Here is a 61,991-nt window from a genome sequence, read left to right on the forward strand (position 1 = left end):
AGCATGGAAGCTGGCCAAATTGTGTCTGAGGATTGCAAAGGTTTATGTGTGGGTTGGGAAGGAAAATAGAGTGGAGAAAAGGAAATTTAATGGAGGTTCTTAGACTTTACCATTGTTTTGCAGCATAAGTATCAAATAAATATCGATGGCACTGTGGCAGCTTACCGCCTGCCATATTTGCTAGTTGGTGACAGTGTTGTCCTGAAGCAGGACTCCATCTACTATGAACATTTTTATAATGAGCTGCAGCCCTGGAAACACTACATTCCGGTTAAGAGCAACCTGAGCGATCTGCTAGAAAAACTTAAATGGGCAAAAGATCACGATGAAGAGGTAAGGTTAGTCTCCTTGAAGGCTTATTTCCACTTGTTTCCCAATATCATGGGTCCCTTTGACATGTATTGTAGCTGGAGAGCATCCAGGATGTTCACATAATAGACTTTGTCCTGTAAATGGGAAGCTGCCTGCTCATGGATGGCACGGCAGTTCCTCTGGGCTGAACACAGCGAGCACTGCATCTTACATTAACTCTCCACTCTGCATGTGAAACAAAAAACTAGGCTGGGTGCGTTGGCTCATGCCTGTAATCCCAGCACTTTGGAAGGCTGAGGCAGGTGGATCACCTGAGGTCAGGAGTTTGAGACCAGCCTGGCTAACACGGTAAAACCCCGTCTCTACTAAAAATACAAAAATAAGCCGGGCGTGGTGATGGGTGTCTGTAGTCCCAGCTACTGGGGAGGCTGAGGCAGGAGAATTACTTGAACCTGGGTGGGAGGCGGAGGTTGCAGTGAGCTGAGACCACACCATTGCAGTCCAGCCTGGGCAACAAGAGTGAAACTCTGTCTCAAAAAACAACAACAACAACAACAACAAAAAGTTGAACTGTGGCCTTGATTATACTTTCTCTTTCAGTAGGATTGCTCTGAGCCACAAGCATTACCTCCACTAGCAATGCGAAAATTATAAGATGGCCAGTCTGGCAGGTGTTACTAACTGGCTACAGGTTAAAATGAGGGATTGATTCAGAAGTAGATGCAGCCATAAATAGATAAATAAAGAGGGATGGAATGCAATAAACTTTAAGCTAATTGTTTGCTGAAATTTGTGAAGGCAGTGTGCTAAGCTTCATCTTGCGTTTACAAAGTCATCATTAGTTTGCTTGGTGTACACCTTGTCTCTCCAAGAGAGGCCTAATTCTAGAAGGTCCAATATGACTTCTGAAACTTTCAAGTCTTAGAAACCTCCTTCCGATTTAAACAAACATAATCTGTTAAATGTTCTGTTTACGACATGAGACTATCCCCAAAGATACTATTTCCCGCAATTGCCTCAATGTATATGTACTCTGAAGAGCAGTTTGCAGATGCCTGCATGGGAAAAATGGATTCTATTACAGGACTTTATCATTGTTCTTCCTGTAGGCCAAAAAGATAGCAAAAGCAGGACAAGAATTTGCAAGAAATAATCTCATGGGCGATGACATATTCTGTTATTATTTCAAACTTTTCCAGGTCAGTATTTTCCAAGAAAATTATCACATAACTTATAAGTAGACATGTTAAAAACAAATAATATTTTACTTAACAATTTCTAAACATATGTTACTATAGGGAGATACATATATATATATGTATCAGAAGTATATATATATACTTCTGTGGATGAAAATCAGAGACAAATATTAAGTAATCATAAAAATAGTTGAAAACCAAAGATTAGCTAATGGAAAATGTTATAATATTAAGTGAAAAGTATTAATATTAGAACTATGTGATGTTTGACTAAGAAATTGGCCTCTGATCCTACACAGTTACGGTGCATAGATTTGTATGTTCTCTTTGTGTTACGTTGCTGCTGCCTCACCGTATCTTTGTCTAAACAGTGCCAAGTGTGTTTGGGCCTCTTGTCCTGTCTCCATATGAGCCATGATGTCCCTTGAAAATTATTTCCATGGACCCAAGCATTTAGAGATTGTAATCAAGCATATCTGACCATTTAAAGGACTCTTTTCAAAATGTGGTAGTAGGCTGGGTGCAGTGGCTCACACCTGTAATTCCAGCACTTTGAGAGGCTGAGGCGGACGGATCACCTGAGGTCAGGAGTTTGATACCAGCCTGACCAACATGGAGAAGCTCCGTCTCTACTAAAAATAGAAAAATTAGCTGGGCATGGTGGTACACACCTGTAATCCCAGCTACTTGGGAGGCTGAGACAGGAAAATCACTTGAACCAGGAGGTGGAAGTTGCAGTGAGCCAAGATCACACCACTGCACTCCAGTCTGTGTGACAAGAGTGAGATTCTGTCTCAAAAAAAGGTAGTAAACAAGTTCTTGGCTAATAATAGTACTAGATCTAGAGTAAGATTTTTATCTCACAGTTGCAGATACTGAGCCCCATATCTGAGGCTCTGCTGCAGATCAAAGTTGATGTATTTCTGGCCTGTACTGGCTCCTCCCCATTTTGTAACCTTCCCTTGATGGAGGGAAGTGGAGGATAAACCGTGTAAAATGAATAAACTCGGGGGATTTACCATGTGAATTTCTAAGCATCCATGGGGCAGTGTTCATTCATTTAGCATAGGTACTTAGCACAGTGCCTTACTCAGAGTAAGCACATGATAAATGAAGATGATGATGGAGGCTTGTGCAAGCCATGATAAGGAAAGCAGAATGGTCTCTGTCTTCACATTCTCAGTCTAGGGAAGATTGTGTGCAAAATTATTTTTACCGTAAGGCAGAAGATGGTTGAAAAAAAAAAGTCATGGAAATGTAGGATAGAATAAAGAGATATCTGTTAGGAATAGGCAGCCAGTGTTCATCCTCTCAGATGCTCTACTGTTGGTGTTCAGAACTCGTATATTTGACAGACTATGCAGATCACAGTTTGACACACATACGTTAAATGAATCATAGTCTTTATATATTCTAGCCTGTCTCATTGGGTGGATATAAAGTCTTGTATAAGGAATGCTTTTATGTTGTTGCTTAAACAGGAATATGCCAATTTACAAGTGAGTGAGCCCCAAATCCGAGAGGGCATGAAAAGGGTACAACCACAGACTGAGGATGACCTCTTCCCTTGTACTTGCCACAGGAAAAAGGTAACCAGAACTGAACTTATGACCAGTGTCAGAATAAAAACGAACATTGATCCAAACTTGCATTTATTCTTATAGTCATTCAATCAGGCAGCAAATATTTGAGTTCCTCTCGAGGTCTCCAAGCAATTCAGTCTGCCAGAGAGATAGGTATAGAAGACAGCAGTGCTCAAGAAAGGATGCTACAATGCAGATAATTGAGAAGACATGATAGCTCCCTGGCAAAGTGGAGGGAAGCCTTTTATAATGTGAGGATCCAGCTCACACCCTATTTGAATGGATGCTTACAGTCTGAAAAATATTTTCATGTGTATCATCTGATGCACTCATCTCCTCATAAGTTTGGCAAAGTTCATCATCCCAGTTTAGAGAAGGAAAAATATGTAACCACGATTATTGATATTTTCCAATTCTTCATTTGAAAGTCATCTCTGTTGATACCACTACTTAAGGATCTCATTGATAAAAATGAAAGTCAGGCTCACATCCGGACTTTTAAGGTAAAAAGGACCTTAGAAGTCATCCAGTAAATGCCTTCATTTTATGGTTAACAAAACTGAGCCCAAAAAGGAATTGTGCTCAAAATCACAGTCTTGCTGGATTATAGCAAAGCAAAAACCAATCTCTCATCATCAGATTGTGATTGTGTGTGTTTGTATATAAAGACATAGTGTGGCAGGAGACTGTTGCTTTGATTATGATTTCTGTTTGAAGGAATGTAAATTGCATAAAATAGAGTGTATATGTGTGTTTGTGTGTATGTGTGTGTGTAACATATGCTGACTTGACATTTTAAGCAACATAATTAGGTTTCTGAATGGACAAGTTCAAAATTGTGGTATTATAACCAAAGACAAGAAGGCAGATTTGGCAATTATTATGTCTACCTCTCAAGGAGGTGTAAAAGGAATTAAGGTGAGGCCGGCCCCAGTGATGTGACAGAACCAGTGTATATGAGCTCACCCATTGATAAATATTCAGGAATTTTGCATACTGGTTAAATTTTTGGTAGTTTGGAATCAGCCTGATAGGAGTATTTACACCATGACAATCAGCACATGCTACAAATCAGAATTTTGGTTGTTTTATTTTTGTCTTTGTTTTTTGTAGAACTCATTTACCAGTAACCAACTGGCCCTCAAAGGTAGTTCATCATCATTGTTAACTCTATCAGTGCTCCGGGTCCATAAAAATCAGTTAAAACCAATGACAAAACAAGAATTGCCAAATCGAAAGCTTCCCCCTCACCAATCTGTGATTAGGTATCAGAACACTTCTCACTTTGGCTCTAAGTGAGACTAGGCAGCTTCCTTGCTCCACTTCTGCTCAATTGTTTATCTTCATCTACGTGATTGAGAGGAGCTACCCAGCCAGTATCTTCCACTGATTAGTAGAAGTTAGGGGCCAGAATGGTAGCTTTGTTTATTTTTCACTCATTGTCTATCCTAACCTTTCACCACCACTGTTCATAACACAAGGCCTTTACAGTAGTACAGCCCGTGGATGTTTGGGTTCCTTATCAGTAGGCTATGGAACATAATGTGATTTTACCCTTAGCTGACTCTGGGCCTCTGGAAATAGTCCCAAGCCCTAAAAGCCTCTAGCGGCAGCTTGGCTCCCTCTCATCTTTACAGGAAAATAATTAACAAATGAATGTAAGTCTTCTTCACTTGTGTAAGACTTCTTGATAGCTCTAAATATTTTGCTTCTTAATTGCAGACCAAAGATGAACTCTGATATGCAAAATAGCTTCTATTAAAATAATGGTGCTCTGAAGACTCTTCTTAACTAAAAAGAAGAATTTTTTAAAGTATTAATTCCATGGACAATGTAGTATCTGTGTGATTGTCTGCAGTATGAAGACACGTTTCTACTTATGCAGTATTCTCATGACTGTACTTTAAAGTACATTTTTAGAATTTTATAATAAAACCACCTTTATTTTAAAGGCCTATGTTGTGCTAATTATTAGCTGTGTTTGGAACAGGGAGCAGTAAAAACAGAGGGAACCTGGGTCCTTGATGCACAGCAGCCCAGACCACCTGCCCAGACTGGTTTTAAATGACAAAGCAATGAACCCCTGTCTCCTTTTAAGCCCATATTATTGTGGGTATTCAACCAAACTTAATTCTAGCTAATAGTTCATACAAGGCCAATCATCATATGGCCTCTACCTGCATCTTTAGTCAAATCTCTCAGCACTTTCTAATGTCAATCCAGTCGTCTGGAAGAACGAGTCCTCTCCCAATTCTGTCAATGCCTGTGTCCTTACCTTCCTGGCCTATGCCTTTCCCTTGTCCTGGAATGTCTTGGCCCTCTCTTCTTCATCCAGCTTAGACATCCTTCAGTACATATTTTACCCTTACTAGATTTTAAGTGCCATAATCTCAGAGACCAGGCCTTTCTTCTGGGTAGTCCTAACGTCTAATAGAGTGACAGCAACTAGAAAGACTGAATAAATATCTAATGGGTGATATGGTTTTAATGTTTGTCCCTTCCAAATCTCATGTTGAAATGTAATTCTGAGTGGTGGAGGTGGGGCCTGGTGGGAGGTGTTCATCTCTTAGGGGTGGATCCCTCATGAATGGCCCGACACCATCCTTACAGTAACAAGTGAGTTCTCACTGTGAATTCACATAATCTGGTAGTTTTAAAAGTGTGGCACCTCCCCTCTCTCTGTGTTGCTCCCTCTCTTGCCACATGATACCCTGGCTCCCCTTTGCCTTCCACCGTGATTGGAAGTTTCCTGAAGCCCTCTCCAGAAGTAGATGCTGGCACTACACTTCCTATATAGCCTGCAGAACCATGAACCAAAATAAATATCTTTTCTTTATAAATTACCCAGCCTCAGATATTTCTTTATAGCAACACAAAAATGGCCTTAATGCAATGAGTAAATGAATGAATGAAAATCACTTTGAAATGCAGTTAAAAGAACTTAAAAGAACTAAAATCTGAACACTGAACCATGTATTATATTCTACAGATTCCTTTACCTAATGTTCCCTCTTCCATTCATCTTCCAGTCAAATAATTTTTTCTAAAATATTTTGAATCTTGAAATAGACATACAGAAGAATATAAAATGTATATCTTCAATTTAAACATATATCTGCAATTTAATTATAAGAAAACATCCATGTAATCACTGACAAAGATTCTTTGCTTGACCACCTGTATTAATCCGTTCTCTCGCTGCTAATAAAGATATACCTGAGACTGGGTAATTTATAAAGAAAAGAGGTTTGATTGACTCACAGTTCCACAGGGCTGACGAGACCTGAGGAAACTTGCAATCATGGTGGGAGGGGAAGCACACAAGTCTTTCCTCACATGGTGGCAAGGAGAAGCGCCAAGCCAAGAGGGAAAAGCCCCTTATAAAACCATCGGATCTTGTGAGAACTCACTCACTATCACAAGAACAGCATGAAGGTAACTGTCCCCATAAATCAATTACCTCCAACCAGGTCTCTCCCACAACAGGTGGAGATTATGGGAACTACAATTCAAGATGAGATTTGGGTGGGGACATAGCCAAACCGTATCATTCCACTTCTGGCCCCTCCCAAATCTCACATCTCACATTTCAAAACACAATCATGCCTTCCCAACAGTTCCCCAAAGTCTTAACTCATTTCAGCATTAACCCAGAAGTCCAAGCCCACAGTTTCATCTGAGACAAGGCAAGTCCCTTCCACCTGTGAGCCTGTAAAATCAAACGCAAGTTAGTTACTTCCTAGATACAATGGAGGTACAGGCATTGGGTAAGTATACCCATTCCAAATGGGAGAGATTGACCAAAACAAGGGGCTATAGGCCTTATGCAAGCTCTAAATCCAGCAAGGCAGCAATTAAATCTTAAAGCTCCAAAATAATCTTTGACTCCATCTCTCACATCCAGGTCATGCTGATGCAAGAGGTGGGCTCCCACGGCCTTGGGCAGCCCCACCCCTGTGGCTTTGCAGGCCACAGCCCCTCACCCCAGCTTCTTCCACAGCTGGTATTGAGTGTCTGCTGCTTTTCCAGGTGCAAGCTGCAAGCTGTCAGTGGATCACTCATTCTGGGTCTGGAGGACGGTGCCCCTCTTCAGCTCCACTTGGCAATACCCCAGTGGGGACTCTGTGTGGGACCCAACCCCACATTTCCCTTCCACGCTGCCCTAGCAGTGAGGGCTCCACCCCCACAGCAAACCAACGTGGACATCCAGGTGTTTCCATACATCCTCTAAAATGTAAGCAGAGGTTCCCAAACTTCAATTATTGACTTCTGTATACCCGTAGGCTCAACACCATATGGAAGCTGCCAAGGCTTGGGGCTTGCACCCTCTGAAGCCATGGCCCAAGCTGTACCTTGGTCCCTTTTAGCCACAGCTAGAGTGGCTGGGACACAAGCCACCAAGTCCCTAGGCCACACATGGCAGGGGTGTCCTGGGCCTGGCCCCAAAACCATTTTTCCCTCCTAAGCCTCTGGGCCTGTGATGGGAGGGGCCACCTTGAAGGTCTCTGACATGCCCTGGAGACATTTCCCCATTGTCTTAATGATTAACATTGGACTCCTTGTTATTTATGCAAATTTCTGTAGCAAGCTTGGATTTCTCCCCAGAAAATGGGTTTTTCTTTTCTATTACATCGTCAAACTGAAAATTTTCCAAACTTTTATACTCCGCTTCCTCTCGAATGCTTTGCCATGTAGAAATTTCTTCTGCCAGATACCTTAAATCATCTGTCTCAAGTTCAAAGTTCCACAGATCTCTAAGGCAGGAGCAAAATGCTGCCAGCCTCTTTGCTAAAGCACACCAAGTATCATCTTTATTCCAGTTCCCGACAAGTTTCTCATCTCCATCTGAGATCACCTCAGCCTGGACTTCATTGTCCATATCACGATCAGCATTTTGGTCAAAGCCATTCCACAAGTCTCTAGGAAGTTCCAGACTTTCCCACATCTTTCTGTCTTCTAAGCCCTCCAAGTCTCTAGGAAGTTCCAAACTTTTCCACGTTTTCCTGTCTTCTTCTGAACCCTCCAAACTGTTCCAGCCTCTTCCCATTACCCAATTCCAAAGTCACTTCCACATTCTTGGGTATCTTTACAGCAGCACCTCACTCTCTGCAGTACCAATTTACTGTATTAGTCCATTCTCACACTGCTAATAAAGACATACCCATGACTGGGGAATTTATAAGGGAAAAAGGTTTAATTGACTCACAGTTCCACAGGGCTGGGGAGGCCTCAGGAAACTTACAATCATGGTAGAAGGGGAAGTGAATACATCCTTCTTCACATGCCTGCTGGAAGGAGAAGTGTTGAACAAAGGGAGAAAAGCCCCTTATAAAACCATCAGATCTTGTGAGAACTCACTCACTATCATGAGAACAGCAGCATGGGGGTAATTGCCCCTGTGATTCAATTACCTACCACTGGGACCATCCCATGACACATGGGGATTATGGGAACTACAATTCAAGATTGTTCTCTGACCGAACTGAGAGTCAGGCTACTATTTCCTGTGACCCAATAACAAGATGCAGATGAACTGGGGAGGAAGAGAGTTTTTATTTCTGTGACCAGCTACAGGGAGAAGGCCTGGAAATTATCACCAGACCAACTCAAAATTACAAAGTTTTCCAGAGCCTATGTACCTTCCAAGCTATATGTCTATGTTTAAGTGTGCATTCATCTAAAGACATAAGTGATTAACTTCTTTTAATCTATAACTAAGTTCTGAGTCTTGAAGACCTTCCTCTGGAGCCTCAGTAAAGGTACTTAATCTAAATGAGTCCAGGTACTGGGGTGATTACCCTTATCTTGCCCCTACTAAATCACGGAGGTTTAGGGAGTTCCTTCAGACTCCCAATAAACTTGTTTGTGGAGGCCTTGGAAGTTTCTTCAGGCCCTCAGTAAAACTTGGTTAATCATGCTTTAAGGTTCAGGAAAGGCCTAGGCAAAATTCTTGGTGGGCTATTGTTACATTCCAGCCTTTGTATAAGGACACTAGCTTTTAACATTTAATTTACCACTCAGTCAGTACTGAAACAGTTGTATGGAGGCCTGCGTTAGTGAGACCTGGCCTGCCACAAGATGAGATTTGGGTAGGGACACAGCCAAACCATATCACCATCCTTTCATCAGTCTCCTGAACCTTGTCATGGGCCTATCTGTGCACTGCCTTATAACATTCAATTTTACCAAGAACCCTGCTAAGTCAGTTTCACAAAAATCCCCCACCCTCCATATGTGACCACGCTTTGTATCTAATCTGCTTCCTCATCCTCTACCACCCCCAAGTCATGTCTGATCATGCTGGCCTGTTTTCAGCTATAATCCCATTTGGTCTATTTAACCAGAATCTCTGTCACCCTGATGCATTTCCTCTTAGTACTTTCCATCCACTGACTCCCTACCCTGATCCTTGGCTATAAATGGCCATTTAACCATGCTGTATTCAGAATTGAGCCCAATCCTATACTGAAATGTCTTTTCCCCTGTTGCAATAGTCCTGAATAGCATCTGTTTTTTGCCACTTTATTGTCCAGCTCTGGTTTTTCTTCAACATTTCCATTCGGGTTCAGAAATAGAACATTGCTTAGAGGTGACCACAGTGCCTCCCCTTATCACATTTCCTCTCTGCTCCCAGGTAACCATGAACATGAGGGCTGTGATCATCTTTTTCTTACTTTTTAGTTTTACCACTTACATATAGCACCTCCCTAAGCAGCAGAGTTTACTCTTGCCTATTTTGAAATTGATGTAAATGGAATCATATCAAATTTCTGTTGTTGTTACTTGCCTATTTTTTTTTTTTTTTTTTTTTTTTTTTTTTTTTTTTTTTTTTTTTTTTTTTTTTTTTTTTTTTTTTTTTGAGACAGAGTCACACTCTGTCACTCAGGCTGTAGTGCAGTGGCACAATCCTGGCTCACTGCAACCTCCACCTTCTAGGTTCAAGTGATTCTCCTGCCTCAGTCTCCTGAGTAGCTGGGATTACAGGTGCCTGCCTTGCCTGGCTAATTTTTTGTATTTTTAGTAGAGACAGGGTTTCACCATGTTGCCCAAGGTGGTCTCAAACTCCTGAACTCAAGTGCTATGCCAGCTTCGGCCTCCCAAAGTGCTAGGATTACAGGTGTGAGCCACCGCGCCCAGCCTTATTCATTTTTTATATGTGGACAGTACTTCATCATATAAATATGATCACTTTATTTTACCATTCCATTGCAGATGGACATTTGGATTCCTCCCATTTGGGGGAAATGTCAATCAGTGCTGCAGTGAACATTCTTATTCATGTTTCTTAGCCACATTTGATTAGAAGTGGAATTACTGGGTTATAAGGGATGTACATCTGTTATTTCACTAGATAATGTTAAATGACTCCAAATTGGTTGTCCCAGTTTATGCTCTTTCTAGGGCTGTACAGAATTTGCAGTTGCTTTACTTTCTTGGTAACAGTTGATATTATCAGACTGACAAATTTTTTGCCAGTCTGATTAGTACACAATGGTAACACATGTTTTAATTTTCTTTTCTCTGATTATTAATGAGGCTGACCATTTTGTGGTTATTAGCCATTTGTGTTGCCTTTCCTGTAAAATTTTTAATTATTTTCCTACTAAGTAGTTCGACTTTCTGCTGGATTCATAGACATATATTTTGGAGTTAGTACTTTGTGGTATATGCTGCATATGTTCTACTTTATGGCATGTCTTAGACTCTCATTTCAGTGTCTTTTAATGCTCAAAAGATTATGTTTTTTTGGGGGGGGGGGTTTTGTAGAGACAGGGTCTCACTAGCTGGTTATTTAATGTAGCTAAGAAAACTGTAGATTCTTATATATATTCTGTACCCAACCCCTTAACGAACGATTTTATTAGCTCTAATACATTTCACTTGTTTTTTCTCAAACACAATCATATTTGAAAGTGACAGTGTATCTTCTTTACCATATTTATAATCTTATTTATTTTCTATCCTTATTGCATTGGCTGGAACTTCTAGCATAATGTTGAATAATTGTGGTGACAACAAGCATTCTTATTGTCTTTCAGACTTCAATGGTATATCATTAGTCAGGATTCTCCAGATAAACATGACCAATAGAGAGGTGTGTGTGTGTGTGCGTGTGTGTATAAAGATTTATTTTAAGAAATTAGTTCACACAATTTTAGAGGCTAGCAAGTCCAACATCTGCAGTTAAAGTCCGAAGACCATTAGGCTGGAGACCCAGGAGAGAACTAGTATCGCAGTTCAAGCCTGAGGGCTGTCTGCTGACAGAATTCCCTCTTGCTCAAGGAAGGCTAGTCTTTTGTTCTACTCACTCCTTCAGTTAACTGGATGAGCGCCCACCCCCTGCCACCCGCCACGTTACAGAGGGCAATCTGCTTTACTCACAGTTCACTGATTTAAATGGTAATCTTATCCCAAAACACCCTCATCGAAACATGCAGAATAATGTGTGACCACTTTTCTAGGCACCCTGGATCAGCCAACTTGACACATAAAGTTAGCATTACAAATGGGAATTCATTCAACAAATCTTGAACACCTAATATGTGCTAGACATTGTACTGTGCTCTAAGGATACAGAAGTGAACAATTGCTGTCTATTCTGGAAAAGAATGAAAATTATCAAGTAAAAACTAAACAAGATAATTATGGATTGTCATAAATAAAAACGGTATTACAGAGAAAAAAGTGGGGTAGATAGTGGTGGCTAGTTTAGATTGGATCATCAAAGATGTTACAGGTTTTTCAACGTTGAGTAAAATGTTTGGTCTAGTTTATGATAAACAACCACTATTAAAACAGTACTGATGCATGTCGCAGCATGGATAAACCTTGAAAACATTATCCTAAGTGCAAAGCAAGTACATTAGAGCAACAAAGCACAGGAAAATTGCTTCTGGTAAACAGAGCAGGGCTATCCCACAGGCAGAGTAACACTCATGGATTGCTGGCTAGCTATGTATCTATATATCTATATCTATATCTATATATATCAATCTATATATAGATCGATATAGATATATATATAGAGAGAGAGAGACGGAGTCTCACTCTGTTGCCCAGCCTGGAGTGCAGTGGTGCACTCTTCTCGGCTTTGCAACCTCTGCCTCCAGGGTTCAAGCAATTTTCTTGCCTCAGCTCCCAAGTAGCTGGGACTACAGGTGTCTGCCACCACGCCTGGCTAATTTTTGTATTTTTAGTACATGCCGGGTTTCACCATGTTGGCCAGGCTGGTCTCTAATCTAATACTGACTTATTTCCTTTTTCAATAGGAAAGGCATTAAATTTTATTAAGTGTTTTTAAGGCATCTATTGAAATGTTCATGTTTTATTTGGCTTTGTTTTGCTGCATTAATCTGTAATGTATTACAATAACAGCATTCTAATTTTGAAACATTATAAAACCCCAGGGTTTAAAAAAAAAAAAAAAAAAACCAGGGTTATTACATATTATTATTTTAATACATGGCTGAATTAATTGCACTAATATTTAATTTAGGATATTTCAAACTATAGCCCACAGGCCCAATCTGAGCCACCACCAGTGTTTGTACAGCCTGCAAGCTAAGAATGATTTCAACATTGCTAAGTGGCTGAAAAAAATAAAAAGAAGAGTATCTCATTACATGTGAAGCATATATGAAATTCAATTTTTGGTTCATAAATAAAGCTTTTGTATTAGTTTCCTATTGTTGCTATGATAAATTGCCACAAACTTACATGGTTGAAAACAACATAAATTATTCTTTCACAGTTTTGGAGGTCAGAGTCTGAAATCAGTTTCACAGAGCTCACGTCAAGGTCACTGGCAGGGCTGATTCCTTCTGGAGTCTCAGAGAGGAGAAAACTTTTCCTTGCCATTTCCAGCTTCTAGAGCTGCAGTCCTTATATTTCTTGTCTTGAGGCCCCTCTTACATCTTCCCATCCAGCATCTTGGCATCTTCAAATCTCTCTGCTTCTGTCGTCACATCGCCTTCTGTTTCTCTGAATGGCACAGCAGAATTCATAATAACAAAATAGTATGAACAATTCGAATGTCTACCAACTAGTGGATACTCAAAAATGCTGAATACTATTTGGCAATAAAAATACATGAGTTGTAACAAGGTACAAAGTACCGAGGCATGTCACAGCATGAACAAACCTTGAAAACATTATCCTAAGTGCAAGAGGCTAGAGGCACACGACCAAACAGTGTAGGACTCCATTTATATGAACTGTCCAGAAAAGGTAAATCCAGAGAGACAGAAAGTATGTTAGTGGTTGCCCGGGGATAGGGGTAGGAACAGAGAATGGCTGTAATGCCAGTGAATCCCAAAACTGGAGCCGAGCCTGAGAGGGTTCTTGACTTTGCACAGGAAAGAATTCAAGAGCAAACTGACAGTAAAATGAAAGCAAAGCAAGTACATTAGAGCAACAAATCACAGGAAAATTGCTTCTGGTAAACACAGCAGGGCTACCCCACAGGCAGAGTAACACTCATGGATTGCTGGCTAGCTATATATCTATATAAATATAGACAGATATCTATAGCTATCTATATCTATATCGATATATAGATAGATATATATATATAGAGAGAGAGATGGAGTCTCACTCTGTTGCCCAGCCTGGAGTGCAGTGGTGCACTTTTCTTGGCTTTGCAACCTCTGTCTCCAGGGTTCAAGCAATTCTCCTGCCTCAGCTCCCAAGTAACTTGGACTAAGGTGCCTGCCACCACGCCTGGCTAATTTTTGTATTTTTAGTACATGCCGGGTTTCACCATGTTGGCCAGGCTGGTCTCCAACTCCTGACCTCAGGTGATCCACCCATCTTGGTCTCCCAAAGTGCTGGGATTACAGGCATAAGTCAGGGCACCGGGCCAGTGGCTAGCTATATTTAATACCTACTCCTTCATCATACGCTAAATAAGGGGTGGGTTATTCACGAATTTTCTAGAAAAGGGATGCAGAGTTCCTCTGGAACTGAGGATTCTTCCCTTTTTAAACTCTATAAGGTAAGGTCTGGCCATTGCCATGGCATTCATAAACTGTCAGGGTGCCGGTGGAAGTGTGGTAGCATGTTAATATATTATAATTAATGTATAATGGGCAGTGAGGGCACTAGAGGTCACTTTGGTGGCCATCCTTGTTTTAGCTGGTTTGGGCCTGTTTCTTCAGGGCAATTTTGGCCGTTTTTTTAGGGCATCCTGTTCTGACCGGATCTTGTTTTGCTCAGCGGGTAGTGATCAGTGCTTGGAAAACAAGTCCTGCTGATCTCCTACCTCAACTGTAACGGTGCACATACTTTTCGGGGGGATAATGGAAATGTTCTTAAATTATAGTGGTGGTTGCAAATGATTTTAAAATTACTGAAAATCATTGAATGGTGCACTTCAAATGAGTGAATTTTATGGCATGTAAAGAAATTTTTTAAGAAAACACAACTAAAAACTTAGGAGACAAGGAAGTATTAAGACTTTGTAATTTGGGAAAACACTTGTGATAAATGACAGTGACTGTGTGGTTTTGTGGAATGTATTTCCTTGTACGTACTGTGACAGAAAAGAGGGCAGGTGCCAGCTGCACTGGGCTTGGGCAAGAGTCATTCATTTAATAATTTTTTTTTTTCTGAGCATTATTCATACACAGGAGGTTCACAGTGAAAACAAAAATTTACAGAAAGCAACCCTGTCTTCACCTGGGAGCTTATAGTGCAGTGAGGAGACAGACACATCCATAGCTGGTGAGGTGACCAGGGAAGGACAGGAAGAGCGGGGAGGCGATCAGGAGAGGCCTGGCTGTGAAAACCACGCACCCTGCCGACCCCTAGAAGACACGGCCCACGCTGGGAGGGAGCAGCCAGGACAAAAGCCCGTCGTCGTGGGTTCCTGCCTGGTGGGTGGTGGTGAGGATAGCGGAGGCTGGGCTGCCCCGGGCCTCCAGGGAAAGGAGATAGAGAGGGGAGATGTGGGGAGGCCCATCGCGTGCAACAGCCTAGGCCACTGCCGGCCGCTGGCTTTGGGGATGAGCGCGGAGCCTTTGGAAGATCAGGCGGGACGTGGCTGCGGCGTCGCCAACAAGGCCCAGGCAGGGGCAAGATGGTACGAAGCGATCGTTTAAGTGATTGTTACAGTCATCCCCGCAAAGATAACAGGAGGTTTGACCCCATGTAGAAGTGTGCGAAGCGGTTGGATTCTGTAAGCGTTTGACCCTAACGGGACTAACGAATTGACTATGGATGTGAGGAAGAGACTGGTCAGAGCTGATCGCGCCTCGGAATGGAGTGGTGGCTGGGATGAGGAAAAGCCCCGAGTGGAGCAATCCTGGGGGATGCGGAAACTGGGGCTGACTTTCCAGCCGTCTGCGTGCTGCTGAGGCAGAGGCCACCCTGGCGCCTTCCTCCGGCTCTGCCAGTCAGCGCGTACCGCCCCAGGATGTGGCGGGCTGGGAGACTCACGCTCCCGACGTGCTCTGCGGCCCGGCCCGCGCACCCGGGGGCGTGGCCTGCGCGCGCGTGCGTCGTAGACGATCGCTGTGGCGGGGCAGGCGAAGCGGTCGCTTCGAGCGCGCTAGTCAGCTCCCTGAAGGGAGTGACGGAGGTTGGGTGCCCGCGGCCACTTTTGCCTTCCCGGGTAAGTGCGGCGGTGGCGGTTGGCGCCGCCGTCTGAGGGGCGGCTTCCTGGGAGACGAGACGGGGAGAGCACCCGGCAGGCCCGCCTGAGGCGTTTGAGGCTCGCGGGCGTCGCTCCTCAGGCGCGGTTGGTCCGAGCCAGGAGGCGTTCCGTTAAGTTCGGTGCCCGCGGGCACCAGCCGGTGGGGTCTTCGTCGGCTTTGCCGGGTAGGAGGGCGGAGTGTGGGGTTGGTACGGACAGGGAGAGCCGGACGGGGCCAACCTGGACCGCGTCAGCGAGTCCCGGGTGACTGGCTCGAAGCAGCCTCCGAGTTGAGAGGGGTCGTCCGGGGCGGTCGGCGGGGCAGCCCCGGTAGCGCGCATTTGCTGAGGGAACGGATCCCGTGCCCGAGCGCCGCCGAGCCCCGCACGCCTGTGAGACCCGCTTTGAATTTTCTCTCCATGTTTGCTGCGGTTGTTGAGCCGACCCTCTGTAAGACTCGGACTCAACGTTTTTGTTTGCCGCACGACAGCCAACGTAATGCTGTGGACGTAACAGGGCACGAACGTTTGTAACAGAAAGTTGAAGGGGCTGTGGCGTTGGAGGTGATCGCCCAGCCCTTTGAGTAGGAGTTGTCCTAGAACTCCGCCGACCGCCCAGCCGGTGGAGCCGGCGCTCCGGACGCCACCAGCGCTGGCGTTTCGTGGGCGCAGCACCTCTAGCCGGTCATCTTCATCGCCATTGAGGGCACTGAGGCCAGGCCAGTCTTGAAACCCTGCCCTCTCTGAACTTAAAGCCAGAGATGAAAACCCAGACGACAGTGGCCCGGCGCAATGGCTCACACCTGTAATCCCAACGCGATGGGAGGCCGAGGCGGGTGGATCACCTGAGGTCAGGAGTTCAAAACCAGCCTGGCCAACATGGTGAAGCCCTGTCTCTACTAAAAATACGAAAATTAGCCGGGCGTGGTGGCGCACGTCTGTAATCCCAGCTACTCGAGAGGCTGAGGCTGGAGAATTGTTTGAACCCAGGAGGCGGAGGTTGCAGTTCGCCGAGATCGCGCCATTGCATACCAGCCTGGCGAACAGAGCAAGACTCTGTCTCAAAAAAACACACCCAGACGACCTAGAGCAGATTGCTTGGGGATTGTATCATGGGGCATTTTCCGTGTTTCTGAAGAAAAGCAGCATGTGTGCACCAGCCGTGAAGAACACACTGTGCATCGTGAACTCTGAAAAATAGTAAAGCAGACCGGGAGGTGGCAAACGCCTTGGGATCCTAACGGTTTGGGAGGCCAAGGCAGGGGGTGTCGCTTGAGCCCGGGAGTTCAAGACCGGCCTGCGAAACACAGGGAGACCCTCGTCTCTACAAAAACATTTTAAAATAATTAGCGGGCGTGGTGGTGAGCGTCTGTAGTCCCATCTACTCAAGAGGCTGAGGCGAGAGGATCGCTTGAGCTCAGGAGTTCGAGGATGCAGTGAACTTATGATTGCGCCACTGAATTTTCCGGCCTGTCCACCGGACCAAGAACCTGTCTCAAAAAAAAAAAAAGGCTGGGCGCGGTGGCTCAAGCCTGTAATCCTAGCACTTTGGCACTTTGGGAGGCCGAGATGGGTGGATCACTAGTTCAGGAGATCGAGACCATCCTGGCTAATCCGGTGAGACCCCGTCTCTACTAAAAAAAAAAAAAAAAACTACAAAAAAAAAAATAGTGAAGCATTTTAAGTTGATAGTGATTGTTTACGTGCATCTAAATTTACTCCTCCATGAAGTTTCACTAAAATTACATTAAGGGGATTTAAAAACAGAAACAAACCTCCAACAATATAGGAGAATAGGAAAGGAAACACTGGCAATATCTTAGCAAACCCTGTATTAACCACGGAATCTTCAAACTGCATGGAAACTGGCAGCACTGGACAGCTGTAGTACTGGGAATGAAGGTGGTCGTGGTGCAGAAGGTGGGTGTAAGGAGCTTAAACGATTTAGGTGAAATCTGAGAAGCAATTGGATATCCAGATCCCCTTCCCCATTTCACGCTGTTGGCTGACTGCCTTTCCCCTTGTTAGAAGACTGGATGGAGGCTTATTCTCTTGAGAAAGTAAAACAGAGGATCTTTGAACTGAGAAACCCAGGCATAATTATGGGGCTACATGTATGAAGTTAGGGACACTGAAGCTTGAAGTCCTTCATCTCCCTTATCTCACTCAACTTCCAAAACTTTTACAGTCAGATCAGACTAATGCTCTCCAGGCTGAAATAAGAGTATTCTACACGCTCACACACACAGATGGGGAAAGGTACATAATACGTTGGTTATGGTGGTTTCTAGGAAGTGAAAAGAACTTGGTGGCCGGGGGAAGGAGTGTGAGGAAACCTCTGTTTACGTTGTCTTTTAAAACATACCATGTACACACGATACCTATTCAAAAATGAAATGTATTCTTCACCTCAGGCCTATGAAAAAAATATTCTGTAAATTATGAACAAATCCTTTGACGTCTGTTTACATTTTTTAGTGTACCGTGTGCACATGATACCTGTTCAAAAATGAAATGTATTCACCTCAGGAAGTTCTATGAAAAAATTCTGTAAAAAATTATGAACAAACCCTTTGACACAGCGATTCCTTCCCCAGGAATTTATCTTATAAATATACTTACACTCGTGTGAAAATAAGTACAGTGCTATATGGAAGGATAAGTAAGAAGCAGATAATATTGGTTACCTTTGGAGAGGGGATCTGATGGCAAGTCAAAAGTGGAATGAGTGAGACTTTTTCACTACATATTCTTGGTACCTTTTGAACTTTAAACCTTGTTACTGTTACCTATTGAATGAATGAATAAATAAATGTTAATGGGAAAAATGGGTGAGTAATGGAGATCCTAATGTTGATAATATCCTAAACAATACAAGAGCTCTTAACATAGGAAGGAATGCTACATAACAACCCCAAAATTTCAGTGGCTTACATTTCATGCTCATGGATATTCAGATCAGCTGTTGTTTAGGTCTTGGTTAGACTAGTCTGGACTCCAGACTTCAGTTTTGGGTTCAGATCTGTTCCATATGTCTTCATTTTGAGACCCAGGCTGAAAATGCAAAACCACCTAGAGCATGTTTTTCTCATGGCTGAGGGTGAAAGTTCAAGAGGGCTTCTGGAAGTTTGCCACGCCTAAGCTTAGAAGTCACACATTGAAATGTCTACCTACATTCCATTACTTAAAACAAGTTACATAGCCAAGTCCAAAGTAAACAGGGTGAAGACATCTATACTCTGCCTTCTGGCAGCACTGTGAAGTTACATGACAAGGTGTGGATAGGTAGGCTTGGGAACTATAATAATGAAGAAAATGGGTTAATGGAAAGATGTGAAAAATTAGGATAGTTCATTTAGAATGAAGATTCTTACAAAAATGTGTATTTATACATTTTTACATTATCATTTTTTTGCCAAGATACAGCATCCTACTTTGATATGAATTACCTTACAGTTTCCATGTCAAAGTATCACCTTTGTTTTATCTTCTATAACATCTACCAACCCTGCACCTGGCCCTCTAACCAATTCTGAGTGCCCATAGAAAAATGTACATGTAAAGACACCAGATTTTAGGGAAGTAATTCTAAATGTTTATTTTAGCTACTGAATGTGTTCATTCATAGTTTTTGTGTCATATCCATGTCTGCCAACTCACCTTTCACAACAGAATCTTCTTTTCAGGGAGATGTCCTTTGCTTCTCAGATGTAAATGCACTTTAAGTTTGTTATTCAACAGTGAAAATGAGTCATACAGAGGTAATATTTTCGTATGTTCTGCATCTTCAGGGTTCCTGGTTTTTTGTTTGTTTGTAATTATATGGCTTCAGAGTAATCTTATTTTCAACTTTCACTGTGGGAGGCAGTATAGCATAAGTGGTTAAGAGTAAGGAATCTAGAACAGACTGCCCTGAGTTTAAATCCTAGCTAGCGGCTATATAACCTTGGGCAAGTTGCTTAATCTGCTGTGCCTTATCTATAAAATGGGGATAATGATAGTGCTTGCCTCATAGAATTGTTAGAAAGGTGAAATAAGTTAATACATATAAAGCACTTATAATAATACCCAACACAGTAAGCACTTAAATACTATTATTAATATCACTACTTTTTATTTGGAAGCTATGACTTGAATTATGAGCCTCACAGAACAAACATGTATGTGGCTGTTCAGTTGTCTTAATAGGCAAGAAAGTAATTTTTGATCCCTTTATTCTCTTGAATTCCAGGTTAAATTAAAAATACCTTTTGGAAATAAATTACTAGATGCCGTTTGTTTGGTACCTAACAAGAGCTTAACATATGGAATAATTCTTACACATGGAGCATCAGGAGATATGAATCTTCCTCATTTGATGTCACTGGCATCCCATCTTGCATCCCATGGGTTTTTCTGCCTGAGATTTACCTGTAAAGGCCTTAATATTGTACATAGAATTAAGGCATATAAATCAGTTTTGGTAAGAAAATTTCTTTATATTTACTTATAACATAATTCTGTTTGAAATCCTTAATAAATGTAATATAAATTTTATTAGTAGTCATCTGGTTTAATTTAAAAAATCTTTGAATGAGTGTATTCTTAGAAAACTCAGCAGTACCTGAAAGCTTTTTAATGGTCAGATTTCCCTGTCACCAGTTTCCGTGGAGATGAATGCTTACATCATAAATGTTCCTCCGTGATATTGCCAAGGAAACTATGATTTTTCTCAATGGAATTATGTAACTTTAGCACATCATTTTGGCATTCTAGAATATTTTATTTACCATACTATGCATGTACAAATATGATACTGTTTTCTGTATATGTTATTTAGAAACCTTGCTTAAAATCCTGGATAACACTAAAGTTTCACTAAATCAAGCTTGTCCAACCCATGGGCCACATATGGCCCAGGACAGCTTTGAATGTGGCCCAACACAAGTTTGTAAACTTACTTAAAACATTATGACATTTTTTTTTACAATTTTTTTTTTTTTAAGCTCATCAGGTATCATGAGAGTTAGTGTATTTTATGTGTGGCCCAACACAGTTCTTCCACTGTGGCCCAGAGAAACCAAAAGATTGAACACCCCGATCTAAATGCTTTCAAACTTACTAAGTTTTTTAGAACTTTAGATGTTAACATTATCAAATTTGGTATTAGTTGCAAGCCTTTGCTGGCCTTTTTAAAAAATAATTTATTCTCTAAAAATAGTTTAGTGCTTAAATGTTTTAGTAAAGGTAGATTGACTTTTTTTCTTACGTATTTGCCTATATAACCTAACGTGGTTTAATAGTGAAGGCATGACCAGAAGAGGAAGGACTGCTTACCTCTTTTAAGAAGAATCCCTTAAGATTTTCTGGTTATCTTTGCATAGATTTTCATACATTTCAGTAATGATGAGAAGCAATATATCTTGCCTTTCCAGTGGAATATTTTATAGATGAAGAACTGATGATTTTTTTATTTTTCTAGAATTACCTAAAGACATCAGGAGAATACAAACTTGCAGGTGTTTTTCTTGGAGGTAAGTGCAATACTTGTGAATACTTGTTAAGTACCTGTTTTAATATAGGAATAGGTAATGGAGAATTAAAATTAGTTGATCATAGGAAGCTAATTTAATGATTTTTTGTTGTTTTGGTAAGTCACCTTTTTAATGTTAAAGTACTTTATATACTTAGAGCAAACTTGAACCTCATGTATATGTATTATAAGCTGAGCTTCTCTCCTTTTATTCATATCGCTGAATCGTCCTCTTGCATATGATTCCTTTACAATGATTGTCCTTGTCCTTTTAAGTGTTCAGAAAAATAATTGCCTTTTTTTTTTTTTAGCATTTGACTAAAGATCAATTTTAGCTTTTCTTTTCTTTTTTTTTTTTTTGACACGGAGCCTCCACCTCCTCACTGGAGCCTCCACCTCCGGGATTCAAGTGATTCTCCTGCCTCAGCCTCCCAAGTAGCTAGGACTATAGGTGTGCACCACTGTGCCCGGCTAATTTCTGTGTTTTTAGTAGAAATAAGAGTTTTGCCATGTTGGTCAAGCTGGTCTCAAACTCTTGACCTCAGGCAGTCTGCCTACCTAGGCCTCCCAAAGTGCTGCGATTACAGGTATAAGCCACTGCACCTGGCCTGGTATTGCAACTTGTTAATTGCTGCCATTTGGAGTTAATTTGTTGGTAAACATATATGATGAACAGTAAAAGATTCAATTTGCCACACCATCACTGCTACTTTATGTGAAAGTTTATATTTCAAACTGAACTTAATTTTAATTGATTTTAGGTCGTTCAATGGGCTCAAGAGCAGCTGCTTCTGTAATGTGTCACATTGAGCCAGATGATGGTGATGATTTTGTTCGGGGTCTCATTTGTATTTCTTACCCACTGCACCATCCAAAGCAGCAGCATAAACTCAGAGATGAAGACCTCTTTCGTTTAAAAGAGCCTGTACTGTTTGTGTCAGGCTCAGCAGATGAAATGTGTGAAAAGGTGAATTATAACTCAATGTTTGTGTGAATGAAAGAGAATGAAAGAAATATCTTGGGAGCAAGATACTTCGTGCAACAGTCTCTTTTAAAAGTTGCCAATTTGACTAATGCTAGTTTTGTGTCCTGGTTACTCCGTTGCTTTTGAGAACCTAAAAATATAAGTATACTGACAAAATTTGTCTCCCTGGAAATAGAGTTGGTAAATATGACCCTTATTTGGAAAATGAAGGCTTAATATCTGAATCGTCTGATTTGGGGATTACTACACTGTAGATTTTTTAAATCATTTCAATATTCAAGCAGATTGTTTGTTATAAAATTGATTCTTGAGAAAGGGTTGGCAATGTCTACACATTACTAAATATTAGCCCAATATTATGAAACAACGTTGTATTCCCCAGAGCATATAATTTGCTTGGGGAAAAGATTTTTTTGGGAAAAAATTTTTTTATTCCAATTTATTTAACATTAGTAGATGCATGAGTGCTTGATCTGATATTGCTACAGCTGAGAGAAGTGGACTGCCACATTTACAGACATTTCCTCACACGTTCTATTGCCTAGAAAGTTGTCTGTGAGACAGCATTTAGTGAATACTTGGGAATGAATGTCAGTAAAGGCGGGGGAGAGAGGACCTTTTATTAAATATCAACAGAACATTAGTCTAGTATCCTCTTCTTTTTTTCTTTAGAACTTGTTGGAGAAAGTGGCACAGAAAATGCAAGCTCCCCATAAAATCCACTGGATTGAGAAGGCAAATCATTCCATGGCAGTGAAAGGACGGTCGACAAATGATGTTTTCAAAGAAATAAATACACAGATTTTGTTTTGGATCCAAGAAATTACTGAAATGGACAAGAAATGTCATTAGTTAAAAGCCATCTTGAATACACATACAGTTAATTTGATAAAGAAGAGTATGCCTCTCAGCATTGTGAGATATATTTCAAACTAATTTGATGTTCTTTAATGTTCCCTTATTTTTGAAACACGTTTTAAATGTGAAATTAATGTCCTTCACAAAATGTCTTTTGAAAGCACTGTTATAGTTGTATAAAGATGATGTAAAAATATTGAAGGTGGTCTACATATAATTTATTTTCATTAGTATAGTTAAGTTTTGAAAAGAATTAAACATTCGAATTTTGTTACAAAGATGCTTTTGTCTTATTGATACACAACTGAGAAATTTTGCAGAGCAGTGTTATCTTCAGAAAAGGAAATCAAAACATGTTTAGTCAGATTTATAGAATGCACACTTCACCTTTTAATAAATCTCAGTGAAGGGATAGGAGTGGACATATGTTTCGAATATGGGGACCCTGAAGACTTTTTAGAATGACATAAAGATCTTTAATTCAAGAAGTGTTCACTGAAGGCTTATTACAGGCAAACCTCATTGGGTTTGCAAAGATGAGTAAAAACTTAGAGCTTACAACATAGTGTGTGAGGCTGGGCACGGTGGCGTATGCCAGTAATGTGAGCATTTTGGGAGGCTGAGGTGGGTGGATCACTTGAGGCCAGGAGTTTGCGACCATCCTGGCCAACATGGCAAAACCCTGTCTCTACTAAAAATACAAAAATGAGCCAAGTGTGGTGGCACGCATCTATAATCCCATCTACTCAAAGGATGAGGTGGAAGAATTGCTTGAACCCAGGAAGTAGGGGCTGTAGTGAGCCTAGAGCACACCACTGGACTCCAGCCTGGGCAACAGTGAGACTATGTCTCAGAAAAACGACATAGTGTGTAAAATCAATAGACCACTCTGATTAAAGAGAGAAATAATTGTAAATTTGTGGTACTAACATCTTTGCTATATCTAGGCAGTTGGTGCACTTCATTTTGCCTTGGAAATTTCAACTATCACCTGATCTCAAGCTTGAATGGTATTGAGTTATATATAAAAAAAAATGGTTTTTGTATTTCCTGTAAAATTCACAAAAGATGATGAGGCTGATGTTAAATTTAAATAGAAGTTTGTAGTAAGAAATGTTTCTTTATAGTAAATCTTTTGCATATCCTCCCTGCTACTCTTAATGTTAGGCCATTAAAATAGCCTCAAGTGGCCTGGGCAGCTTGCAGATTTTTGAGGCCCCTCATTCCTCCTGCCCTGATGGAATCAGTAGATTTAAAATATTATTTTTCTAAATATGACAAAAGAATGAAAACTTAGGGAATAATGTCTAAATCTTTCATATTATAGAATAAAGTGATGTATAACTATAAAATTTCTGTTACTATGTATAATAGATATTTTTAACTAAGTCATTTCCTGAACCTAAATTTTTAAATATGCTGTATGAGTAAACAATAATTAACATTTGAAATTTTAAAACACTACTAGTATCAAAAGATTATAAACATAAAAAATGTGCAAAGCTATCAAGAAGATAGAATCACTGGTCTGTTAACAACTCTAAGTCACTGAGGAACATAAGTATTGTGAACCAGAAGTAAAACTAATGGGACAAGGAAAACACACAACTTATTACATAATGTTAGAGTACAACAAAACATTTAAAAGGCTGCTAACCAGGCTCTACAATTTACAATATTTGTGGTTGCAAAATTAAACTATAGGCATAATACGATGATCAAAGATACTACATCAAATACAGGGGTAATGTAGGTAGATGATCATTTAAAGTTGATTTTCCCCTGAGTTGTCTATAAGAAACTACTGTTCCTTATTGATGTAATGGCTTGACATTTGAGGACTGTATAGCTAGCCATATTTGGGGAACATATAACTCCTAGAGAAAGATATGAATGATATATCTACAGCTGAAATGAACATTTAGGAAGAGGTCACATCTGCTCTCCTCCATAGATTTACCACACCTTGCAGGAAAATGTTCAGCCCCTTCAAGTTTGAGATTATAGACAAAGAGCCATTCTGGGTGCCTCTTCTGGTAGGCCCTAATTAATGGCATAGCTGTTGCTGGTAGAGGGTCTTGACTGTAAGTTGTCCAGGTTCTTGACATTTTGAATAAAGAATTGGACAAAATGCACAGCAAAGCAAGGAAAGAGTGAAGCAACGAAAGCATAGATTTATTGAAAATGATAGTACACTCCACAGTGGGCCCAAGCAGTGGCTCAAGAGCCCTGGAGAAGGAATCTTCTGGGGCTCAAACACTCCATAGAGGTTTCCAATTGTCTACTTGGTGTTCACCCCATGTAAATGAAGTGGTGGCCCACAATCAGTCCGATTGCTTGCAGAAAGCAACCAGTTAGAAGCTGAAGTGAAGTTACAAAGTTACACTCCCATGCAAATGTCTGGTTGCAGAAAGCAACCAATTTTGCAACCAGCTTTCAATTTTCCATCTGCTACACAGAAAAGGGGTTTGCAAAGGGAGTAGTAGCCTCTGGTCTTTTTGTTACTTAAGCGTGGAAAGTTGGAATTTTCCTATCAACTTAGTTGTAGGAAGTCAGGGTGAATGGGTCTTAGGTTCCCTGCCTCCAGACCCTATTCTCCTGCCTCATAACCACTCGCCTAGACTAATGCTCTCCACCCATGGGGGACCTTTACCACTTAGGGCAGTGGTCCCCAAATTTTTTGGCACCAGGGACCCATGTCATGGAAGACAATTTTTCCACCTGACTGGGGTGGGAGTGGTGGGGATAGGGATGTTTTCTGGATGAAACTGTGCCATCCCAGGTCATCAGTCATTAGATTCTCATAAGAAGCATGCAACCTATAGATTACCCATATGCACAGTTCATAATAAGATTCCCTGCTCCTATAAGAATCTAATGTCACAGCTGATGTGACAGGAGGCAGAGCTCAGGCAGTAATGCTGGCTTGCCTGCTGTTGGTTCATAGTAGGCCACAGACTAGTACTGGTCTGCAGCCTGGGAGTTGGGGACCCCTGTCTTAGGGGATATTTGGCAATGTCTGGAAATATTTTTGATTGTCATGACTAGGGTTGGGGTGCTACCAGCATTCTGTAGGTAGAAGATTGGGATGTTGCTAAGCATCCTACAATACACAGGACTGCAGCCACAACAAAGAAATAATCCTGTCCAAAATGTCAATAGTGCCCACATTGGGAAGCCTCGTCTTAAACCAAATTTCAGATTATCTGTAAGTCCTTTCTCCGTTACCATTAATTCTTCCATCCCCCTCCTTGATCCATTTGCTTTTTTTAATTATTATTATTTTAGTTTAGTTTAGTTTTTTTTTTTTTTTGAGACTGGAGTGCAGTGGCACAATCTCCGCCTCCCAGGTTCAAGTGATTCTCATGCCTCAGCCTCCTGAGTAGCCGGGATTACAGGTGTGCGCCACCTTGTCCGCTAATTTTTGTATTTTTAGTAGAGACAGGTTTCACCATGTTGGCCAGGCTGGTCTCGAACTCCTGATCTCAAGTGATCCGACTGCCTTGGCCTCCCAAAGTGCTGGGATTACAGGTACGAGCCACCGCGCCCGGCCCAGTTTTATTTTTTTGAGACAGAATTTCACTTCGTCACCTAGACTGGAATGCAATGGCATTATCATACTTCACTGCAACCTTGAACTCCTGGGCTCAAGGGATCCTCCTGCCTCAGCCTCCCAAGTAGCTGGGACTACAGGCGCCTGCCACTGCCCCTGACTACTTTTTTAAGTTATGGTTTTTTTAGAGAGACAGGGTCTCAAATATTTTTGTAGAGAACAGGGTCCTGCTTTGTTGCTGAGACTGGTCTCCAACTCCAGGGCTCAAGCAATCTAACTCAGCCTCCCAAAGTGCTGAGATTACAGGCATGAGCCACCGCACCCAGCCATTTGCTTTCTTTTAGTTGCTAAATCCTGGATTTCAGTATCTTACTCTTCTTTTTACACTACCATCACTCTAATTCAGACCCTTATCAATTCTCTTCTATCACTGCAGTAGCCTAATTGATTTTCCAATTTTATTGTCTCCTTGCTTTGATACACCAGTTGATACTTCTAACTCAGAAACTGTTAGATCTCCGAAGGTGGCTCCACAATAGGGGTCTGTCAACCTTCCTTTCCCAGACTTCACACCTGTAGCCATGCTATAGCTAACATGGACTATATAAATGTTTATAAAATGGAAGAAGTATTTTTTACTCTTCTTCCTACTTTCTTTGTTCATCTTTGCCTGCTACCAAATCCAAATGAGTAGGGGAAAAATTTTTTTTTCCTCTCTTTGCAGCTTTCCTTGAAATTACCCCAAACCGGCCAGGCGCGGTGGCTCAAGCCTGTAATCCCAGCACTTTGGGAGGCCGAGACGGGTGAATCACGAGATCAGGAGATCGAGACTATCCTGGCTAACACGGTGAAACCCCGTCTCTACTAAAAAATACAAAAAACTAGCCGGGCGAGGTGGCGGGCGCCTGTAGTCCCAGCTATTCGGGAGGCTGAGGCAGGAGAATGGCGTGAACCCGGGAGGCGGAGCTTGCAGTGAGCTGAAGTGAGCTGAGATCCGGCCACTGCACTCCAGCCCGGGCAGCAGAGCGAGACTCCATCTCAAAAAAGAAATTACCCCAAACCAAGTATCTCTCCTCAAACTCCTGTAATATCTTCCTCCTTTCTGTGTTAACCGAACTCTACCTTCTCATTAAGTTATTAATATCTCCATCTCACTTATGTTACAGATTCCTTCAAGTTTGGGATTTTTTTTCTGCATCATTGTTAAATGTTAACAAAGATGTTAACAAAACTTTAACAAAGTGTGTTTAAAGCACGTTTTCGTTCCTTGTTCAGTGCTTTACACAATTATTATTCAATACATGTATTAAACTAAGATATTTACAGAAAGAATTTCTAACAATTTTGAACAATCTCTGGCTTTGTGTTGCTATTTTATATATCTAATATTGGGACTTTTCCTGTTAAGAACAAAACCAAGTTCATAATGTCAAAATAGTTCAAAGATGGTAACATTGGTAAATATAATAGGAAGTTTTAAAAAAAAACTTTAATTTTCCTTGTGTTTTCTTGTAGTGTCTGTTTTTTATTACTGTTAGTAATAGGCTTTCTGTGATACTCCTTTTCTTTTTACTCTGTAAGCAAGTAAATCTTGCTTAGCATTTACTTTTGGTGCTGTTCACTTGACATTGGTCTAGGAGGTTTCTAGTCCAAGGGACAGAAGCATTTATGCTGAAAAATAGATAATTATACTTTCGTTAGTAGCAAGTACATAAGTAAAAAACATGACAAAGCCCTAGAGAGAAATAATACTTACCCCTATGTAAACCTACCCATCAGCAGGAGTGGTACGCAGCAGTTCCTTTTCAGTTCTTTAAGAGCTCTTCAGTGAAATACTAATTAGGGATTCAGTGCCATAAAGCTTGGAAAGATCTAAGGAACTAGAGAGAAGAAAATGTTGAAACAATGAATCCCTTTTAAGATAGTTACCATTGAATGATTTAGAGAATTTCTGCAAGTAGGTGAGAGTAACAATTTTTCCAGCTGCTTGATGTTTTTTTTTTTTATTTTTTCCAAGATGGAGTTTCGCTCTTGTCGCCCAGGCTGGAGTGCAATGGCGTGATCTTGGTTCACTGCAACCTCCGACTGCCCAGGTTCGAGCAATTCTCCTGCCTCAGCCTCCTGAGTAGCTGGGATTACAGGCACCTGCCACCACACCCAGATAATTTTGGTATTTTTAGGTAGAGATGGGGTTTCACCACGCTGGCCAGGCTGGTCTTGAACTCCTGACCCCAGGTGATCCGCCTGCCTTGGCCTCCCAAAGTGCCGGGATTATAGGCATGAGCCCCTGCACCGGCCCAGATGCTTAAATTTTATGGGGAAACCCAGGAGACTAAAATCACCTCAATTGTCTTTGTGAGGAGGCGAGTACGGGGAAGGTGTACTTTACTATAGTTCTAGAAAAATCAAGAGGAATTGCTGAAGTTTCTTTCAGAGCCAATGAAGACCTACCAAGCATTCTAAAGGGTGACTCTTTGCAAAGACAAAATTCAAAATAAGAGTCATACTTAAATAAAGATTATAAATACCTGTACGTTGTGGTCCAGGAGACTGGAAGACTGTAAATTCTAACATTTAGAATGTCACTGATCTAATAATCTCCAACGTTCAGGGACAGAGCTGATAATTTTTTTTTTTTTTTTTTTTTTTTTTTTTGAGACAGTGTCTTGCTCTGTTGTCCAGGTGGGAGTGCAGTGGTGGGATCACGGCTCACTGCAGCCTTCACCTCCCAGGCTCAGGCAATCCTCCTACCTCAGACTCCCACGTAACTGGGACTAACTGCAGGCGCACACCACCATGCCTGGCTAATTTTTAAATTTTTGGTAAAGACAGAGGTCCACCTATGTTGCCCAGTACTGGTCTCAAACTCCTGCTCAAGCCACCCACCCACCTCAGCCTTCCGAAGTGCTGGGATTACAGGCATGAGCCAGTTCACCCACCTGAAGTTGTAAATCTTTGTTGCACTTATTTAAACTGATGTGACAGAAAAGGCCTGAACAGTTTACTTCAGTGTAATGAATAATACTTCAGTGTAATGAGTAATACTTCTTTGCTTAACCTACCTTGGATAAGTGAAGTACTAAAAACAAAACAAAAGTGAAGCATTAAAGAATTACATCTGCAAAGGAAGTATTAATTAATTACACCTTCAAAGGAAGAGGACTCTAAATCCAAGGTAGTGTTAACATTTTTCATTACTAGTCCAGACTATCCTGTCTACTTGTGACTAAAATTGTACTTCTCAATAAGCTTCCAGGCCCACCCACTAGACTTTGAAGGAGAGTGGGCAGTACTGTACTTACATCTGCCTCTGTCCCACCCTTAATTCTGACATCGGAAAGGACATCACAAGTAGCTCCTTGAAATCACCGTAGACAGGGTGAAAAGGAAATTCAACAGGAGGTTATTCCAAAGACCCTTTAGTTTTCAGCATATCAATAGATTGTTGAAGGGGAATGCTGCCAATGGACCCTGCTAGCAAAAAGAAATATAAAATGTGTTCTATTTTAAGAGAAAAATCAGGCCCATAAAAGACAAGTCATCATACATTCCACATAGTTGCAATGGGATATACTTAGACCAAAAAAATTATTTGACATTTCTCCGAAATTCAAATTAAATTGGGCATCTAATGTTTTTATTTGCTAAACCTGTCAACCCTATCTATATTCTTTTTTTTTTTTTTTTTGAGACGGAGTCTCACTCTGTCGCCCAGGCTGGAGTGCTGTGGCCGGATCTCAGCTCACTGCAAGCTCCACCTCCCGGGTTCACGCCATTCTCCTGCCTCAGCCTCCCGAGTAGCTGGGACTACAGGCGCTGCCACCTCGCCCGGCTAATTTTTTTATATTTTTTAGTAGAGACGGGGTTTCACCGTGTTAGCCAGGATGGTCTCGATCTCCTGACCTTGTGATCCGCCCGTCTTGGCCTCCCAAAGTGCTGGGATTACAGGCTTGAGCCACCGCGCCCGGCCAACCCTATCTATATTCATTCTAAGAAAGGACTATATTTTCCTGACCACAAAGAAGCATAAAATACACTATTCCTGGTGTTAATAGAAATGGTCATATCAAATGCTTTCTACCAATCCAAATTTATTCTATGTTTATAATAGGGCAGTGACAATCCATGATAGAATTATGTTGCTTTCTATGAAGTTAAGAGAAGGTAATTTTTTGAATTTTAGTAAAAAAACTACTTATACAGTGTACATATCTTACCTATGAACTTTCATTATTGCTCAAGTTGATGTGAGCTCAGTTAAATACCCACTATGACACGTACCTCACTTAACTTAGGCCCAGAGCAGTCACTGCCACACTTGATAAGACACCAAGCAGCACTGGCCAAACGTTGCACATGGTTATGAGTTGGGCATACCAACTTTTTATAATTCAGGGCCTCTGAAATCAAGGACTTTTGAATGAGACACCAGTCTCTTTCACATATTACATTAAAATGTCAAAGCAATATTATTCCTTTAAAAAAGGGGTAGGGGGTGAACTGGAAGATAACACATTTGTGACATTATGGGAATTTCTAGAGTCCTGGGTTATTCAAAATGATTGGATGGCAATTTTCTTTATAATTTTACTAGGAATTATTTTTGAAATAATACTCATGAAAGCTTGTGCATCCTTTTGGAAGAAGTCCGCACTTCCTGAAAAGGGTAGTTCAGATGTCTGGGAGGTAAGAACAAATGGTTGATTTTCCCTTTCCCTAGTTTTCAAAATCAGACATAAGAAAATTTGTAAAATTTTGAACTTTGATACTCAGATTACTCCTCTAACAATTTTTTCCATTAAAATAGAGGGAAGACAGTTGCCCGAAAAGCAGGAAATTTGGTAAGTATTATACAATTTCACATTTTAATATAAAACTTGTTCATCCTGAGCTTTTCTCATTGATACTGTGACTTTTTTATTCCTACTCAGCTCCAGAGAATTGGTCAGTTATTAATCCATCTTCAGGAGAAAGGTATGTGATATATCACATATATATTTTGAAGCTAAATGAAATAGTTGGTTGTGTTCTATTCAAAATGCCTTTACTTCTGAATTTCAGAGAAGGGTTTTCCTAGCTGTTCAACGTCACGATTCAATCTAACATTTACTTTAAATGGCTGCTATGCTCCAAGCTGTGTTAAGGACTTTTTGTATATTACTGAAATTATCCTTCAAGTAGGTAGTATTATTATTGTTTTTACAGATGAGGAAAATAAAGCTTGAAGAGGATAAATGACTTTCTTTCCTACTCTAACACTCTCTCCAATACACCAGTTCTTACAATTCAACTGAAAAGATATTTATTTAGCAATTACTGTGGACCAAGCAAACACTGAGCTAGGTGCTGCATGAGTGACATGAAAGGAGTCTGTAAAATCAGAATTTCTCAGAATTGTAAAGTTATCTCCGTACTAGGGATTAAATACTGACATAATCACGAATCTTGTTGCTATCAATATTTTAATTGTTTTAATTGAAATCCGTTCAACAATTATTAGATATCTACTATAAAGTGGACGCAAACACTGGGATTCAAGCCATAAGATAGTCTCTGTTCTCAAGAAGCTTATATTCTTGTGGAGAAGATGTATACATACAGGAAAATTGCCTTGTGGTATGGTGACACAGTGACATAAATATTAAAACATTTAGGAGATGCCTAAGCCAGCCTAGGGCGTTGGTAATGGCTTCACGAAGAATGTTATGCTGGAGCTGAATTTTAAAGGATTAATGAGCATTAGCCCGAAAAGGACACAGGTTTAGGAGGGTAAGAAAGACATTCCAGGACATGAACAGAAACAGCAGCAATGTGCAAGAAATTACTATTGTTTCAGAGTTGCTTGGAATGTTGAGGTTGAGTCAGGAAGTAGTGGAAGACGAATGTGAAGAGGTAGGTAGGAGTCAGGTCATAAAGGGCTTTCTATACCGTGTTAAGAAGCCCGGATTCAATTCTGTAGATAATAGCCACTAGTGGTGGTTACACATAAGAGTGGCACAGTTTTGTGTTTCAGCTAGATCACTAGTCACTGTGTGATTAGTCGCTGTGTGAATCAGAGGATTACTTGATGTTCCTCTAATTTCTTTTATTTGTCAGGTATAAAAGGACTTTATTCTTTTAATCTGGTTGCTATATTGTCGTATTGGGTACTAGCAACTGTAGTTCTCAGGTGAGTGTCTTGGGAAGCTGTAACAATATCTGGAGGTGTGAGTAGGTAGAACCCTTGTCAGGGCCAGTTGGGAACAGGAATGCCAGCACAAGCTACAGCATGTCAGTAGTGCAATCAGAATAAGTCCAAATGGACAGACCAAGAGTCAGCATTTGAGATATTACAGGGGTTAGGTGTGCTTGGTGACCCAAGATTCACATGTAATTCAAAACCAGAGGATTAACAGGCAAGAGGAATTCACAAGAAGGGATTAAATACATGGAGAAGAAAAAGAATTTTCAGCTTCAGAATCAAGAACACTTTAAAGATTTTCCATCCCTGTGTCCTATTATTCCCTTCCTGCCTGGACAGAAGTTAATCCTTGGGTGACATCTTTCTAGGGAGTGTTAAGGGAAATTCATTGAGAAGAAGAGGTTGGGGTTGGTGTTGAAGGAAAAGGATTAGAGAAAAGATATGGTTCCTATGGCAGCAGCATATTATGGTGAAAAAACACAAAGTTTGAATTTTAAAAAGGTCTAGCTTTATGGCATAGTTCTGCCTCTTTGTTTTTTTGTTTTGTTTTGTTTTGTTTTTTAGCAGAGTTTTGCTCTTGTTGCCCAGGCTGGAGAACAATGGCACGACCTTGGCTCACTGCAACCTCTGCCTCCTGGGTTCAAGTGATTCTCCTGCCTCAGCCACCATAGTAGCTGGGATTACAGGCACCCACCATCACACCTGGCTAATTTTTTGTATTTCTAGTAGAGATGGGGTTTCATCATGTTGGCCAGGCTGCTCTTGAACCCCTGACCTCAGGTGATCCACCTGCCTTGGCCTCTCAAAGCACTGGGATTACAGGCATGAGCCACCGCACCCAGCCCTGTAGTTCTACCTCTTAATGATGGCATGGCCTTGGGCTAAGGACTTAAACTCACTATACCTCCATTTTATTTTATTTTTTTTAATTTTTGAACTAAGGATTAGAAGAATTACCTCTTAGGAATATCATGACAATTAGTTGAAATAATATGTGTAACATAGTGGCTCACGCCTGTAATCCCAGCACCTTGGGAGGCCAAGGTGGGTGGATAACTTGAGGTCAGGAGTTTGAAACCAGCCTGGCCAACATGGTGAAACCCCATCTCTACTAAAAATACAAAAATTAGCCAGGTGTGGTGGCATGCACCTGTAATCCCAATGACTCAGGAGGCTGAGAATGGCTTGAACCTGGGAGGCGGAGGTTGCAGTGAGACGAGATTGTGCCACTGCACTCCAACCTGGGAGACAAAGCAAGACTCCAGCTAGAAAGGAAAAATATATATGTGTGTGTGTGTGTGTGTGTGTGTGTGTATACGTGTGTATATATGTATATATATGTGTGTATATATATACACACACACATACACACATATATTTTATATATATGAATTCTTTTTTTGGAAAAGAACTATGTTTGGAACAGCGTATTTTATTTTTAATCATTGACACCTTCAAATAATTTTATTTCATTTAATTTTTTTAAATTTCTTCAAAAAAAAAACCAAGATACATGTGCAGAACGTGTAGGTTTGCTACATAGGGATACGTGTGCCATGGTGGTTTGCTGCACCTATTGACCTGTCCTCTAAGTTTCCTCCCCTCATCCCCCATCCCTGAAAAGGCCCTGGTGTATGTTGTTCCCCTCCCTGTGTCTATGTGTTCTCATTGTTCAGCTCCCACTTAGGAGTGAGAACATGTGGTGTTTGGTTTTCTGTTCCTGTGTTAGTTTGCTGAGAATGATGGCTTCTAGCTTCATCCATGTCCCTGTAAAGGCCATGATCTCATTCTTTTTATGGTTGCATAGTATTCCATGGTGTATATGTACCACATTTTCTTTATCCAGTCTATCATTGATGAGCATTTGGGTTGGTTCCATGTGTTTGCTATTGGAAATAGTGGGACAGCATCTTAATAAATTATTTTGAAATAGAAGGGTATATTGACCGAAACCTAAGCATCAGAATGGTTAAAATGTACTGCATTAGAGATGGAGTGGATTTTATCTTGCTTATGAAATAGGACAAAGGAGAAAGGGGTAGCAGGGGGGCAAAGGGGAGCAGAACAGAAGGAGTTGCAAGTGTAGTGCTATGAGGCTTAGGACTGAGTGGCATAAAGATGAGACCACCACTCAGTATCTGAAATCTGGGGACTCCACCTGACCAGGTATAGTCTCAGTAAGCAAACCAAACGGCTGACCTTATATCAGATTTTGGGGAATGGTTTGTTTTAGGGTTGGCCTTATTCATAGACGCATGCTTGAGTGAGAATCTGCCACTAGTCACCTGACTCTCAAAGCTTAAACTTGTCACTGACTGGTTGGTTTCAGAAGTGCGTTTCCTGAAGGGAGTTATCGTTGATAGATAAAACAGTTTAGAAGCAGACTTGGTGTTTATTTGTTACTATGACTATAGGGTTGCCATTGATTGATTGACAACTGATTCTGGTACTGGTTACCATGGCTCTAGTACTCTCACTCTTTTCCTAGGAGAATGAGGAGTTATTTTTAAAATCTCAAAGGCCAATTAAGATTCCTTGGTGGGGAGAGGCCAAAGGACATCTCACAAATGAGGAGACGTACCTAATGTTTAAATGGGAGCCCTTTGCATGACTGTAGTCAACTCTCTCCTGCTTCTGCCTCCAAGTCTTCACTAAAATCAGTCACATCTATGAGTGGTTTGTGTATGAGGGATTTTTTTCTCCTCACTGAAACTGAGGAAAGAGTTGGGTCAGTTTGTTGTTAGCAATCAGAAGCCTGGAGGTGGAGATAGTCATTCAGCAACTACTTACTGATTGCCTACTCTGTGTCAGGCATTGCTGTAGGCCCTTGAGACTCATCAGCAAATAAAACAGTGTGTGGGGGTGAGAGAGGGTCAGACAATAAATGACAACATAATACATAAATTACATGTCAGAAGGTAACATGAGAAATTAGAGAGAACTGTGCTGACCAGGCATAGTCTCAATGAGCAAAGCGAACTGCTGATCTTACATTGGATTATCGAATTTTGGGAAATGGTTTGCTGCAAGGTTTTTTTGTTTTGTTTTGTTTGTTTTGTTTTTGGAGATGGAGTCTCATTCTGTTGCCCAGGCTGGAGTGCAATGGCACAATCTTGGCTCACTGCAACCTCCACCTACTGGGTTCAAGCAACTCTCCTGCCGCAGGCTCCCAAGTAGCTGGGTCTACAGGTGCATGCCACCACACCCGGCTACTTTTTGTATTTTTAGTAGAGTTGGGGTTTCACCATGTTGGCTAGGCTGGTTTCAAACTCTGATGTCAAGTGATCCACCTGCTTCGGCCTCCCAAAGACCTGGAATTGATTAGCAGGTGTGAGCCACCCTGCCCAGCCTGCTTTAGCATTTTCTTACGTTAGGATTAGATCATGCCCATTCCTAAACTAATCACTCAGAAATGGGATTACTATATTAGACTGAGCCTAATAATCTGAGGTAGAACAGGTGTTGGAGAGTAGACATCATGATCATCCAACCCAAAATTTTGTCTTAGTTGAAGAACAGACTTTACTACCAAATATTATATACTAAAAGTAATAAGCAGATAGCAAAGATGTGTATACAGTCTGTATTAGATTGCTGGGGCTGCCATAACAACGTATCACAAATTAGGTGGCATTAAATAACAGAAATTTATTTTCTCAAGGTTCTGAAGGCTGAAAGGCTTGGTTTTTCCTGACGTGTTTCTCCTTGACTTGCAGATGGCCAGTTTCTTGCTGTGTGCTCACATGCTCTTCTCTTTCTTTTTTTTTTTTTTTTTTTTTTACTTTAAGTTCTGGGATACATGTGCAGCACATGCAGGTTTGTTACATAGGTAGACATGTGCCATGGTGGTTTGCTGCACCTATCAACCTGTCATCTAGGTTTTAAGCCCAGCGTGCTTTAGATATTTGTCCTAATGCTTTCCCTCCCCTTGCCCCCCACCCCCTGACAAGCCCCTTTGCATGATGTTCCCCTCCTTTTGTCCACGTGTTCTCATTGTTCAACTCCCACTTAGGAGTGAGAACATGCAGTGTTTGGTTTTCTGTTCCTGTGTTAGTTTGCTGAGAATGATGGTTTCCAGCTTCATCCATGTCCCTGCAAAGGGCATGAACTCATTCTTTTAATGGCTGCATAGTATTCCATGGTGTATATATGCCACATTTTCTTTATCCAGTCTATCATTGATGGGCATTTGCGTTGGTTCCATGTCTTTGCTATTGTTAATAGTGCTGCAATAAACACACATGTGCATCACATGCTCGTTTCTCTGTATGTGCATGTCCATGGTGTCTCTGTGTCCAAATTTCCTCTTCTTACAAGGGCACCAGTCATATTGGATTAGGGCCCCACTCTAAATAAAGACATCAGTTAACTTAATCACATTTTGATGGCCTTATCTCCAAATACGGATTAAGGCCCACCCATATGACCTCATTTAACTTTAATAACCTATTTAAAGTCCATGTCTACAAATATGGTCACATTCTGAGATCCTGGGGTTAGGACTTCAACATATGAATTTTAGAGAGACACAATTCAGCCTATAAAATAGCCTATATATTAGAGGTTAATAAGTGCTCTAAAAATTGAGAGAACTTGAAAACTAACATATTTTAAATATTTATCTAATATTTTTGTGTTATCTATGAAAAAACAAAATCATTAGTATAGCCTGAAATACCCCAAATTCTAATTAACCAAATCCAGATTAATGAGATTTCATTGTGTCAACTGAAGAATGATGGTTTTGAAAAGAATGATGGTGTTCATAAAGGATTGCAGCCTGTAGGATAGCCATTCTGACAGACTGGGAAGCATAGCCTCCTGTCAGAAGCCAGACACAGGCCATTGGAAGGCAGGAAGAATAAGACAGGAAATCATGCTGAATGAGGTGGATAATACTTATAGTCAATAAGCTGTAGGAGGAATCATGAATATTTATGAAAGGAGAAATGTGTGCATGAGCAATTGAGCTTCATTCCTCTCCATGGAACTCATGTTCAGAAAATGGCAGCTTTAGCATGATATGAGCATGGAGTTTTTGGCCCTCTGAAATCAAAAGGTGAAGCCAGGGACATGAAAACCCCCACTGCACATCCTCCCTAGACTGGGCAGAACCACTCTGTGGTTGGTGGTCTCTTATCAGGAAGGAATGCTAGCTGGTTGTTTCGTTGAAAGCAGAAGTGAGGGGCAGCATCAGGTCACTGGTTGATATCAAGGATGGTACAAGCCTTTCCAAAGGGCTGTTCTGTTTACCCTTAGGAAAGAAAGCCTAATGGTAGCGAGGGAGGGAGGTAGTATACTAAGGCCTGTCTGACCTCCCATCCCATCATGGTCAGGAATTCATTTTTCAAGATTTCTTTGGGGTCCACTTGGCCAAGAGGACCTCCATTCAGTCATTTGTGAGACTTAGCATTTCATTTTTAATTCTCAGTTCTATAAGTAATCATTTAGCATAAATAATTTTTTGCGGTTGAGTAGATCATGATGGATTTCATATGCTGCCTTCACTACTTTGATTGAGGGGTATTTAAAAGTAAAGTCACACTTACAGTAAAGTAAGAGGTAATCTGTGTTCCCCAAACAAATAGCTACTAGAATGATCTCACCTAGTTTATATGAATTTCAGTTTTTGATTTTAGGCTTGCTCATCCATCAAACAGTGACTCTCAATATTTATCATGTATCAGAATCAGCTGGAGAGCTTATTAAAACTCAGATTTTTTGACCCTGCCTTCAGAACTTCAGATACCATAGTGCTGGGATGGAACGAAAGAATGTGCATTTCAAATAAGTTTCCAGGTGTATTATCAGGGTTCTCCAGAGAAACAGAACCAGTAGGTTATGTGTGTGTGTGTGTGTGTATGTGTATATATATATATAGAGAGAGAGAGAGCGTAAGAGATATATTTTAAAGAATTGGCTCAAGCAATTATGGTGACTAGCAAGCCTAAAATGTGCAGTTTAAGTCAAAAGGCTGTCTGCTGACAGAATTTCCTCTTGCTGGAGTATGTCAGAGGGTTGAGGTATCGGTCTTTTGTTCTATCCAGGCCTTTAACTGATTGGATCATGCCCACCCACATTAGGAAGAACAATCTGCTTTTCTCACAGTTCACTGATATAAATGTTAATCTCATCCAAAACACCCTCAGAGAAACATCCAGAATAATGTTTGACCATATCTCTGGACATCACTGCCCAGCCAAATTGACAAATAAAATTAACTATCACACCAGATGATGCTGATGCTGTTGGTCTGAGCACTTCTTAGACTGAGACTAATCATTTGAGGTACATGGGTGTTGTCACATCATCCATGATCGTTACTCCAGCCCAAAATTGTACTGAGACGTGCTTCCCTAAAATGTAGGCTTTTCTGTTGATCCCAAAGAACTGTTAACATAATCTGGATTTATTTACAGACAGTTAGTTTATACTATTGGTATGTTTTTTATTTTTTTAAGAATGTTTTCTTTTTGTGAAAACTTTCATATAGAGAACAGAAAAGATGTTCCTTGTAAAAGAATATAATCTTAATCCAGCAACTTTGACCCACTCCTGTCAAAATAGACTTTTAGAGATGCTAAGGTATATTCTCTGAGATATATAATTGATTTACTTCACTTTTTCAGTCAATTAGTTTATTAAGTGAGAAGAACTAGGTAATGAATTGTTTTGTATTATGGATAATGGTTTTCCAATTTATCTCTATACTGATCTGTTTTCATACACTATGCTGCATTTTCTTGAATCTGGAAGGTAATTCTTATATGAAATATATCCTAGTATTCATTTGTACACTGTTTTCTTATATTTCAGAGTTGGTACCTTTTCAGAGAAAAGAATTACTTCATCGCTTACATCTGAAGAAAAGGAATGTAACTTTGAAGATAGAATTTTATTCTCACATGAAATAATACGGTCAGGTACTAGTGAAAGTGAAGATCAAGTAAGTCACTCTAGTGGAAGTCATGTGCCATCTTCAAATGGAACCAGCTCATCTTTGCCATTGTTTTATTCAGAAGTAGAGGAAATGTATCTAAGCCATACAGAGCATCCGGACAGTGAATGTGAAACAATACAATTTTCCTCCAAGAAATTGTTTTCAATGATGAAAACCAACAAAAACAAAAATTCTGAATTTTCTTCTGATCTTAGCTTTTCAGCCTCTAGATTAGCTGTAGAAATTGAAGATCTAGATGTGGCACCTTGCCCTCTTGCCCACTTATTTCTTTCTAGAGATCAAGTTAGACTTCTGGAAGAAAATGTGAGAAATCAAATTCCTTCAAAACCCAAAACTAAGTTAGGGATTAGAACTACTTATCAATGCTCAAGATCTCAAGAGCCCTTGAATCAGAATCAACCTTCTGTTGGAATGGTTATTTCTGTCCAAGCACAGGATTCTCTTCCAGGACAAAATGCTTTTCAGAATCAATGTCTTTATGAAGTCCAATTTACTAGTCAAACCCAATATATAAATCATAACCAAGAATCAGTTAACAGCCAGCCTGATAGCAAGGCCAGCAACTTTGCCCAACCTGAAGATGTGATGAGGAAGCCATTTTCTAGCAGCACACAAGACTCCTTCCAGTCCCAAGATTTGGATAGGAACCAACATTTTGTTAAAATTCCATCAATTGTTGAGGCACAATATTCAGTAAAGGGCCTGGAGTCTAATGAGCACTTAGGTGAGGATCAGCATTCTGTTTGGTTTATAAATTCAAACAAGATTAAATATTCAATTAAGGGGCAAGACACTATTTTTAAGAATGCTGAATTTCTAGTTTTAACTCTGAATCCAAATTTAGTTACCGAAGATATGCCACAACTAAGGAGTGTAAAACCACAAGGCCAGCAACAAATTGTTTCACCAGAATTAAACCAGGATTCTGTACATAGCTCAGTGCCTCTTTTGTCTACCATTAAAGGGCAGAAAATAGAAGAAAACACCAGACAGTAAAAGCAAACTCAGTCTTAACATTCCATCTCTAAAAGCCAAAAAAACACCAACTTCACAAGTATTTCAAATCACAGTATGTCACACGTTAAAAAATAGGAATGAGTTAGGATGCAAGAATAACACTGAGAAGAAAGAATTACATGAAAGGAAAGACATATCAGATATAGCTTTGCATCTTATTTCTATTTCCAAGCTTATTCTGCCTTATGTTAAAAATTATTCCAGAAAACAACTACTGAAAGTCATGCCGAGTTTAATAAAATGTGGACATTTTCTGCAGAAGCAAAATAAGTCACCAGATACAGAGAAAATCAGTTATGCAGGTCCTCTTGAGGAGACAGGAATCTCAGGTATTACTAAAAAGGAAGAGGAGTATGACAAAGAAAACAAAGGACTAAAAAATATTTCACCAAAAATGTTACCTCAGCTAGAACAATCCTTCATGGTCAACACTGTTCAACTAAAAGCACCTTGTTTACTAGTAGAAACAAATGGGAAGAGTAACGAATCTCTTAAAGACTCAATTACTCAAGCAAAGGGAATTGGTATTACGGAATTTCATGCTCCAAATAGTAAAAAACCATTTGATCTGCATATTCCAAATCACAAGACATCTTTAGAAGAAGCCATATCAAAACCTATGCAGAAACTTGTTTTCTCTCCCGAAATGGAATCAAACAATAGAATGAAAATACCAGAGGACCTACAAAGTTCAGAGAATTCCTGTCTTCAACTTTCAAATGGAGGGGAGTTACCAACCAGTACACCAAAAATGCAAAGGTGCTTTCCAAGGGGAAACACACAGAAACGAAAAGATTTTTTGGAACTTGTTCTGGAGTTGTCAAATGTCCATTTGGTCATTTCCCTAGGAAGCAAAATGCATAAAAGCAGTGAAGAATTAGAAGCCATAAAAATTCAAGTGAGTGCAGAAAGTGTAAATCTGAAGGAAAATACACCATTGATACTTAATGTTACAGAAGACAGTGACCTACGTGAAAGTGAGGAACTAGAATGCAACACTGGAAGTAACATAACAAATATGCACCAAGATAAAGAAACGTCTGATGCATTTCACAGTGCCACTTACACTAACATTTCTCAACTACCTGATACAGAAACACATAGCAGATTAAAAGCCAAGGCAGATACATTAAGAATAATAAGGCTCAGTCATTCAGCATCAAGGCAAGAGAAATTACCAGATAAGAAGGAAACACAGAATGCAGAACACATTGATAACAGCTCTACATTTAAAAAGCCACAAAAATGTGATAGAAAGGAACAGGAGAAAGAAGCAAATTCAGAGGTGACACAAGGCTTCAGGTTCAGCGTACATCTAAAGCAAAAGCCCAAATACATCAAATTTGAAATGGAACAGATCAGTTCAGGAAGTAAAGCCCCAAATAAAGAGCAAGAGGTCCAACTACAAAATCTTTCTACACAAAGTATTTTGGAGACTAGTCCATGCCCGATGATGGATTCATTTCAAGTTGAGAAGGTGAAGCAAAGCACAGATAGACTTACAGACAGAGAGGGTGCCAGAGATCCAAAGAATCCACTTACAATACCAGAGAACTTGCCAGTTGGTGAACTTTTAAGTGAAACAACAGAGTATAGTGTCCCATTTGGTGGAAACCTCCAAAAGACAATGGAGAGTCATATTGTAGAAGAAAAGGAAGATGTAAAAAGATATTTACCTGCAGTTGCCCTGGGGTCTTTCAATAACCACTTGCTTACTTTACCATATTTTAAAAGGCAGGAAATTAAAAAAAAATTATCAGAAACAAAAAGTGCACTCAGTGTCAAATATGTAATTATGAAAGTAAAGAAACCAGCAATTTCACTGATGCCTTATATCAATATATGTGGTACTCCAAACCACAAGAAAAAAATGGGAGGCAATTTTGAAATTATAATTAAACAGATACTGCAAGATAAAATTGTGGCAGGTATGCTTCTGAATGTTATTTACCCTCATATGTCTATTTTGCCTAATACTAGAATGCATAGCAGATTAAATGCAGAGAATCACAGTCATATCAAGCTAGTCCAAGAGGAATCCCAAATTGAAAGGGAAGAAAAGTATCCATATTTCATTAATAAGGGAAATGAATCCCAAAACATACTAGATGCTAAATTGCAAGATGAAGTAAAAGGTGTTAAAGAAACTCTACCAAAAGCAGTCCTGCATGATAGCTGGAACGTTGGACTTGATGCATATCTAGCTAAGGAGACTAAAACAGAGAAAGAAATGCATCAACCAATACCATTCACAGAAACTATTATGAAGTCTGTTGTGTCTCCCATAATGGAACCATCTCATGTTGAGAATGTGAAGAGTACTCAAACAACACAAACAGGCTGCAAATGCACTGCACATTCAGAGATGCCTTCTCCAATATCGGGAAAATTGCTGATTGGAGACCCTTTCAACCAAACAAGAGAAAATGATGTTCCAAGTAATGGAAGTGATACAAGAGAAATGGGTTACTGTTTTGCAGAAAAAAAGACAGAAATACCAAAAGATTTACCAGCAACTTCGCTAGAGTCTTTCAATTACTGCATGCCTGTTTTATCTTGTTCTAAAGTGATGAAAAAGAGAGTAACATTTTCTCTCACAACAAGTACGGTGAAGCCCAAATGTGTAAATAAAAAGGCTGTGAAGCCATCAATCTCAGAGACAGTCAGTGTCACAAGCCACAGAAAGAAATCAGAATTAGACTTTAAGACTAAGTTTAAAAAGTTAAATCAAACTAAAGGATTTGTACCTGAATGTGTAAATACCCTTTGCTCTCCAATGCATGGCAGATTGCAGACAGAGTTCTGTCTCCCTGCGTCTCAATTAAAGCAAGGAGAAACAGTAGATAAGACATACATTGATGTCTTTGCTAAGAGTAGTATATCCCATGACAGAGAGGAAAAATTGCAAGATGGAGAGGAAGAGGAACAGAAAGTTTTATTAGAAGCAGCACCACAGCTGAGTCAGCAGCTGGGGTCTGATGCGGGTCAAATGAAGGAAATCCATCTTGAATCAGACCCAGTGCTGAACTGTTTAACAATGGAGCTACCTATTAATGGACAAAGTTTGCAGCACCAAACAGGTTTTAAACAAACTACTTTAGAGACTAGTCTCCAAATGGGTCCTTTAGAAGCTGAAGAACTACCAAAAGTCAACAAAACAGAAAATGACATAAAAGTCCCTGTGGGTCGTAAGATTCCACCTCCCAAAGCTTTACAGACTCCGGAGAATAGCCATGGCTTCATACTCAATGCATATCAGAAGGATAATGAGTTTGTCAAATCAGATGAGGAACTGAAGCAACCAGGAAATACAAATATTCAGGTACAACCACAAAAGCATTTTACACAAACTATTTTGGAGTCTACTTCATGCCCTACATTGGATCAATTTCAATTTGAAAAGGTAGAGAGTTATGTTAGGCTTTCACCTCTAAAGTCAGGGGAAGCAAAGGTTGATGAAATCATATTTTATGCAAGAGAAGGTGGTATCTCATCTGATTCTAGCCATCAAAAGGAACAAGCTGCTGGTAGTGAAAAGAAAGAGACAGTGATTTTTGATTCCTGCATGCCTGCTTTATCTACACCTAAAAGGAAGAGAAACTTAAAACAATTTTCAGACATGAAAACTTTAGTGAATCCCAAATGTGGAATTATAAAGGCAAAGAAGCCATCAATTTCATACATGCTCAATATCAAGGCTGGTGCTGGTCCAAACCATAGAAAAGAACTGAGCTGTAACTTGACAACCAAAATGAAAGAAGTGCATCAAGGCAAAAAGGGAGCAGATGAAACATATGCTTTCCTGACTATGACACCTGACATTAACAAGTATGGCAAGGTAGAAACAGAGAAAGACACGCTAAGAGGAAAAAGACTCAGTTCTACTCAAGTAAAGCAAGATACATCTCCACATGAAGATAGTATTACTTCACATAACATTAAAGAAACCCGTCTTCAAGATGAAGAGCAAGAAGAAAGGGAACCGGAGGCATTGTTAAAAGTAATTCCACAGCACCTGCAACATTTCATATTCCATTCAGGTCAGAGGAAGGATCTTGACTTTCACAAATTAGAAGACCAAGGAAGAAGGAAAATTCTGTTTGTTACCAAACAAGATGTCCCACAACAACTTCAGCCTGCAGAGCCAATACAAGGAGAGGAGACAAAGAAATGCTTCTGGATTCAAAATGGCACAGTATGCACATTAAATTCAAAACTTCTTCCTCTAAAATCAGAGGACCCACTAAACAGTGAAGTTTTAATTGGTGCAATAAAACGTGGTGTACCAACTGATAGGAAAGGTGTGGGGGAACGGCACAATTCAGGTAAAGGGGAAAAGGCAGAGTTTAATAAAGATCTACAAGCAGCCATCCTGGAGTTACAGAATTCACCACATGGTGGGGAGGCACAGAAGGCCAATTTGACTGATATGGAAAGCGAATCTAGCAATGCAATGAACATGAATGTACAACATGAAAAGGAAGATAAAAATACTCAAAAAATGTTACCAGAATCAGTTCCATGCTATAGTCAACACCTCAGTTTCAGTACACATCAAATGAAAGATCCTGACCCTTGCAAATCAGGATCTGAACCGAAGAGTCCTGAAGGCAGAAGTTCTTGGAATTTGTCTCATATAATGCAAAAAACAGAGCAAGAAATACACTTTAGAGAAACTGTTTTAGAGCCTATTTCTGGTTACATGATGAAACAGAGTCCTCATATGCAAGAAGAAATAAAATGTGTGGTAGGTCTAAAGATTCCATTTCCCAAAACAGGGAAATCAGAAATTGGTTCAATACCACATGATACCCCTTGGGATGAAAATCCTAGAAGGAAATGGGATAGTTCTATTTCTGAGAAAACTGCATGGAATCCAAAAAACTTACGAACAGTCTTAAAACCTTTAGATTTCTCCAGTCTCATGTCATCTGAATATGAAAGTCGGAGCTATACATTAGAGTTTATAAGCAAGAAAAGTATAACGAGTCCCAAACGTGTAACTTTGAAGACAAAGCAACTACCAATTTCGCAGTTGTTTAATATCATAAGACATTCTACAGAAAACCACAGAAAGAAAAAACAGCACCGCTTTAAGTACAAGATGAAAGGGAGGCAATGGTATACAAGTATAGGAGAGGCATTACTCAGTGCCACTGAATATGCTAAGAGTCCACCATCCAAATCAATGATTGATAAACTCTTATTCAATACAGCAGCAAGGGGCACTCTGTCTAACAGAACACACCAACAAAATCTGGATGGTCATACTACAGAGGAAAAGGAAGAGGTACAAGAAAATGTAGCTGCAAGTTCCTTGGGTCCTTTAGATTTCTTTATGCCTGTTTTATCTGACTCAAAAAACCAGACAAACCCAGTACAGTTATCAGAAAGGAAAACTTCATTGAATCCCAAATGTTTAACTATGAAGGAAAAGAAATCACCAATTTCACAGATACATAAAATCAATAGACACTTTACTACAAAACATAGGAAGAAACTTGAATCCAATTTAAAAACCAAACTGAAAGCAATGTGGCAAGGTGAAGATGTGACTGATACATTTCCAAATACCATTTCCTTCACTCCAGATACCTCTGACATTAAAAGGCAAAGCGGATTCCAAACAGAGATAGACAAGAGAATATCAGGGTTAAGTCATACACAACCAACACAAATAGAGTCACTAGCTGAAGGGATAGCCAGGCGCTCTGACAAGAGAAGGACTTGCAGCTCGGTAAAGGGAGCAAAACTGCATGATAGAGGAAGTGGGGAAAAGAAGCAAGAACATCTTACAGAAACGGATCCATTCTATGCAGAAAACTTCATGGCAAAGACACATCTTAGAAAGGATCCTCATCTTGGTAAATCAGAAGATGTGCTTTTGGGAGAAACTTGTATCTCAAAAGTCAGTTTTACAAAGGGAATTCAGAAAAAAATGTAAAATAGAAGAAAACAAAATGGAAAAGAAAGTCTCAAAGTTGGGCTCCCAAGGATGGAGAAATCAGATAACTGTGCAGAACTCAGTGAGGCAATAGATGATGTCATATCAAATAAAGATGATAAAGAGAACATTGGCCATTCTGTTTCCAAAGAAAAAGCTTTCTGTAATTTGGCAGCAATTGTCCCAGATTCTGTTGGCAGGCATTCGCCTGCTTCAGAAGAAATTAAAAGACAGAATGGCAGCCTTGAAATAGCTGACAGGTCAAGTTCCCAAGGTAGACCTTTGCAGGCAAAGCAATCAGCAGTTTCACAATCACTTAATACTGCAGGGTATGCTATTGTAAACGTTAATAAGGAACAGAAACAGAACTTTAAAGCCCAGAAGACAGAAGGAGAGAGAAATAAAGTTGCATTAAATGCAGAGCTAAAATCTATATGTGTTTCTATACCTCGTCTACTATGCATAAATATGGAGCAATCACCTAGTACCTGGGATATATATGAACAATCTTCTGAAACAAGAAATTCCCTAAACAAAGCAAAAGTGAGGGAGAAGGAAGGGCATGGACAACAGGTTTTGTTTCAAACAGCTCCACAGGATATCCAGCCGTCTGAGTTTGGAGCAAATCAAATGAGAGAGCCTGGTCCTTTCAAAACAGAAGCACCTTTAATGAATACAGTGTGTTCTAGGAACATTACTCCCCAGAAAACAGAAGCTGATTTAATAGATGAAGAAGCAAAGATAAATGTTGCAGAAGAGTTTAATCCAGAATCTGTTTTTTTCTCTAAGATATATCTACTTCAAATTGAAAACAAGAAAGAATCTAAAACTGCAGACTGGAAAACACGGGCAGATCCCAAGACACTTGCCCTGCAAAAGAAACAGCAAGAGCTGTGTGTCTCAGGAACTATCTGGAGTTATCCTAATCCCTACACATCTATTTTTCCTAAAATCATAAGACATAAAGATAAGGCAAAGACAGCTGATGTGGAAAGTACTATGCATACCAAACAGATAAAATTGAAGGCAAAGAGAATACCAGTTTCCCAGCTGCTTGAATATGGTACCGCAAGCAATAAAAAAGAACTGAGAGGTAACATCCAGCAGCAGAAGTCATTCCAGCTGAGTAAAAATGCAGTACATCGAGTTCTAAAGGCTGTTTATGACTCTGGATACTATGTGTCTAGCATTAAAAGCTTACAAAATAAAATGGAGAAAGACGAGTCAAAAGACAGGGCATGCATTCTTCCACAGCTAAAGCTGGAGAAACCGCTACAAGAAATGCAAAGGTCATTGTCGGGATGTACTGATACGTCCAACATTCTTAGAAAACAGGAACAAGATATTAGAGAAAACGAACAAAAACACCAAAGCATTTCAGAAGACATATCCCAATACTATATTGGACCGTTAAGGATTAGTTCACAACAAATCAATTACAGTAGTTTTGACACCCCACGAGTTAGAACAGATGAAGAACTTGAATTCTTCATCGCACAAAGAACAAAGGAAAAAGATGTGGGCATTGCCAAACATTCAGTTTCAATTCCATGGGAGAGAGAAGAATCAAAGAGACTAGATATTCCACTAAACTCAAAAGGACAGAATGTATTTTTTACAGAGTTGGATACTTCTCAACAGAAGACTTGCCAGGAGCAAGAATTGCTGAAACAAGAAGATATTTCTATGACAAACCTGGGGTCTATGGCCTGCCCCATTATGGAACCTCTTCATTTGGAAAACACGGGAAAGGTAGCTGAGGAAAAAGATGTGTACATTAACAGAAAAAATAGTTCACATGTACTGGGAAGAGAAGGATTAAAGGAAACTGCTATCTTTGTAGGTTCTAAAGGGCAGAAATTTCTTTATACGAATTCAGAGGTCCAGAACAAAGTGCCTGCAGTGCAGAAAGAACAGGTGAATCCAGATCATGTTCCTGAAAGTATTCTGGATTCTGAATCTTTCCTAAATAAAGACCCTCTTCACTTAAAACAGACAGTGAATACAACAAGAAAAGAAAACGTTACCATCTCTGAAAGTTTCAATGAAAATCTCTGGGGAAAAGAGCAATCAAAGTTGGATATTACATTAAAATCAAATAGACAGAAAATGGACTTTTCAAAAAAATCGAGGATGAAGCATCTAAGTAATTGTTATCAGAATAAAGAGAATATTCTGGAATCCATTTTCCCTTGCATATTGGATCACCTTCATGTTGAAAATCCCAAGAAAGAAGACTCAGCAGAAGAAATCATGAGTTCAAAAGTTTTAAGCCCAATGGTAGAGAAAGCATCACACAAAGTAGGTATTCTGGTGGATCAACCTCCATGTTCAGAAGGAATAAATCTGCATATTAAAAGAAGAAAAGAATATCTACAAGAAAGTATACACGAAGCTTTTCCAGCATCTGTTTCTCACTCTCTAATGGACATACTTCAGATTAAGTCACCAAAGGTAAGGAAAGCATTAAAGGCAGTTGATAGTTTAGGGTACCACACTTCAAATACAAAAGGAATTGGCTTGCTTTTTCCAAGACAGGCAGAGCAGGAAGAAAAATGTACATACGAGGCTCTTCCAAAGCCTGAATCTCACTCCAAAACAGATCTATTTCAGTTCAATGCATCTATGCAACAAGAGAAATTAGATGCTATGGATATTCCGCATTATGACTATTTAATTTCACAGACTAGAGGAGCAGTAAAACAAAAGGATGTCATAGTTGGATATACTCAAAACAGTAAAGAAAGACAAGCCTTACTCAAAACAGGACAAAAATGGCAGTACCTACCAATTTCCTACAAGAACTTTTGGGAGCATATATCTTATCCTCAAAAGTATCCTTGTCTCCTGCAACATTTAATGCCTCAGGAAAAGGAAACATTATCAGAAGGAGGTGATTTATCAAGCCAGACACCAGAACTAGACTTGTTTTCTGAAGATCAACTAAGCACTATAACTAAGAATGGACTAGAATGGATTATGCCCTTGATTACTCCAAGGCAGATGAAAAAACAAGATACAATGCTGCTCTTAGGATCATACCATAAAACTATAAAATATCCAAGTCTCTTATTTCCAAAAGGAATGAAATCATCAGATGGGGTACAGGTATTTGATTTAATATCAAATAATAGCTCACCCAAGTTAAGACTTGGGAAGAAGATCGAAACACATAAGGCAAATGAAAAGGTACAAAAAGAAGTGTGTCTGCCTGTAACATTACATTCTCTTTCTGCATCCATGCCTGTTTTGCAAGAAAGTAAAGGACAGAAGGATAGCGTAAAACAAGTTATTAGGAAAGGCGTGATATGCCACAAAAGAAGAACTTCAAAATTGAAGAAATCAGTATTTTCACATATACTCAATACCAGTGACTGTGGTTCCCCAAGTAACAGACTAGAAATGCAGTGGAACGTGACAGAGAAAATGGTCAATGTGAAACATAGAATGAGTGAACGAGATTTGGTTGCAGCAAAAATATGTGAGTCTATTCTTTCTTTACCTCACTTCAAATTGAATAAAGACACAATTGATGAGGTGATTTCAAGTAATGTTAAAAGGACAAAACAACGTATATCACAGGGAGAGAAGAAGGCTAGAGTGAAAGCAATGGATGTGAAAAGAACAAAAAGCCCTAATATCATTTTGAAGCCAAGGAAGTCATCACTGCCACATATACTCAGTGTAAAGGAATTCCCTTTGCTGTTGGACATTATAAAACAAGAGGGCAGGATACAAGAAGGTAAAGGGAAATCAAGTATGAAACTGACAAACTTGTGTACTTCTTTACCATCTCTATCACATAGTAATTCAAATTCAAGAACAAAAGCAGGTAAAGGTAAGTCAGGAATTCTAAAGGGCTGCCTTCCACCACTAAAGCTTCAGGCATCATCAAATGTCAGACTAGTATCATTTGCAGAGTCAGTTAATAGAGAGAGTTTAAGTAATGTAATAGAATCAAAATGTTTTCCACAGAAAAAGAAGGCAGATAGAGAAAATATAGTAGATGTGAAAGACATAATGGGCCTCATATGTATCACTTTGAAAGGAAATAAATCACCTTTTAAACATTTACTGCATGGAAAGGAACCACAACAGAGCAATAAAAAACAAGAGAAAATTATGCAGGAAGATGAAAGTAATCTAAATGTAGTTCAGAATAAACTCTGTACTTCTATTCTTTCTCCACCTCACTTGGAATGGAATCCCAGAATAAAAGAGGTATACATGAGAGGAATAACAAGATTCTGTCTTTCATTATCAACACACCAGGAATTATCAGATACAATGGAAAAATGTGAGCAGCCCATTGATGATAGTTTAAGCAGTATCAAAAAAGCAAAACATATGCCACAGAAAGACAAAGACAGAGTGGAAAAGGCTTTGGAAAAAAACATGCATTCCAAAAGAATAACTCTGGAGGTGAAGCAGCCTTCAGTATTCCAAGAATTAGTGTTGAGCATCAAAGAAAAAGGGGGAAAGATTCAGAAAGATAAACAAGTTGAGATTTTGAACAAACCTTTTGCTTCCATCTCTTTTCCACCTTACTCTAAAGTGGACACAATTAAAGGAGAGGAAGCCATGGAAATAAAATGAGATCCTCTTTTCACAACCAAATCTCCAAGAGTCATCAGACGCAGAGAAAATAGCATATGAAAAGTGTATTTCTGATAATATCTCAAACCGTGTAAAAAAGGCCCTAGAACCTATACTGCAAAAAGAACAGGAGAGGCAAAAAATGGAAAAAAATAGGCCTTTGAAGAAAATGAAATCATCAGTTTCACAGGGAATTCAGTTGGACATCAAAGAGCAAGAGAAAAACATAGAACTTATTAAAGGTGAAACAAGTGTGCTTCTGACGAATGCCTGCACTTCCATCCCTTCTCCTTCTCATTTACAACTGGAAACAAGGAGAGAAAAAGCAGAGCATGTCACTGAAATAACAAGATACTGTCTTGCAGAACTATCACACCAAAAATCATCAGAGGCAGGGGAAAAAGCAGATGGACTGGCCAGTGAGGGTGATATCACAACCGAAGTACAAAAGGCAAAAGATTACATGCAACAGAAAGAAAAGGATGAAGTAAAAATATCGGCTAAGAAAGACATAATGCATCCAGAAGACAAAGGTCTGAAAGGAAAGAAGGCACTTTCACAAGACCTACCATTGAATACTAAAGAGCCAGGGAAAATGGATCAAGAAGCTCAGGAGCAAGGGAAAGAGGACAGAGAAGGTGAGGAGCAAGGGAAGGAGGACAGAAGAGGTGCAGGACAAGAAAAGGTTGATAGGGAAGACAAAGAGCAAGGGAAAATGGATCACAAAGTTGAAGAGCAACAGAAAGCAGATGGAGTAGGCATAGAGCAAGGGAAAATGGATCACAAAGTTGAAGAGCAACAGAAAGCAGATGGAGTAGGCATAGAGCAAGGGAAAATGCACAGAGACAAGAGTGAACAGGAAACAGTTCTGTTCCTATATTTGCCTTCCAATTCTTCTCTAACCCATTATAAAGTGGTCACAAGAATAGAAGGAGAGGAAGACCAACAAGGAATAATCAGACCTGGTATTTCACAACTAAGGCCTCAGAAACCATCAGAGACCAGGAAAAAAGCAAATGGAGTGCCTAGTGAGGGTGATATCACAAGTGAAGTACAAAAAGCAAAAGATTACATGCAACAGAAAGAAGAGGATGAAGTAAAAATATCAGCTGAGAAAGACTTAATGCATCCAAAAGACAAAGATCTGAAAGGAAAGAAGGCACTTTCACAGAACCTACTACTGAATCCTAAAGAGCCAGGGAAAAGGGATGGAGAAGGACAGGAGCAAGGGAAAGAGGACAGAGAAGGTGAGGAGCAAAGGAAAAGGGATGGAGAAGTTGAAGGGCAACAGCAAGCAGATAGAACAGGCACAGAGCAAGGGAAAAGGGATGGACACAAGAGTAAACAGGAAACAGTTCTGTTCCTATATTTGCCGTCTGAGTCTTCTCTAACTCGTTATGAATTGACCACAAGAAAAGAAGGAGAGAAAGACTTACAAGGAATAATAAAATCTGCTGCTTTGCAACTAAGGCAGCAGAAATCATTTGATGCAGGGAAAATAGCACATACAAACTCATTTGCGGTGGATAGCTCAAATGATGTAAAAACAGTACAAGAATACAAGCCACAGAAAGAAGCAGATAGAGGAGAAATAGTAAGTGTGGATTATATAATGCAACCTGAAGGCACAATTTTTGAGGCAGAGCAATTATCACTTCCACACACACTCAATATTCCTGGCAGCAGTGGCTCCAAAACTAGAGAAGTACCAACAAACTTAAAAGAAAAATTGAGACATGTACAGGAAAGAAAAAGTGAGCTAGATGAGTTTCTGACAATACCTTCTCTACCTCACTGTAAATTAGACAAAGGAACAGCAGGCAAAAAAGAGGAACAAGGAATAACAAGATCTTTTCTTCCACCCTCATGGCACATGGAATCATCAGATACAGGGAAATTAAAATATACTTTGTTGTATTTGAATGATATCACAGGTGATTCAAAAAGAACAAAATACATGGCCCAGATCCAAAAGGATAAAGCAAATATTTCAGAGAAAAGTGTAATGCATCTCAAGTACATAGCTGTGAAGGCAGAGAAATCATCCCTTTTCCATATACTAAAAACAAAGGAACTGCAGGTGACCATCAGTAAACAAGGGGAAAAGGCACAAGAAAGTGAAGTGGAAATAGTTGTGCTTCTGAACAAAACTTGTCCTTCTGTCACTTCTTCAGCTTTCCTTGAGTTAGACTCAATAAAAAAAGAGGAAGGTGAACCAGGAAGCTTTATGCAACCTCTTGAGATCCAGGAATCACTGCCTTCAGAGCAAACAGCACCTACAAAGCCAACAGAGAGCCTTGTAAAGAAAGAGCAACAACCTCTCCCACAGAAAGAAGACAGAGTACAAACAGTATCCATGCATGGCCTGACGCACCCCAGTGGTGCTGTTTTCAAGGCAAAGACATCAGCACCTCCACAAGTGTTCAGCAGCACTGAGCACAGTCCTCTGAGCAAGAGAAAGGAGCCACAGTGGGGCATAAAAGAGAGAGCAGGACAGAAGCGGGACAGGACAGGACGTCCTCACGTGATTCTGACAAAAATTCATCTGTTCATGCCTTCTCTCTCTCACCATAGATTCTCTCCTTCACAACTAAAGCTTCCTATATCATCAGGTGCAGGAAAAAGCAGATGTGCAAATTCAAATGAAGGTATTAGCTCACATGAAGTAATACTAAAAGCAAATCAAGAAATGCCATATAAAGAGGCAAAGGACAGAGTAAAAATAGAAGGCAGGGAAGGTAGAATACTCCCCAAAAGGATACATTTGAAACCAGAGGCATCCCCACTTGCACTTCTATGCAATAGAAAGAACTACCCTTTGAATGTTGAAGAGCAAGGGGAAGGAGTACAGGAAGGCAAAAAGGAACCCGGAGTGGTTCCAAGGAAACCTTCTCCTTCATTGCCTCCTCCTCCATTTTACCTGAAATGTGACACTAGAAGGAATGAAAAGGAAGGCACATTAGGAAAAACACAATTCAGTTTTCCACCACTCAAGATTCAGGATTCGTCAGATTCAGGCAAAAAAGCATACACTGAGTCACTACGTGGTTACACGTTAAGCAACTCAAAAGGACCAGTACAACCCATAGCACAGGAAGAAGAGAAAGGTGAACTCAGAATAGATACGGAAGACAAAATGCTCCCCAAATGTACGGACCTGAAGGCAAAGCAATTACTACTCTCAGAGATACTCAATACCAAAAAATTGCAGTGGAAAAATAAAGAACAAAAAAGAAAGATTCAGCAAGATAAAAATAAACAAGTTACGGGTCTGACAAGCATGAATACTTCTTTACTTACTCCACTTTATCTTAAGTTTGATACAATAGAAGGAGAAGAGAACGTGATAAGAATTACAAAAGTATCTCTCCCCCAGTCACGGTTCAAGGACTCATCAGATGCAGGGAGAATAGCATGTCCAGAAGCAACCCATGGAGAACTTTCAAGTAATGTAAAGCAAGTAAAAGCACACCTGCTACAGAAAGAAGAGAAGGATAGAGAAAAAGTTGTGGATATGACCAGTGTACTGGAACCCAACAAAATGTATTTGAAGGCAAAGAAATCGCCTGTCTTACATACACACAGTTTAAGTGACCTTCAGTGGAAAACTAGAGAGCAAGAGGAGGAAAAGGTCCAGAAAGTTAAAAGTGGGCCAGATGTCATGTTGTCTAAGAGTCCTTCTAGATCCTCCCCACTTCACCCTAACATGAGTGCTGGGTTCCAGGAGGAAAGCATACCAATATTAACAAGATCCTCTTTTCCCCTAGTAAAACTCCAGGTATCACCAGATACTGAGGGAAGCACATATATAAGGCCAATTGCTAGTGGTATTTTAATTTTTCTACAAAAAGGAAAACATGTGTCGCAGAACAAGGAAGAGGATGATGTGCAAATAGTAAACATCATAATATTCCCCAAACATCAGGAAGAGAAGACGCAGGAATGTGAAGCTGAACCAGGTGCGGTTCTGACCAAATCCACTTCATTGCCATCCCTATCTCAACTGGAATTGGATAAAGAAACACATTCAGATAATGAATTGCTAAGGCTTAGAAGACCTATTTTGCAGAGAATATCACACATAGGGGAGACTGTACATAGAGAGTCCATTGTTGGTGATATCTCAAAAGATGTTAAAAATGAAAAACAACATATCCCTCAAAAAGAAGAGAGGAACCAAGAAAAAATAATCGATATGAGAGGCACAGATATAACTTTGAAGTCAAAGAAGTCACCTCGTTCCTGTATGCTCCACAGAACAGAACTGCAAGTGAACTTTGGAGGGCAAGGACGAAAGGAACATGACGGTCAAGATAAACCACCAGGTATGATTCAAAGAAAAAACTGCATACTCTGTTCCAAACCATTGCCATCTAACCTTAAACTGGGGAGAGCTACGCATGCAGATGAAGAAAGGCTTGGAGGTAAGACATCCTTTTTGCTTCCACTAATGCCATCAGCATTACCAGATACAGAGAAAACAGCAGATGCAGAGGCAAGGAATGGTGATGTAAGAAAAGGAAAGCCACATAGGTCACAGAAAGAAAACAGGCTTGAAGTGAAAAGGATAGATATGAGGGTCAGGATACACTGCCAAGAGCCAAGGATTTCACCAATGTCACATATCCTTAATGCAAAGGAATTAGTGTTGAATATTAACAAACTGGAGAAAAAAGTACACAAAGATAAAGATGAAGCATGTGTGGTTCCGTCAAGGACTTTTCTTTCTGTATCATCAGCACCTCCTCTTTATCTGGATTCAGGGAACAAAATAGACAAAGACACACCAGGAATTACAGGATCATCTTGTCCACAGCAAAATCTCCACGTACCCTCAAATACCCAGAAAATAGCAAATAGAGACTCAGTTGAAGGTGATGATAAAAACATTGTTAAGCAAGCAGAACAGTATGTGCCCTGCCCAGAGGCACAGCAACAGTGGATGGCAAACTTCATGATCAGCATCCAGCAAAGGAATGAACCTTCACGAGTCAGGTCAAAAAGAGATTTGAATCGGTTAGTTTTAAATTCAGAGGATGAGGACATTTATTTCACAGGGTTTGGTACCATAAGAAGTGGGAAAAGGCTACAATGGCTCTTTACAGGGAAAAAGACTCAGCAAGAAACTGAAATAATGGATAACTTAAACCATAAAATCAGTCCTAAGGTTTCAGTTTCACTGCTAAGGAAAATATCTGAGGAACTGTATGTCACATTTGGCACCCCTACAAGTTCAAAAGGATTTTCTGTTTCAGAGAGATATGCTCACCAGCAAGAAACTTCATCAAAAGTATCTCCAGAACTTGCAGGTTCATGTAAGTTTGATAAGCCAGGGAAAGAAGTACAAAGTAATGAAAAAATCAGCAAAATGTTTTCTCCCAAAGTGTTAGCACCACAGACAAAGGGATCACTCAAAAAAATAAGTATCATCATCAGTTGGAATGCCCCCCAAAATATAGAAGAACAAGATATTGTCATGAAAAAGCAAGTGATGCGACGGTGTGAACATGGACGCAAGACCAGGCCCAACACTATCCTTTCTCTTAAGTTTCTACTTCAAAGTGGAAAGCAGAAGACACTATCAGAAACAGATGTGGACAAGAAAACAACAGCACACCCCAGCCTACAGATGCTACCAGGAATGCACATGGATATGACAGAGATTGACCATGCAAAAGGGGGAAAGGAGCAGGCATTGCTCTTTTCAAAACAAGAGGAAGGTGTTCTGGAATTGCTTCCGAAGTCCCTATTCCCTCCCTGGACTTTTCCATTTCAATCAGGAGATCTGGAGGAAAAAGATCAAACAGATGCAAACACCAATATAAATCTAAAGCATAAAAGAATAGAAATGGACAATGATACTACTCTGAATCAGAAAGAAGGGAAATTAAAAATAGGTGCAAACAGAGCCTTACATCTGGAAGAAGAGAAAACAGAGATGCACAAGGCCAGGACTGCCAGTCTGGAGAAGAAGAGAGGAAGAATGGACACAAGCAGTAGTGCACACCTGCATCTTCCATCTCTAAAGGCAGAGGAATCTCAAATGAAGACTCAGGTCATCACTCAAAGGGAGAATAGCCACCTAACCATGCAAAAGCAGAAAAAAGAACTAGAAGCATCTAATGCAAAACAAAGCATTCAACTACAAAACTTATTTCAAAGAAATGTTTTGGATTCATTTTATTCATATGTTCCTCTTTCTCCCAAATGTAAAGACCAGAAAGGCAGATTAACAATAAGAGATCTGAAAAGAGAATTGAGCACCAAATATTTAACTATGAAAATCCAGAATCACCCAATTCCACAGATGCTTAATATCACAGGGCGTGGTACACCAAGCAATAGAAAGAAATTAGAGTATGATGTTAAGCTAAAGAACATGGTTTCGTGGAGTAAGGATGTCTCAGGAATATTTATCAGAAGTCTTTCTATTTCCATGATGCGTTCACCTCACGCTGACTCTAAGACAAACCGAGAAAGAGAAAAGAGAATCTGTCTTTCCAAATTCCAGGAAAAATCACCAAACACCAAATTCCAGGAAATGTTTAAGAGAGACACTTTAACAATTGTAGAAGGGGAACAGGATTTTACAAACACAGTTCCACAAGATCCCCAGTCCTTTGCAGTGGACAAACAACAAATGCAGAAACTTTCTGATGTCAAATCAGAAGCAAACCTCAGAAGTGAAATGAATAAAAAATGCTTAAAAGCACAAACAAAAGAACAGATTGTTCCAGGGCATGATGTCTCAAGGATCATTAAAAAACCAGACTTACGTATCATCAAGCAGGAAGAAAAGATTCCAAAACGCATTCTGACACCCACAGAGTGTCCATCTATGCTTGAAGATCCAAAGTTACCCAAGCAAAGGGATCAGAGTGAACCAGTATGGGATATGAGCACACAAAAGGTTCAGCAACAAAAAGCTTTCCCAGGAACTGTGCCCATACCGCCTCAAGTTAAAAGTAATGAAGTCAAAATAGTTGCAGACAGTACAAATGCAGAACATTTACTTCCCATTTGTGAAGCAACCAAAGATATCTCTCAATCCCAGGTTAAAAATATGATCCAAGACAAAGTTTCTTCCGATAAACTGGGTAACATACAAGCCTATAAGCCTGACAACTTGAAGTCACCACCTGTTCCAGAGGGCCCAGATACAATATCAACAGTAATATATCCCAAACTGCAGCACAAACCCCTTTTAGAACAGTTTACTCCCAAAGAAAGAAATAAGCTTACTAAACATTTAGAGTCAAAAGCACTTGAAATACAACTGAATCTGATACCAGAGATGGCAAGAAAATCTTTACAAATGTTCAACTTTTATCCAAAAGGGACTATTTTAAAAGATAACAGTTGGAGATTCTATTCGAGACATAAAACAATGAGCTTTATGTCTCTAGAAGGGACTGATACCATAGAACCTAACTCAAAACATAAATACCAAAATGATTCACCTCTTGTCAGTAATATGAAGACACTGACTGTTGATAGTTCAAGTGGTGGTGAGGAGACAATCACAAAGCCACAGAGTATTAATAAGTTAGAAAATGGAACATCTTCAGTGACTTCTGCTAGTGAGATGCTGTTGCCTCATACTCTCCAAAAGCACTCAGTAAAAGAAAAAGGCAAACTCCTCATGCACTTTTCTGTGAAAACATTGGAGATACAAATGAAAGCCTTTCCCAGAATTGTAAGAGAATCTTATGCAATGACCAGTGCTCGTGAGAGAAAGAAACCCTTATCTAACTGTATTCATCCTGGTTTCACAGGACCAAAACGACAAAACAGAATTTTGTTACTTTTTGAGGAAAAGTCTCTCCATCAAATAGATCTTGATTTACAATACAAATACCTTCGTTTTCTCCTGGGGCTTCCTGTTGGAAGTACATTCCCTAAGCCAAATTTACTTCCCAAACATAATAAGTTAAACACAATTGCAATGTGTAAAAAAGTAGATGCTGGTGGAGAAAGTGGTAGTCTTTCCATTGATACAGAACTGTTAGAACAACATATTTCTTTCAAAAAGCAAAGTCCCCATGAAAACTCATCACTCATCAGAAAATTCCCAGAGCCAACCCCTGTGTGTGCTTCTGACCATGATCTGCACAGCCCGAGGAAGAAAGATCCTCAAGTTCTTTCAGAGTCAGAATTCCATGTGACTCCAGAAAAAAACAAACAACATCACGTATGGTTTCAAGAAAGGAATACATATGAATCTGTTGATTTAAGGACCCAGGGAAATGCTACTGGTTCAGCTGTTTCAAATGAAACTCAAATTTCTGAAGACTTTATTGATATTCAGACAGACATTGAGAGTCCAGCTGACTTGGACAAATGTTCATGTCTTGAAGTAAGTGAGAGTGAGGAATGTATGTTTCTGGAAGCCAACACTTATTTAAGTCAGGAATCAGAAAACATTCTATTTGAATTACAGACAGGCATTCCTTTGGAAAATCTCTACAAAATCACAACTGATTTGAAATCATTTTACAGTGAAGAATCAGGTTCCCATTGTACTAGAGAGTGCAGAAAGGAAACCTTAATTATTACATCACCTTCCTGTAAGTCCCACAAAAGCAGGAAATATGGATCATCTTTCAAAATGAAATCTCCTGACTGGTTGTGTCATAGTTCATTAAATACTGTGGAAATTCAGTCTAGGTCATCTAGTGTATCATTCAGTGAAGAGAAACTTCCATGGACTACCAAGAGCAGAACAAGTTACTCTTTAGCTTCCTTAACTGAATCAAATATTAAATTACATCTTGCAAAAAAACAAGGCACGTCTCACATGCACCCAGAAAGCAAAGAAAGAAAGAAGGCCAGATCTGATTTATTTAGGAAGAACAACAGTCATTGGGACCACAATTACAGTTATACACACAGTAAAGAGAAACGTGACAGAAAGAAGAGAGTGTATGATTATGACTCAGAAAGACTGGATTGTTTCCAAAGCAAACATAAATCAACATCAAAACCTCATCACAGTGATATCAACTTCTATTCTGAAAGAAAACAAAATCAGCCCTTTTTTTTTGCCTGTGTACCAGCAGACTCACTGGATGTTATACCCAAAACCATTCGCTGGACTATTCCCCCTGCAACCTTAAAGAAAAGAAACTTCAGAGTTCCCCTAGTGGCAAAGATTTCAAGTTCTTGGAATATATGGAGTTCCTCAAAAAAGTTGCTGGGGTCGCTCTCGGGGTCCCTTACTACAGTTTTTCGCAGCTGACATTACCATAGTTAAACTCCTCTGAAATGGACAGCTGGTCGCTATTGTGATATTCTGTTAATAAAATCATATAATATCCAATGGCTTCCTCGTGAAGTGTTTTTATATAAAGATAGAAAGTAATCCAATCTTCTAGTGATAGATTGAAATTTGTTATTTACCATTAACAATTTAGAAAGTCCAGGCACTTTTGCTGACTGGCGATTTTGCGTACCATTTCATCAGGAACCACCAGACTTCATCAGAAACGGATACATCAGATATGGTAAGGTGCAAACCAATAGGTTGGGACGCATAAAATGTGTGACTTCACATAGAGATGTCCTTGCTGTTTGTGGTATCGGTATGGGTTTATACTGCACAAACACAAAAACTCTGGCGAACCCCATGTCATGCAATTCCCATCAAAAAGGAAAGACTAGTAAATAGATAGTGCATGCTCTGCTCTTTTGAGTATATTCTTGTCAGAAGGGAACATCCTTTTTGACTAGATGTTGTAGAGAAAGATTTACCTGCTTATAATTGTACACACCTGATGAAAAGAAGCCTTTTTCTGCCTACTAGTTTCTCATATTGTACATTTCAACCCCTGTTTCTCCTCTTTGCACAATCCTTTGGTCCTGGGCACTGTAGGAGGCTTTCATGTTGGGATGTAGCCCCTGACTTTGCACCCTTGTTTCACCACCTAGGATATGTCCTTTAAAGTGGGCAGAAGGATTCCTGGAACCTATTCCTACACTTTGATAGAAATATGTATCAAAGCGAATGTCAATTACACAAATATATAGCCCACTACATCCAGTCTAAACGCATCCTAACTCAACTTCCCCTAAATCTAATCCCCAAAATATTTGTAACCTATCCTATCTCACTGACTTGAAGTCAGATGTGATGGAGGGTAAGTCAAAGTGGAAATTTTTAACTAATTGCAGTAAGCCTATCTTACTTTTATAAATCTTTGGGACCCTGAAGCTCAAGCTTTTTCAGTTTTTATAGTATATCTGCTTATGCAGATAGCATCAATTTATTATTTTCCATATTGTAAGCAACAAATTCAAAGTCTACCATATACCATGCCTTGTCCTGGATACTGAACATAACAAAAATTGACAAAGCATGATCTTTAATTTGTTTTAATTTTAATTTTTATGAATACAAAATGGCTGTACATATTTATGGGGTTTATGTGATATTTTGATACAAGCATACAAAGTATAATGATCAAATCAGAGTAATTAGGGTATCTGTCACTCAAACATTTACTATTTTTTAAACTGTCTTTTTTGAGACTAGGTCTCACTATGTTGCCCAGGCTGGTCTTGAACTCCTGGGCTTAAGCCAAGTGAATGGGATTATAGGTATGTGATACCACACCTGGATTAACAAAGCATAATCTTTTTTTTTTTTTTTTTTTTTTTTTTT

General features: G+C 39.8%; 3 protein-coding genes across 8 annotated transcripts in view; all 3 read left to right on the top strand.

Moving 5' to 3' along the window:
- Positions 1–5,047, top strand: part of POGLUT2 (protein O-glucosyltransferase 2) — a 14,761-nt gene extending 9,714 nt beyond the window's left edge. Inside the window, exons 7-10 of one of the 3 annotated variants that reach the window (XM_017861473.1) lie at positions 124–333; positions 1,422–1,511; positions 2,993–3,100; positions 4,817–5,047. In XM_017861473.1, the coding sequence (XP_017716962.1) occupies positions 124–333; positions 1,422–1,511; positions 2,993–3,100; positions 4,817–4,834 (426 nt within the window). In that variant the 3' untranslated portion in view covers positions 4,835–5,047. The other 2 variants (XM_017861466.1, XM_017861481.1) reach the window with 2 other exon arrangements.
- A 10,517-nt stretch (positions 5,048–15,564) lies between these two features.
- Positions 15,565–23,357, top strand: TEX30 (testis expressed 30). Of its 4 annotated transcripts, none has more exons than XM_017861526.1 (6): positions 15,566–15,704; positions 19,411–19,485; positions 19,956–20,186; positions 21,186–21,237; positions 21,998–22,203; positions 22,894–23,357. In XM_017861526.1, exons 2-6 carry the CDS (start codon positions 19,471–19,473, stop codon positions 23,071–23,073), a joined length of 684 nt encoding a protein of 227 aa, XP_017717015.1. In that variant the 5' UTR covers positions 15,566–15,704; positions 19,411–19,470; the 3' UTR covers positions 23,074–23,357. The 4 variants fall into 4 exon arrangements, with proteins under 4 accessions (XP_017717007.1, XP_017717015.1, XP_017717034.1 ...); XM_017861535.1 differs by lacking the exon at positions 15,566–15,704 and adding an exon at positions 17,381–17,644; XM_017861518.1 differs by lacking the exon at positions 19,411–19,485 and having other exon boundaries at positions 15,565–15,704.
- Positions 23,358–31,087: 7,730 nt separating this feature from the next.
- LRTM3 (leucine rich repeat transmembrane protein 3) lies at positions 31,088–60,650 on the top strand. Its single transcript, XM_017861556.1, is given in 10 exon segments — positions 31,088–31,318; positions 31,440–31,473; positions 31,564–31,606; positions 39,630–40,748; positions 40,750–46,685; positions 46,688–46,736; positions 46,738–47,126; positions 47,445–51,327; positions 51,329–52,089; positions 52,150–60,650. Coding segments are annotated over 10 exon segments (20,865 nt in total). The 3' UTR covers positions 60,570–60,650.
- The last annotated feature ends 1,341 nt before the right edge of the window (positions 60,651–61,991 follow it).

This window comes from Rhinopithecus bieti, unplaced genomic scaffold, assembly GCF_001698545.2.
Source record: "Rhinopithecus bieti isolate Rb0 unplaced genomic scaffold, ASM169854v2 scaffold_2254, whole genome shotgun sequence".
Taxonomy (NCBI): Eukaryota; Metazoa; Chordata; class Mammalia; order Primates; family Cercopithecidae; genus Rhinopithecus; species Rhinopithecus bieti.

Coding starts and splice junctions, on each gene's coding strand:
- TEX30 (XM_017861526.1), top strand. Junction 20,187..21,185: donor AGGCATATAAATCAGTTTTG/GTAAGAAAATTT, acceptor TTATTTTTCTAG/AATTACCTAAAGACATCAGG. Junction 22,204..22,893: donor CAGATGAAATGTGTGAAAAG/GTGAATTATAAC, acceptor TTTTTTCTTTAG/AACTTGTTGGAGAAAGTGGC.